General features: G+C 44.8%; 3 protein-coding genes across 3 annotated transcripts; 2 read left to right on the top strand and 1 right to left on the bottom strand.

Annotated features, from left to right (window-relative positions):
• Nucleotides 1–40584: 40584 nt before the first annotated feature.
• On the bottom strand, nucleotides 40585–45784 carry LOC127348101 (uncharacterized). Its single transcript, XM_071818351.1, has 11 exons — nucleotides 45384–45784; nucleotides 44720–44889; nucleotides 44522–44639; nucleotides 44151–44404; nucleotides 43863–44072; nucleotides 43688–43780; nucleotides 43499–43603; nucleotides 42610–43392; nucleotides 42274–42513; nucleotides 42132–42195; nucleotides 40585–40801 (listed from the first exon to the last, which is right to left on the bottom strand). The coding sequence occupies exons 2-11, from the start codon at nucleotides 44879–44881 to the stop codon at nucleotides 40797–40799; spliced, it is 2034 nt and encodes a 677-aa protein (XP_071674452.1). The 5' UTR covers nucleotides 44882–44889; nucleotides 45384–45784; the 3' UTR covers nucleotides 40585–40796.
• Nucleotides 45785–52116: 6332 nt separating this feature from the next.
• Nucleotides 52117–52512, top strand: LOC127348100 (ethylene-responsive transcription factor 5-like). The gene has a single exon (XM_051374200.1). The coding sequence runs from the start codon at nucleotides 52117–52119 to the stop codon at nucleotides 52510–52512; it is 396 nt and encodes a 131-aa protein (XP_051230160.1).
• Nucleotides 52513–56323: 3811 nt separating this feature from the next.
• LOC127297260 (uncharacterized) lies at nucleotides 56324–57842 on the top strand. Its single transcript, XM_051327554.2, has 3 exons — nucleotides 56324–56630; nucleotides 56864–56939; nucleotides 57067–57842. The coding sequence occupies exons 1-3, from the start codon at nucleotides 56622–56624 to the stop codon at nucleotides 57648–57650; spliced, it is 669 nt and encodes a 222-aa protein (XP_051183514.1). The 5' UTR covers nucleotides 56324–56621; the 3' UTR covers nucleotides 57651–57842.
• The last annotated feature ends 14247 nt before the right edge of the window (nucleotides 57843–72089 follow it).

Here is a 72089-nt window from a genome sequence, read left to right as displayed (position 1 = left end):
CGCTGGCGGTAGGTAGCTCTGTCTGGGTAGCTTTAGCATTTCTTTTTGTTTAATTTCAAATTCAACAATTGCTGCAACTTCAAATAAATCTAGGAAATTCAATTTAAGTCAGAAAATTGTAAATAAGATATTAAAATTCTTAGAAAAGAAAACTCTATCCAATAAAAATATAAAATGGAATTTTTATTTTTAATAAAAATTCAATTATTTTATACTTGTTATTTAAGCCTTTAATTTTAATTCTAAAATCAATTAAAATTCAATAATTAGTAAAAATTTCCAAAAGTAAATAAAAACCAGTAAATAAATAAAGAAAAAATTAAAACTAATTTTCTTTATTTGTTATTTTGTTAAAGCATTATCAGAGAGATTTAAACCCTAATTAATAACTACCCTAATTATTAAAAAAATGATAAATGCCAAATTCAATATTATTTTATTTAGAAATTATTAATAACTTCAAATTCAAAATGAAGTTATTAATCATAGAACTACATGGTAAATAGTAAACCCTAGTTCCATATGGTAGAAAAACAGGAATTCATCATTTCATGTGAAACCCAAAACCCTAATTCAATTAGGAACCCCAAATCCATTACTTCATATGAACCCTAAAATTGTTTCCAAACCTAAAACCCTAAGTAACATGTGATCATGTTACTTCATTAGTAATCATAGATTCATATCTAGCAACTAAATACTATTTCAAATCCACATAACATATGGGAACCCTATCACTACTAATTAGCATCCCAAGTGTTCATCTTAATCAAACCTAGTTCCTATCACAAGGATCTCATCTTTAATTAACCTTAACTAGCATCACACCATTGTGATGAACTCCAATAGCAACCATGCTAATATTGACATCATATCCCATACACACTAAACCCTATTAGTGTGAGATAATTATTAACATCCTATTTAGGAAATCACCATCCCTTACTTAGTGAATCCAATGGCTAATACAAGATAACCTCAACCTTAATTGCAATACTTCTTATTATTTAAGAAGTATGTTCTTCAAAAGTTATTCTTTTGAAGAAAATAAGGAATCATCACCAACCCTGCTTATAAGGACCTATAAACCCTAGCCAGCTATCACTAGCAAGATAAACCAACCTTGACAACAACCTGTATAATGAATTGCTTAGGATGCCTAGGCTTAACTCAAACTTACAAGCCCTAGGTGTTGATGAATCCAACATTGTTAGGATCCATCTAATAACTACTTCAGAAACTAGATGAAACCATAGTCAACCATAGAACCCCACCAGTCTAATTATCATACTTGTTCTTTATTAAAGAACATGTTCTTCAAAAGTTATTCTTTTGAAGAATATAACAAGTAATCATTAACCATGCCATATAGTACTAAAATTGACAACTGTTCTTTACACGTTAACATTATGCCAATTATCATTCTTTGTGTGCTTAATTGATTACTGTACTTTGTTATCTACCTGTTCATGATACCAAGTAATCACACCTGAATAAGAACCTTGTTCGTGAATCACTCTAAAAGTGCAACACACCCTGAATCAATTATTACCACTCACTAATCCTAAATCATCGGGGTTAGGTCACGCTTAGAGCGATTGCATCTCATTCTTATGCATTATTGCATCCTTGCCAATCTTTTAAACATCGTCCTTACCGGACGATGATGCTATTTCAGAATTTGGAGTTATCACGTATCGAAGACCTTGCCTGCATAATCTTGCAGTCAAGAAAGGCAAGTTCATCACTTGCTCATGTCATTTGAGTATTTCTATCAAATTACTTGCAAAGTATTATGGTTATCACTATTGCATAAAAATCAAAACCACTACTTTCATAACTATGAATATGACTATGTGGTGGGCAATGGAACCATGGATTGTGTTGATATGGTGGAGGTTCCATTGCACGGGCTTATATCCATCTAGGATTAAACAACAAATGTCGCCAGTGATTCTTGTGCCGTAATATCCGTGTTAACCATAAGATCCGGAGTGGGACGGAGTAGTCAAAAGTGTTTCCACCTCTCGTTCATCAACGGATGCGCTTTACCGTAGACACTTGTATCTGTCAGGGCAAGCGGTGGGCTGGGGAAGCCTAAAGTCCCCACGGCATAGTCCGTAGACACTTGTCGCTCGAAGTGCAAGCGGTGGGCTGGGGAAGCCTAAAGTCCCCACGGTATTGCGGTCTATGATGGGTTGCAGCTTCCGGCGAAGGAGTTTGGTTCGATCCCAAACTGTCGTCGTGGTCGGGGTCCACCCCTGAATGGGAGTAATGGGACCGGCGAGGACCCAGGGTCGGGGCATGCAACAAAGGGTGGGTGTTCGAGGTAGCGGAGGAACATGATTGGCTAGACCTTATACCGGGCCTCACACCATAGGAAGTGTGGACGAGCTCGCGGCTCGGTTGGCACCAAGGTTAAGATCTCTTATGGGTAAAGCAACACACCTCTGCAGAGTGTAAAGAACCGTGACCTGTCACTCCCTGTTCCGGGATATGGAACTGCGAACGCGGCCGGAAAGGAGCTCCATGAAGTTCTAGTAAACCGGTGAAGGCTGACGGACATAGCTCTTCTGAATAAAAGCAACCTTTTGAAGAAATGATTATGAAAACCTGCATTGGTATTAGACTTTCTGGTCTAATGCTGTAGCTAGTGCATTAAACACCTCTTTCCTATAATGAACTTGTTGAGTACGCTCGTACTCATCCCACTCTTAAATCCCCTGCTTAGATATGGAGGCCACGATGGAGGATCTACAGTGCAACTCGAAGACAGAGGAGTCAACAACTACTTCAAGAGACAGGACCATTTCAGAGGAGTCAGATACCACGTCCAACAAGGAGAAAACCTAGTTTAGCAATAGAAGGGAACTAGCTTCCTAAACCTAGCTCCTATTTAGCTAGAGTCTATTCTAAGCCTCTGTAGTTAGTTAAATACTCTACAAATAGAGTCCGTGATAAGACTAGGCTACGAGTCGTTCTTCTGGAGTTATTTGCAGATTTACCTCATTGTAAAGTAGGAGGCTGTGCTGATATTATGTAACAGAGTCTGTATGTAATTCTATAGACATGCCTTGGACCCGCATATGTTTCTGTTGTACCACTCTGAGCGATATAATACTAGTGGAACGGTGTTTCATTGGTGTTGTATCAGACTTGCATACTACATCATGCAGTGGTATGCCGGGTCACCACAGCTTACCCGGGAGAAACCCTCGAAACAAGGGGTGGCGATGCGCCTAGATTGGTTTGTTGTGAACGTGATTGTCCTCCTTTCTCAATAACCCTAGATACATATTTATAGTCCGTAGACTTTCTATCTTTTGGAAATACACCTAACCGTGTACGGGCTAAACTCTATCTTTTAATTCTAAACTACCATAATATACAGATACACGGGCAAACTAGCCCAAACTCTCGTGCAAGGCCGCTTCAGAGACGTTCCACGTGTATATTCTCCAAGCCCATCTCAAGTACGGCCCATCTCCTGATTTCGCCAAAATCTGGTGATAACACAAAGTGATCCAGGAATGGAACACTGGACAACGGTCAAGAATATCCTGAAGTACTTGAAAAGGACTAAGGATATGTTTCTTTGTTATGGCGGTCACCAAGAGCTCGCTGTGACCAGTTACACCGATGCAAGTTGGAACACTGATCCTGATGACTCTAAGTCTCAGTCTGGGTATGTGTTTATATTGAATGGTGCGGCAGTAAGCTGGAGCAGTTCCAAGCAATGCACGGTGGCGAAATCTTCAACAAAATCTGAATATATAGCGGCTTCAGAGGCTTCATCGGAAGCGGTATGGATGAAGAGGTTCATTGTTGAGCTTGGTGTGGTTCCTAGTGCATTGGACCCGTTAGTCATTTATTGTGACAACACGGGTGCCATCGCCAATGCAAAGGAACCAAGGTCACACAAGAAGCTGAAGCATATCAAGCTGCGTTTTCATTCGATTCGCGAGTACATCGAAGATGGTGAAGTAGAGATTTGCAAAGTACACACAGATCTGAATGTTGCAGATCTGTTGACTAAAGCTCTCCCTAGGGCAAAGCATGACCAACACCAGAATGTTATGGGTGTTAGGTACATTACAATGTAATCTAGATTATTGACTCTAGTGCAAGTGGGAGACTGTTGGAGATATGCCCAAGAGGCAATAATAAAGTGGTTATTATAATATCTTTGTGTTTATGATAAATGTTTGCATACCATGCTATAATTGTATTAACCGAAACATTGATACATGTGTGTTATGTAAACAACAAGGAGTCCCTAGTAAGCCTCTTGTATAACTAGCTTCTTGATTAATGGATGATCATAGTTTCGTGATCATGAACATTGGATGTTATTAATAACAAGGTTATGTCATTTGTTGAATGATATAATGGACACACACCCAAATGAGCGTAGCATAAGATCAAGTCATTAAGTTCAATTTGCTATAAGCTTTCGATACATAGTTGCCTTAGTCCTTCGACCATGAGATCATGTAAATCACTTACACCGGAAGGGTACTTTGATTACATCAAACGCCATTGCGTAAATGGGTGGTTATAAAGATGGGATTAAGTATTCGGAAAGTGTGAGTTGAGGCATATGGATCAATAGTGAGATTTGTCCATCCTGATGACAGATAGATATACTCTGGGCCCTCTCGGTGGAATGTCGTCCGATTAGCTTGCAAGCATATGATTGGATCATAAGAGATGACATACCACGGTACGAGTAAAGAGTACTTGTCGGTAACGAGGTTGAACAAGGTATGGAGATACCGATGATCAAACCTCGGACAGGTAGAATATCGTGTGATAAAGGGAATCGGCATCGTATGTAAATGGTTCAATCGATCACTAAAGTCATCATTGAATATGTAGGAGCCATTATGGATCTCCAGATCCCGCTATTGGTTATTGCTCGGAGAGGAGTCTCGACCATGTCTGCATAGTTCGCGAACCGTAGGGTGACGCGCTTAAGGTTCGATGTCGCATAAGTAGATTCGGAATATGAGATGGAGTCCGAAGTTTTTGTTCGGAGTCTCGGATGGGATCCAGGACATCATGAGGAGGTCCGGAATAGTCCGGAGAATAAGATTCATATATGGGAAGTCATTTTCTGGGGTTCGGGAAAGTTCCGGTGTTTTGACCGGAGCTTCTAGAATGTTCTAGAAGGGTCACCAGTGGGCCCACCACCCCGGGTGAGGCCACATAGGCGCCACATGGCATAGTGGGTCCTGCCCACCATGACATGTGGGCCCAGGCCGGCCCCCCCTTAGAGATAAGATCTATCTCTAGTTTAAATGATTTAAACTTAGAGATAAGATCTATCCCCTAAATTAAATGGTTTAAATTAGGAGATAAGGGGGAACACTTGGGGGAGGGGTTTGCCCCCCTCCATGCGCTAGCCAAGGGGAAGGGTGGGCCCTAGGGGAAACCCTAGGCCGACCCCCCACCTATATAAAGAGGGGAGGGGGTGGCCGGCCAAGGCACCCCTCATCCAACCCTAGCCGCCCCCCTCTCTTCCTCCTCCATACGCTGTGCAGGCTTATGCGAAGCCCTGCAGCAATTCTTCTCCACCACCACCACCACGCCGTCGTGCTGCTGGGATTCCGTGGAGATCTACCACACCTCCGCTGCCCGCTGGAACGGGGAGAGGAAGGGGCTTCATCGACACCGTACGCGTGACCGAGTACGGAAGTGCTGCCGGATTGCAGCACCGAAACGATCGTCTACACCAACAATGAGATTAATCTCGTAAGCTTTGGAATCTTCGAGGGTTAGTCTCATCTCCATCTCATTGCTTCGATCTTGTAGATTAGATCTTGGGTGTTCCATAGATTAGATCTTGGATTTATTCGTCTTTGCGGTAGGAAATTTTTGTTTTCTATGCAACGAACCCCATCACATCCCATTGTCATCCGCCGATTGCTTGAGGCATGGGAAATTGGTTATGTGGTTGGAAACGTAGCAACTTTTAACTTTCTTATCATGCCTGAGTTTGTCGATGCCAACCTCGGCTATGAAGCCGTTGAGGGATTTATCAAGTGTAGACCTAACTTCGGCGTAGTCTTTCCGCTTATCAGTCCCGGATTCAAGATAAGCGACATGGGAATGATACTGGTGAAAAAGGATGAGGGTGCAGTATTCAAGTCTGTGCAAAACAGTTGGAAATAAACCATCATACTCAGCTATTAAGGAAATTCACGAAAGAATGTAATAGAGGGTACTTTAGTAACCAAATACTTACTCACGGAAATATGGTATGTCAAAGCATTGCTTATCCTTGTTTAACACCAAGAAACCCTTGATATAGTTTGCGAGAGACGCTTGTTCGTTCTGGGTGGTAGCTGGAGTCATTTAGAAGGGGTCGATGATAGCGATGTGCGCTGTGTTCTCCATGGCGATATCGTGCACCATGCTGAGCGATACGAGGCGGAACAAGTTTTGGTCTAGCCGTTGCATGTGGAAGAGCCTGAAGATGTCTTCATACGGAATGAACATCAAGTCCGCGGGGTTTGTGGTGACAAAGCCAAAGCCAGTGGGCACCTTGGCCGTCAAAACCGGGTACGAGGGATTTTCATCTTGAAGAAGTAGCCCCTTCTTCATTAGAATAGCGTCATGCATGCTCCTCATATCCGGCGTCAGCTTCTTGACAACGTGTGCCGACAGCATCGGCTGGACTAGGTGATGCATCTTCCTCCACGGTGTCGGCAACTTGTCGATAACCACTGTCTTGCTTGCGGTAACACCCCCCAGCTTCTTCCACTTCCTGCCCTTCTTCTTATTGCACGGGGGAGTGGCATTTTTCTGCAACTGCTCCGTGGTCGCACCAAGGAGTGTCCTCAGGGTAAGCCCAACTAGCGGCGGGCCAGTGAAGGCGATAGTGTCTTCCTCCTCGGGCGTTTCTTGCCAAAGGAACAACTTCTTCTTTAGGGTATGACTGGCAGGTGCCTGCGAAGGAGAAACACCGCCGGCCTCCATCTCAGCGATGAACGTATCAATGGGAGCCTCGTCGATGTCCAACACGTTGTCGTGCTGATTCTCGGGCTCAGAAGGACCATCAGCCGGTGGAGGACTGGCCATGTCTTTGCTTGCCGCCGATGCAGTCGTTGGAGCTGTGACCCTAGCATGGCTCGGCGCCCCAGTCGCAGCCTCAGGAGTAACCATGGAATAGCTTGCCTCCGACCCTGAGGCGGCGTTCAGCCGAATTAGGTCTTTCAGCCATAGAAGGATGTGATTCTTGAGTTGTCCGACAGTTAGCTCGGAATTGGCATCCGGGGGTTGATGAGGAGGATCCAGGTGTTCGCATCCCGATAACGACCGATTCACGTGAACCCGGCTCACGTTATCATCCATCATGACGTAGTTGAACATCCGCATTGTTGGCAGGAGGACACTGGCCCTCGCTACAGCCTTCAACTTGTTGTCCACATTCAGTAGCAAGGTCCCAAAACACGGATCTCCATTTCCATACCAACAAGAGCGGCCCGGGTTCCATTTTCTTCCTCTTATCTCCTTTCTTCCGCTTCTAGTTCTTTAACTTACCCGCCGGAGGGTAGTCTTTCCAGTTTTTCAACAGAGTATCAATCTCTTCACCGCTTCGCTTAGGTGGAGGTCCCTCGAGCTCATCCTTCCAATTGAACAGGTCTCCACGCTTCCTCCACGGGTCATTCTTGGGAAGCAACATTTGATGCCTCATGTAGGCAGTTTTTGAAGACCCGGGATCCTTACCCAGCTGTAAAAACGGCGTCTTTTCCATGGGACCTCAGACATGCCTTGTGTCCGTGGCACACCTGGCACGCGATATATCCGAATCCAAGATAGTCCTGCACTGTCGTCAACAGTGCGGCTTTCATACGGAAAATTTCTTGTCTGTAGGTGTCCCAAGTTTCTATCCTTTCCTCCCACCAAGTGTCTAGCTCCTCCTTCAATAGCTCCAGATACAGGTAGATATCGCTCCATGGTTGCGTCGGCCCTTGGATTAGCATACTCATGTGTATGTACTTCTTCTTCAGGCATATCCATGGGGGGATGTTGTACATCCATACAAACACGGGGCCATGTGATGTGCTTGTTGCTTTGGTTGCCAAACGGATTGAGTTCGTCGGTGCTCGCACCCAACCTGATGTTCCTTGGTTCTTTCCCGAATTCTTCGTAATACTCATCGTCTAATGCTTTCCACTGGCCTGCATCCGAAGGGTGTGTTAGCACTGGGTTTTCAACCCGTTCTACATCCCGCATCACAGCCTCCTTTCTTTCCGCGTGCCAGCGCATGAGCTTTGCTTCCTTGGGGTCCATGAAGTACAACTGCAGACGGGGCCTGAGCGGGAAGTACCACACAACTTTTCGAGGAGATTTTCTCGTCCCTCTCTTGTATCGAGATTCGCCGCACAGTGGGCATGTATCGAGCTTGGCATGCTCATTCCGATATATTACGCAATCACCGATGCAGGCGTGGTATTTGTTGTGCGGTAAATCGAGAGGGCACACGATATTCTTGGCCTCATGTAGGCTACCGGCACACATGTTATCTTTAGGAAAGTGCATCTTCAAGTATCCGAAGAGTTCGTCCACGCTTGTGTCCGACCATTTGTGTTTTCCCTTCATCTCCATAATATCGAGAGCTACTCTCATACAGCTCTCCTCCGTCCCGCAAGATGCATCATACAACGGAGTTCTCGAGTCTACCTCCAGTTGATCCAGCTTAGACTTCCGTCTACCAGCGATTTTGGGGTCGGTCGATGTGTTGCTGAGAAGAAGTTCTTGAACATGGCGGTCCTGCATGGCCGCGGTTAGCGGGGTATTTCTACTCATGTCCTCATAGGCAGCATATTCTTCCCGGCCTTCTTGATCACCATCAACGTGTGCGACATCCTCTTCAACCTCGTCTCCATTGTCGTATGGGGCATCCTCTTCATAACCTTTCTTATCATCATCTCTATCATTATCACCTTCGTTATCATCATCTCCATCTCCATCTCCATCATCATCTTCGTTATCATCATCACTCATCCACTGAGTATGCGCCTCCATGAAACTATACCTGAGCAGGTGTTGATTCACTATGCCTGAAAAGGGGCCGAAGAACGACCCTAGCTTGCATCTTCGACAATGACACATTATATCCTTTCGCTTATTTCGATACATGTCAGCCATCGCGCGTTCCACGTATCTATCCACGACGCTTTCCTTCATCTTGATGACCATCGTCGCCTACAAGACAAGATAATTGATTACACCGCCATCTCGGTTTTCGCAGAAAAAATTCGGCATGACCTTTGCTAAATATTGTCATGCTGGAGTTCCAAAAATTTGCCGGAACGGAAGTTAATCAACATTCCGGCAAAACATTGGCAGCTCAATGTTCCTGCACGCTTCAACAAATGCAAAACAATTCATATATGGAACCGCCTTTTGCCATCACAAGTGACATAACCGTGACTTTTCACAAACAAATGAACATTCCACTCATTAGTTATACACCTACTAGTTGACGCGACGTCAAAGAGCACCGGAGAGACCCCACACGTTGACCTTATGCTCGAGAGATCTTGAGATCTAGAAATAGAGAGAGAAGTGGGAAAGGTGGTGGGGAGGAGATAAATCCAGATCTAGATTATGCAAATCTAGCTAGAGGGGCTACCTAGTGCATGATTTTCTCAAATATATCAAATTTTGTTAGTTGAAATAGCTAATATAGGTGCGGAAATGAGCTACCAAGTGCTTGGTTTGATTTTCCATGACACATGAGTGTGTGAGGGTGGTGATAGGTGGCTGGTCGAGCTAATGTGAAGCCCCAGGATACCACTGGTGACATTGCAACAAAACGTCAGTGGTAACATAGTTATCTATGGAAAAATCTAATCCTGGACGCCGGCGGTAAGTGCAGCCCGGGTGGCCCACCCTGCCTCCTTTTACCCCCGGTGCCTTCATTCTCCAGTCGTCAGCGGTAAGGCCCGTTACCACCAGCGCCCACAGACCGCATTCGCCAGCGGTAATGCATGCGAGGCCCAACGCCGGCCTCGCGGCCCAACACATCGTCGGCGCCTACGTGTTCGATTCGCCAGCGATAACGTATGTATCCCCGGCGCCTTCGGTGCAATGTCGCCAGCGGTAAGGTGAGGCGACCCTGGAAGGTCTTACCGCCGGCATCTTTAAATCGTACTCGCCGGTAGCAAGGCGTGGGGCTATAAGCTAATTCCTAGTAGTGGGTGGCTGGGGTGATAATTATAATTTCAAATGATAGTGAACATGTATATCAGTACATGTGTTATAGTTTTGGATGTACACTTTTTTCGCTGACACATGTGTGTTTTTGGATTCCTTCGTTTAGGAAAGATATGTTCGAGGTTATTCAAAAAATGTTCCATGAGACATTAGTAGCACCAATAATATTAAAAAAAGACTAATCTATGATCGAAGTGACATTCGTTTATTTGGTGAAGTATTAGTTCAATTTTATTGAAATGTACCGTTTAACGATGTTGTTCTTGTTCTCAAGGACCATTATGATCTCGGTCACAATGAGAATATCATAAGACCATCTAAACCGATATAGACAATGAACCAATTCAAATTTTATGTAAACTAAAACAATTAAATTTTATTTTTCTAATATATCTCACTAAAGGTATATTAGACACGTGGGTGCCATGTGCACGTTTACTACTGTAAATTATATTTTTCTATTAATAAAAGGGAACAACTAGGACGCGCGCGCTCTGCGCTCCGCGTCAGCGCGCAGGATGGCATGCGTGAGATAGCGCGCAGGGCCGCTCCGCGCTTGACACGTGGCTGCGCAGCAACAACCTGTCCCCCGTCCAACTACCCACCATTTAAACAGTCTCCACGTCTACCTACCCCACGTCATTAAAAAAAGAGAAAAAACAGTGCACCGCGACAAAGCACTGCCTGAACATCGCGCGGTGCAAAAAACGTCCAAGGCAGTCCAACGTGATAAAAAAGACAGCGCGTGAGCAATGCACTGTCAGGACACCACGCGGTGCAAAAATAACCCAAGGCAGTCAAAACCGTACAAAAAGGCAGTGCACGGCGGTGCACTCCGAGAATCCTGAGCGGTGCAAAGCGATCCAAGGCAGTGCAACGCTGTACAACAGAGCAGTGCACGGGCGGTGCACTTCGATGCGCGGTGCAAAAACGATCCAAGGCAGTGCAACACCGTCGAATAAGGCAGTGCACTGGCGGTGCACTGCCAGGATACCGCGTGGTGCAAAAGCGACTCAAGGCAGTGCAACATGGTACAGAAAGGCAAATGCAGGAGCAATGCACTGCCAGGACACCACGCGGTGCAATGAGATCCAAGGCAGTGCAATATGGTACAACGAAGCGATGCACTTCACGACACTGTGCAGTGCAACATCGACCCAGGGCAGTGCAACACCGTACAACAAGGCAGTGCACACGTTAGTGCACTGCCAGGACACCGCGCGGTGCAAAAGCGACTCAAGGAAGTGCAACGCGTACAAAAAGGAAAATGCACGTGCGATGCACTGCCAGGATACCGCGCGGTGCAAAGGGATCCAAGGCAGTGCAAGCTGGAACAACAAAGCAGTGCACCATGGTGCACTTCCACGACACTGTGCGCGTGCAAAAGCTACCCAAGACAGTGCAACCGAGGCATGAAAGGCAGTTAAAAAAAAGTTCGTCCAAACCTATCAAGATGGGATCTAGTTTTGTAGATCTCGACGCGACTAGCACAGCCATGAAAACGAAACTTTATTTGGATACTCGGTTTGCAAGATATTTCTGTTTCCGTATTCGAATCCACGGAAAAAAGAGAAAAGCCACCAGCGACCTACTCCGTGCCCGCCACGTGTCGAGCTAGGAATGCTCCGCGGGAGGGTTCAAACGCACCAGACCGCGCCACTTGTCAGCGTGTGAAGTGAAGATGCGCGCCCTCCCGTGAAGCACGCCCTTTTTTCTAGTAAATCTGTTAATAAAATTATCCAGAAAAGTTAAAAAAAATTGTGTAGGGCCATAGGGGCAGGCCTAGACCCAAACGGAAGCGTGATGCCATTTTGATTTTGAGGAATCTAAAAATCGGAAATGGGCCCGTACGTCATTGAAATTGGATGTAACTTTTTATAGTATATTTTTATTAAAAATGACGCCATTTTCATTAACAAAAATATTTTCATCGGAAATCATATGCAACTAGAAAAACAGTTTTACCAAAACATAACGCCATTTTGCATAATGTATCAAAATTCTTGTTTGTTAATTTTTCTAACAACTAGAACACATAATACATGGTTATCTCAAAGGATTTTATTTTGTGAAATTTATAACATTTTCTTATATTTTTTTCAAAAACGAAGAAGGCGATTCTGGAGGTGCGTGGAGCAAAAAAGAAGAAAAAACTATGCCAACGGTGGCATAAGGCTAAAAAAAGATTCTGATGTCGTAGCATCGTAGGCATAGGCTAACGCCGTTGCCTTGCCGTCACGGTGGAGTCCCCCTGGGCCACCATTCCGTTTGTGTGCCGACAGTGGCCGTCGGCACAAGACTCTCTATGCCGACGGCTAACCTGTGCCTAGGGTCACTGGTGGCCTGCAGGGCCAGGTGTTGTGCTGACGATCCCGACAAAAAGCCGTCGGCACAGGTTTGGCCATCGGGCCAGTGGCAGATGTAGGATTTTAGTGAAGGGTATGCCGCACGAAAATTTTCATGTGCCTACTACTAATAATGATCTGTCCTAAGATTATAAAGAAAAATGATAAATATGAAATATTACAAATAATCAAACGAAAATTGATTTTGCAATATAATCAAGAAGGTAAATTGTTGCGCACATTTACCATCGGTGGGATACTCTAATATTGATTAAAATTTCTCTGTTTCATGTGACCCTAAATTTCTAAGTATTTGTCCGCAGAATAATCATTCTGGCAACCATAAAATACAGTCAAACTGTACTAAAATAAACAATATTTGTAAAATGATGTTTAAAAAAGTTACAACGGTACATATAAAAATAAATCATATACTTGACTAGCGAAAATTAATTATCAGTCGACTGAATTAGAAGGGGATGTTACGCAGCTAACCCATATAGACTACAGTACTAAAAAGCTGTGTAAAGTGCCTCCAGTGTACCGTACAGTTAATCATCATAGGCAGTCAGGTCAAATCCATTAGTTTTTAAACTGAAGGTTGGAAAGCCCACCTTTAAATTAACAAAGTCATCAACTGGCCACGGATTACACCGGGATACCGTAACACAAGGCCCTCCGTACCACACAGCATCACACCACACCACACCACACACTACGGCTGAAAGATACAAGGGAGCACTCTGAGAAGCTTACAACACTATGCTACAGCACAAGCACACGCCTTGCAGAAGCGAAGACCGCCGCTCCACGGCACCAAGAACACCAAACCAGCGGGGCACGACGAGTCACTGCCCGGGGCAGAGAGGAAGCCTTGAGCGAGGAGAAGAACCCGGACAAAGAGCACCAAACCTTCCCGTTCTCATGCCGAAGAGGGCCCCTACCCTCTCGCCATGGCTCGGAGGCATCGAACCATCGGACATGAGATAAGCTCACCCGAGAGCTGGAGAAGAGTTGGGATCGAGTGCCAAGGACCTCCTGGAGCACGACCGCCATGACAAGAAGAGCACAACTCACCGGCCACACTACCGCCGCCCTTGAACAACCTAGAGCAGCAGGAAAGCCACCGAACACAACAGTAGATCACAGGCAGTGGCCATCGAGGCCCAAAGCATCCACCATCGACTCCCCACCCGAACCACACATCTCCCCAGGCGACGCCTCCAAGGAGGTCACGGCGCAACACGTCGACGTCGCCCAATCGAGGGATTTTGGACTTTCGTCCGGGAGATGGGTCGGGGGTGGAAAGAGGGGTCGCAGCGTCGCCTCCAAGGAGGAACCCGGCACCCGAGGGCGTCGACAACGCCGGGACGGACCAGCCAGCCTAGGGTTTCCCCTGACCCCAAACAAATTAACCACCAGCACCCCAAGCCCAGAGCCGGCGGCGCCACCAACAGCCGCAGCGGGCGGGGGAGAGGGGCGGGAGCACATACCACAGATCTTGACGCAGAGGAACGCGCCACCGTCGACGCCCGCCGCCGCCTCACCTCCCGCGAGGTTAAGGACCACCACCAGAGCCACCCGCCATGACGCCCGCCGTAGGGCCCCATGGTCACACCTTCAGAGGCCGCCGCCTTAGATCCCGAGCCCCCACCGGGGGAGCGGCCGGAGAGACTGCCCGCGAAGGGGAAGTCCGTCTAGCCGCCACCCCGATCTAGGCGAGCCCCGCGCGGATTTCCTCCATCGAGCAGCCGCAGGAGGAGCAAGGGCTCAGATCCCCGCAGCCCCCTTCACCGGCGACGCGACCTTCGGTCGGCATCACCGGTCGCGTGGAGGGGGCGACGCGAGGGGAACTGATAAGGACTGGTTTTCCCCATCTTTCACGATGCACCTTGATGATCCATAGGACCGATAGATCTTGAACTCCCTTGACAGATTCAAGGATACTCAAGCACATATGATTACTCTTGACAGACTCAAGAACTCTCACACCTTTATTGGATAACCGGACGAACGTCCAAGACGCCGTCACGCACGCCGATCCCATAGGGACGGTGATAGTATGAACTTAAAGTTCTACATATTCTGGATTCAATCTAGACTACCAAACCCTAGGCCGCACCATCTCCTTATATGAGGGAGAGGTGGACGGCCAGCCCCTATTGGGCCTAACCTAGTTCGACTTGGACAGTCCCAAGTCAAACAAACACAACTTAAAAACCCTAGATGGCCCACCACATGACCTGGCTACATTATTCCCTAATAATAACACTACGATACAATAATAGTACAACCTTAGATTTAATCATCGTATCAATGGCTGTCCTAGTGTACCAGGCCTGGATATCCATATCATCCTCCCCTTCTTCAAGAAGCGTTGTCCCCAACGCGTGAGGGTCTGCTAGAAAAAGGGTGACGTCAGATAAGCTCTGATACTACATGATAAGGACTGGTTTTCCCGATCTTTCACGATGCACCTTGATGATCCATAGGACCGATAGATCTTGAACTCCCTTGACAGATTCGAGGATACTCAAGCACATATGATTACTCTTGACAGACTCAAGAACTCTCACACCTTTATTGGATAACCGGACGAACGTCCAAGACGCCGTCACGCACGCCGATCCCATAGGAACGGTGATAGTATGAACTTAAAGTTCTACATATTCTGGATTCAATCTAGACTACCAAACCCTAGGCCGCACCATCTCCTTACATGAGGGAGAGGTGGACGGCCAGCCCCCGATTGGGCCTAACCTAGTTCGACTTGGACAGTCCCAAGTCAAACAAACAGAACTTAAAAATCCTAGATGGCCCACCACATGACCTGGCTACATTATTCCCTAATAATAACACTACGATACAATAATAGTACAACCTTCGACTTAATCATTGTATCAATGGCTGTCCTAGTGTACCAGGCTGGATATCCATAGCAGGAACGACCCGTTTTCCCAGTTGGAGGCCCTCAAATCCATTAGTACAAACAGAGTAGGCATCAGTGCATCAATTGCCATAGTTAACCTGCAGTAATTAATCGGATCGATCGTCACCCCTACCGCAGCTATCCAACGCATGCCCTGAAGGAACATGCATGGCCGCTGGCTTGCTAGCTCGGTTAATCACACAGTTGATTAAAACGAACATACAGTATGCTTGCATCAGTCGGCCGCAGGGTATGCCGCGGCATGCCCGGCATATCCTGTAGGTCCGCCGCTGCGTCGGGCCCTTGTGCGTTTCCTTTCCTGTAGTGTACAATGTATTCCTAGTGCATTGACAAATTGTGGTGATCCAAGATTGCAACAGCCACCCACCATATCTAATTCGTTTTCGAAATAACATGTCATCATAACTTGATCTTTCACTGCCAACCCTACACTTCACTGATTTCAGTCTCTGTCTGATAAAGCGCCGAACTCTGTAGAGCTCCTTTTCGCCCGCCAACGAGTCCAGCCTACCACACTGACACTAGCCAGCGTCGCCGTCGCCATTGTTTTCAGATGAATCGGTCTCAGATTCTTATCACGCAAATCCGATTGTCCCCCCACGCTGCTCCGGCGTGGGCGTATCTCCTTCCTGCCGCCGGAGAACGACGCATCGAACTGAGAGACGGAGGAAGTGCTCAGAGACGAGTACAACTAGCTAGGGACGCTTCCTTCATGAGCCATTTATTTCGTGGATTGGTTTCTGCTACTCTGTCTCGTCTCTTTCAGTTTCAGATCGAGATGTGGGCATGTAAGAGTATCTCTAGTAGAGCCCGAAAAAACGTAAATCGGAAAGCGTGAGTTTAGTCCACCAAAAACACAAGTTCTGTTGAATTTCGCATAGGCGCAGAATAGAACCCGTATAATGAAACTGAAAATAGGAATTCGAATTGGCGCGGGTAATTTTAGGCGATGATCATAGTTCATAGATGAAATAGATGCTTGGATTGCGCATCAATACATACATACTGCGGGGAATTGACATTACTGGATCACCGGCAACCTAACCTAGCTAAAATGAGCAAAATGCGGCCTACTATCTATGGCGCGCACGGTGATGCCGGTGCTGGCGGAGGTCGTCGTCGGCGTGAAGTCTTCACGCGTCGTCCTTGTCAAGCTCGACTATTTCGAGCTTGACCTTGCGGACGCGGGCCTCCCGGCGGGCCGCCTCGTACTCCCGTACCTGGCGGACGGCGTCGGCTTCTTCCCGGCGGAAGCGGGCCCTCGCCTCCGCCTCGCTGATGGCGAACGTCTGTGCCATCACCGCCTCCTCCTCGTCGCTGCCGTGGACGTAGTCCCCGGCGGAGAAGGTTGGACAGCGCGCGGGGACAAGGTCGTCCTCCTCGAAGCTCGCCGCCACGGGCAGCCGCGGTGTGCGGCTCGACTGCCCGGAGGAGGAGCTCTCGGCCTGGTTGCCGTAGCGGGCGAGCTTCCCTGGGGGCGTGAGCCCCCAGTTGGTCCACCGGCGAGCGCTCCGCTTGCGCGCGCCCTCGCTGCGGTTCCACTTCCGCCGCTCCGCCTCGCTGCGGAAGATAGGCGGACGCGGCGGCGAATCGCCGCCGCCCAATCCCGCGGCTCGGCTGCCTACACCTCCATGGGAGGCCATCGCGCGGCGGCGGGTGGAAGATTGGTGGCTGGCTGCGCGCGGATTGCTCGTCGGAGCGAGGGACTGGCGGCGGCGGAGGGAGAGGATACGGCGGAGGGGAGTAGGGTTTGCGAACCGAACTCCCCTCCGCGATCCCTTTTAATAGGGGTCGTGCAGTGAGTTTCTCGGGCCCCCGGACTTTCGATTCGGGCCGGCCCACCGATTCGGTCACTGATCGGCGTCAGTTTCGGCCCGAACACGTAAATCCGCCGGAAAAGTTCGGTTCCGTCAGGATTTACGGGCTCTGTTAGAGTTGCTCTAAGTACGTACAGTCCGATGGCATAGGGCTGTCCGAGTACACAGATTCGCCATATAGTTTTTTTTTTCAAGGAAAGGAGGAGACCAAATGGGCTTCCAATTTCAATAAGAAATTGGAGTTTCTATGTGAATTTTACAGGAACCAGAATTCTCCATATGGAAGCTAAGAAATAGAGCCTGCTTTGAGAATAAACTCATTAAATCCCCTAGTGTTTTAGTTTCTGCCTTTAGTTTCGTCTTTCTGAACATAACTGTTGTATGCTGTTTTTGTTATCGGTATGGTAATAAAAATTGACCCAGTGAGGGGTCGCTTGGAAAAAAAAAGCTAAAACCTAATTAAATGTAGACCCAGTAAGTGGCGGAAACAAGAGCTTTCAGGAGCTGTGCAGTTTTCCTGGAGAGATCCTCGACGGGTGTACACATATATGCTGATATGCATGACTGTACCCGCGTACGTGTAATCATGAACTGTTGTATCTTAGCACTTGGAGAATTGAACTTAAATCGTGTGACGCTGTTTTCTCGCATGAATCATGGGTGACAGTGCAGGGCACTTGCCCGATCTGAGATTAGGTTCAATGGTACTAGAGTGTAGACAGGATGGCAATATCCTGGCGGCTATGAGGCTATCTCCTAGTACTTGTCATCTTCGATAACAAATGATGGCGCCCTGATTGACATTAATTTGTGGAAGGCCAGGATCGATCGGATGTTTTCTTTTTTACAAATATGAGACATGTAGGCGAAACTAATTCCTCTCATTCATTGGCAAAACAATTTCGAAATTTGACCCCTAGATTATGCGCCATTGAGAATGAAGCCAAACTTGGGCGGCGCCAAGTTTTGGCTCCCGAATTAAAAAAAAAATCCCGAGGTGGCTCGGGACTCCGAAATCCCGACACAAATATCAAAATTGAATTTTGAATTCAAAATTTCTCAGTAAAGCTTATTTGGCTTGTAAACTTAAATTTTGATAGAACTGCTTTGTACTACAGCGGCTATTCCTCCACGCATGGCTGTAAGCATCATCAGATAGTCTGTTGGGGAGTCATGGTTCTGACTTATTTGAACAATTATATGCACATTTAATATGTAATATATTGAGAGAATAGTGCTTAAAATTTGAACATGGGAAATAGACTTAAAACCTTGCACCTGGATGAGATAAGCGCACTTTGCTACTACAGCGGTACAACTGAAGACACGAACATAAAGGAATATGTGTACTATTTATCTAAGTTGCAGCGTTCAAATTCAAAATTTCAACAAAAAAATCAGGATTTTTTGTCCGGTTACACTATTTACCGTGGGTGCTCGATTTACCGACCGGTAACCAAAACCTTGGCGCCAAGCCACATGACGCCGAAGTGATGTCGGAGCCGAGAGGCGAGAGCAATGGCACGGAGCTGCAAGAGTGCGTCGTGGCCACTTTTACTTGGCGCCCACCTGTATTCCATTCTCGATGCCAAACCCAGTGGTTAGAGTCCGAAACAGATTTGCAAAAAGGTTAGACAAGGATTTAGTTTGGATCAGAGGACGGCGCCATGCCTAGCTTGGAGTTGTGCCCGTAGGTAGGGTGAGTCGCTAGCAACAGCGATCAGCGAGCCCTAGGCATGGCTATGTAACCCGCTAGCTTTTCCACCACCTGAGATCAGATGGTCAGGGCTGACGGCATGGCGCACGTATATATTCAGACATGAAGAAAACCAAGGCCACCCGAGTCCGGAGGCCTGCGTGGAACTCACGCGCGCGGATCATGGAAAAAACTGCGACGGCGGCCGGTCAAGCGGTCATCAAAAGCCGTGACCAAGCCGAGTGGCGGCCGGCCAGCCGGTGGAGCTACACGCGCACGCAGACGGCCGTGCCCCCACACACGATGGCTTTTGAGCTGGATTTGAGTGGCTAAGCTAATGGCGTCGCCCTCGATCGTAAATCCTAAGCTGACAGAAAATCAATTCCAGCGGGCAGCGGCGGTGGGAAAGATGAAATCATTTTGTCAAAAGGAGATCGAGTTAACCCGCTGATGGAATGGTAAGGCTATCTCTAACCTGTTGACACTTGACACTCTGACAGCGATGTATCTGCTCAGGTGGTCTGTAAATAATTCAGACTCTATTAGTCTATGCATTCTTTAATGCATCATATGGTAATTGACTTCTGAAAAAAAAAAGAGTAGGAGTAGATGAGCGAAGCCATTTTCCGCAGTACATTTTGGCGAATGAATTTGGGAGGCAAGGTCCCTAAAACTAGGTACGTTTTCCATCTACTCGTCATATGCTCGGCTGGTGCTCCGTATCTGTCGAGGACGAGGCTGTCCTCAGTGGGTTGCTGAAACTTCCTTGGTACTAATCCCCGTTCGATCGGGACCAGCTTTACGTACGTACGTCGGGATTTCTCTCGATCGTAAGGACTTTCTGTCTGTTTGAAATCAGCATATGTACTCCTCTCTAAACACCTTTAAATACGTGCACATTTTGTCTGCTTTGCTCCAGCCAGCGTACGTACAATACCCTTCAAACAGCGTCTTCCTATTTTCTAAATCTATTTTATTTATCTAAATTAAATCATACCAACAGGCCGAGTCAAATTGATTATGCTACAAAAAAATTCAAAAGTTTTCCTTTAGTGTATTTAGCTATAACAATCTCTGCCAAAGACCATCTTCAGATTCCAACTTCTAGCACAATTTACATAATTCGCTTAAATTCATTTTTCCATATTTTTAATCCCAACCCTCCTTTATTTCTTGGTTTACAAATATGTTTTCATTTGACCATAAAATATTTTCTAACTATACTTACACCCTGCCAAAAGAATCTTCTCTGACTTTTGGCCAAAGTTTCCCCCACTGACGGAGAAAAGGGGGGACGAACAGAGACTAGTTCATCCATGTTCATGGTTTTCTTAGGAATTTTAGCCATGCCAACCTCCAATTCATGGTACTTTAGCAAGTTCATCCCCCCTCAATCAGATCACACTCGTACCTTGCCCCCCTCAAGCATTCTTTCCTGGCTCCGTCCCTGATTTCCCCAAAAGTTTTCAATCAATAATTTTCTCGTAGCTTGAGATGTGGAACCTCCTAGCCATCCATCTAGATGTTTCAGCTATCAGCCTTCCAAAAAAATCAAATCTCTAATTCTTAGTCTACTCCCACTGAATGGAGCACCTAAGTATTCCATATGCCAACTACCAAGTTGAAAATATCTTACTTTTCTCAAAATTAATTTTTAACCCTGCCATATTTTAAGAAAATACAACAGTAACTTCACATTAATTCCGATGTCGATATTATCTTCAAGCATTACCACATTAGCATCAACATACTGTAAAATGAAAACAATTAAATGAGGAACCAATCCTTGTATAAGATTACTCTATCGAAATTTCCTAAACATCATCATTGCCACCAAATCATTAATCATATTGAAAAGCAAGGGATAAATAGGATCTCCCTGCCTTACACTCTTGTGAGTGCGAAAATTCGTTCCCAATATGCTATTAATTTTCACACACAAAGTTCCACCCACCACAGATTGTTTCATCCATCCACACCAAGTGGAAATTAAAGGCACTAAATTCCAAATATTTAAATAAAAATTTAAACTAACTTTACCATAAGATTTTACGGAATGAATTAAAAAAAGCAACCTCCTGTTGATTTTTAATATTTGCTTCATGTAAAATTTCATGCAAGGACATAACCCCATCAGTAATATTCCTGCCATGGATAAAAGCATTTTCACAATGAAAAACAACTTTACCAAATGCTTGATCAAACCTAATAGAATGGACTTTGGTGAAAACCTTGAAGCAAACATTAAGTAAAAACATGGTCGAAACAGTTGGATTCTTTTTCACCTTTCTTTTCAGGATTTGAAGTAATTATTCCGTAGTTACATCTAATAAAGTCCAACTTTCTAGCATGGAAGATAGCAAACAATTCAATCATGTCAATTTTAATAATATCCCAACAAGATTTACATAACTCCAGAGGTACTCCATCGGCAACTGCAGCTTTGCTTTTGTTTTTCATGTGAAAAAATGCTTCTCTTATTTCAGTTTCTCCAAAAGGATTTGAGTAGAATTTCATTGTCCTTAACAGAAATCTTCTCACCCTCACCCCATAAACCACAATCCAGACCAATTTCACTAAATAAAGAGTGGCCGAATAAGGTTTTGTAACAGTCAGTAGCATATTCTAAAATTTTCTATTTCCCCCTCAATTTGCTCATCATCCTTTTGTAAACTGAAACTAGTACTTTTTTATTTTTTTTACCATTATCCACTCTATGAAAAACTCAATATTATTATCACCTTTAAGGAGCCAATTAGAAATTGGCCTACTATACCAATAAAGTTCATCAGCTTCATAAACTTGCGTCAACTCTTTATGTAAAGGAGGTCTTAAATTCAAATCAGAAGCATCCAGAACCTGAACTTCTTCCATGATCCCCATATCATAGAAGATAATCAGAATCTTTTTCTTCCTTTTTATGGGATTCGCTCTCAAATTAACTACCTATCCTTTCAAGGAGCTTTTAACACTTTTCAACTTTATTAATAAAAAAGAACTCAATGCAGTTTTTTGCCAGCAACAGGTTTCGCAGCTGTTTTTTTTTTTCCCCGCGGACAACGACCCAAAGTCTGGAAGGTAGTGTGCCACCAAGTCCATCCTCCACGGCTACGGCGTCGCTGCATGACGGGTTCAAGGACGATCTCCACGCGTTGCTCGGCTCTACCGGCAAGCTGCCACAGGCGTTCGTCGATGGCGAGCACCTTGGCAGCGCCGTTGGGCATCGTCAGCTCTTCCGTGGCAAAGGCTTCACCGCACCGGAGGGGTGTTTGGGTTGCGGCGGCCTCCATTTCGTGCCGTGCGAGGAGTGCTCCCGCAGCTTGAAGGTGTTCCTGAAGGAGAGCTTGAAGCTTTGCCCTGAGTACAACGAGATCGGGCTTGTACGGTTGCATCTCTGGTGCTCTATGTTTTTTTTTTGGGTAGGCTAGGCAGAGGAGAGTTGTGTAAGTCACGCCGCCAAGTAGTAGTATCGTACAATTGCCGGATCAAATTTATCGTATGTATAGCACCGCTCTTTGTTCCGTGGTTAGTTTGTACTACTCTGTCTCCTGTATTTCAGATCGAGATGTAGCCATGCAGCCATGTACTAGTGCCTCGGCCTGACGGTCCGAGTACGTACACAGATTCGCCATATAGTTAGGCTGTAGCCAAAACCTAATTAAAAGTAGATCCATCAATGACATAAAGCTTGCAGGAGCCAGGAGCCCTACAGGAAGTTTTGCAGGAGACATCCTAAATTTGGTTACACATCTAGTCACAACTGTAGTCGTGTAATCATCTCTTGTTGTATCTTAGCGCACGAATTATCTGGTGTGACCCTGTTTTCCTGCGCGCATCATGGTCAGTTGGTGACACTGCAGGACACTTGCACAATCAGAGATTATGTTCACTGGTACTAGCGTCTAGGCAATATTTTGGCTGCTATTTTTCGTAAAGTTACATTCGTTAAACAATGATGGTGGCGCACTGATCGACTTTTACACTGGAACCGACAGTGGCGATCGAATGTCGCCATGCCTAGCTTGGAGTTTTGCCCCTAATATACAGCGAGGCTCTGTATCTAGGCTAGTCCTGGCTTGATCTGCAGATTTTCTGCCACCTGAGATCAGACGCGCGTATATTAATTATCCAACAGACACCAAGAAAAAACGAGGCTGGCTGCTGGATACCGGCGACGAAGTAGTGCACGGACATGTGGCCACTGGCCACGGCGGAGGCCTGCGTGGAGCTCACGGGGATCAGGGATTCAGGGGAAAAACTGCGACGGTGGCCGGCCGGTCGAACGGTCGTCAAAAGCCGTGACCAAGCCGGGTGGCGGCCGGTGGAGCTACGCGCGCACGCAGACGACCCTGCCCCCACTCATCACAATGGCTTTTGAGCTAGATTTGAGTGGCTAAGCTAATCGCCTCGCCCTCGATCGTAAACCCCAAGCTGACTGTGTTGAAATATTGGGCCCACTTTTAGTGGCCCAAATTAGATTTCAGTTTTTTCTATAAATCTCAAAACCCACATAGTGGTAGCCTTGTGAGTTTGAGCCCAAGTTGGTGGCAGCTCACTAGGGAGTGGCAAGAGGTGGGAAGTTTAGTCCCACATGGAAAGTTGGGAGGAAGTTAGACCACCTTATAAGGTGGGTTGTTTCACCACTAGTAAGTGAGTGAGAATAGGAGTGCTACACGCGCGCTCCTCCTCCTCGTCTCGACACGACACGACACGACACGACACGCGCCGCGCTCGTGGTGAGTGGATTGAGCCTCGAGCCGAGACTTTCCTTACTTTTTGCAGCTCAAGAAAACGAACAGAGTCCTAGACGGACGCGTCGCAGTTGGTCGGTTCGGGTCGCTCCCGGATCGTGGGCTATCTGTAACCGACTCGAAACGTTCGTGCGATGTGGGCGTGGCCCACGTTGCCTAGGGTTTCCCGAGCCTATATAATCTCCTGCCCGGCTACCGCAGAAACACATCCAATACACGAGTTAGGGTTTCCACCTCTCTCTGCTTGCGCCGCCATCGTAGCCTACTCCATCCCGTGAGCCGACGTGCATCGGCGAACGGGAGAGCAGGTCTCCGGAACCGCTCGTCCTTGCGATCCTATACGGGAGAGGGCGAATTAGGTTTTTGGGAAGCGCTCTGCGCGACTGCTCAAGATCTTCATCACGGGTCGCCTTCCGTCCAAGTCGGGCGGTGCTGCCTACCGTCGTCTTCAACGCCGTCTACTTCGACCCGTCGTCCCCGTCGTCAACAACGTTGTCATCAACAACGTTACTGCTGCGACATCATCTGCTACACCTCCACCGCCATCTCCACCAGATCGGTACGTGCGACATATCTCGATCTGTTTAGCGATGGATGCTTTATCGTTTGCGCTGCTGCTACTCATGTTGATTAATGCATCTAGTATGTTTGAGTTTCACATGTTAGTAGTTGCTGCCATCATGTTTTATATTCTGGAATTAATCATGGAAATTGTGCCTAATTATCTAACAATCCAAAAACCTAATTGTAGGCAATTTCCTGAGTTAACAATGGCTGGTTTTGCTGATGCACTAAGGCCGGATAAGTTTACCGGTGTGCACTTTAAGAGGTGGCAAGTTAAGGCCACGCTCTGGCTTACTCATCTGAAAGTTTTCGAAGTTAGTGATGGTTTACCTGAAGTAACTATATCTGACCAAGATCAGAACAAGTTCAAGGAAAACAATACTCTCTTCGTCGGATGCGTTCTGAGTATTCTTGCTGATCGTCTGTGTGATGTGTACATGCACATAACAGATGGTAAAGAGCTCTGGGATGCACTGAATGCTAAATTCGGTGCAACCGATGCAGGCAGTGAACTGTATATCATGGAGAGCTTCCATGACATCAGGATGGTAAACAACCGTTCTGTAGTCGAACAAGCTCATGAGATACAGTGCATTGCGAAAGAGCTCGAACTCCTTAAGTGTACCTTACCTGACAAGTTTATGGCTGGATGCATCATCGCTAAGTTGCCTCCTTCATGGAGGAACTTTGCCACAACTCTCAAACACAAGAGACAGGAGATATCAGTTGAAAATCTGATAGCGTCTCTTGATGTTGAGGAGAAAGCTCGGGCTAAGGATAATACTGAGAAAGGAGAGGGTCAGTCTAGCGCCAACATGGTGCAGAAGAAACCCTACAGCAAGAACAAAGGGAATAACAAGCCCTCCTTCAATAAGCCTATGAAGACTACAACCTTCAAGAAGAAGATGATGATAAACAAAGCAGATCTGAGCTGCTTTACCTGTGGAGAGGCTGGCCACTTTTCTAAGGACTGTCCAGAGAGGGCAGACCGCAAGAAAAAGGGGAGGCAAGTCAACACTGTGACCGCTAGCAATGCTGATGGGTACGGTAATCTCTTTACTGTTCTTTTGGTATTTCAATCTCCATGTTGGTGGATTGATACAGGTGCTAATGTTCATGTGTGTGCTGACATATCCATGTTCACTTCTGTTATCACCAGAATTTGACCGAGTCAGAGGTGGGCCGCGATCAAGATGGATTTGAAGAATATACATGGAAGAAATACGTGAATCGGCCTGTTATGCAAAGTTTGGGCTAGTTAGCCCGTGTATCTGTAATATAGTAGGATACGTGTCGGTTAGTTAGAGTTTGTCTCGTGCACGGTGGGGATTTTTCCCACGTTTGTATCTAGGGTTTATGAAATAAACAACAACCAACGTTCAGCACAAATCAATCTCGGCGCATCGCCAACTCCTTCGTCTCGAGGGTTCCTCCTGGTAAGCATCATGCTGCCTAGATCGCATCTTGCGATCTAGGCAGCATAAGCTTTTCCTGTTGTTCATGCGTTGCTCGTACTGAAGCCTTTTTTATGGCGAGCAACGTAGTTATCTTAGATGTGTTAGGGTTAGCATTGTTCTTCGTATCATATGCTGTCGTAGTGCAACCCTTATACATCTAGCCGCCCTTACACCTATTTTAGGTGTAGGGGCGGCACCCCGCTTGATTGTTATTTAGTAGATCCGATCCATTACGGTTGCTCCTTGTTCTTCAAGGATTAGTTTAATATCTGCAATAGTTAAGCCTTACAAAGGGTTGGAGGATCCAGCGACGCGTACGGTGTCGTTTGCTAGCCCTAGACAGGATGTTCCGAGGATCAACCTCGTGTTGGTTTTTAGGCCTTGTCTAGGGCCGGTTTACGATCACCGTACGTGACCGCGAGGCCCAATCGTGAGTAGGATGATCCGATTATGCGGTGAAAACCCCAAATCGTCGTAGATCGTTTTAGCTTTATCTTGATCAAGCAGGACCACCATATATTCGTGCACCTCGTACGAATCATGGGTGGATCAGCTCCTTGAGCCGATTCACAGGATAACCTGAGAGCCGATCGAGGCTCGTATTTAATGTTTACGTGTATGCCATGCAGGAAACTAAGCGAGGCATCTCCATCACCTTCCTGACCAGGTATAGGTCAGGTGGCACGCCCTTGCACCAGCATCGGACGTGTGTACCAGAGGCTTTGCGGGCCGTCGCTCGGAGGGACCAGGGCCAGCCGCAGCCCTAAGTTGTTCCCAGCTCTACTGTGTTGCCCGTCGTTGCTCGCCGATTGGTTTCTGACCGCAACACATTCTGGCACGCCCGGTGGGACAAGCTTCGACATCAACCACATCGCCATCTACATCTGAGATGGCGGACGGCACTCCACTCACGTACGAGGATCTGACCGACGAGCTCAAGAAGAAGTATGACGAGGTCAAAGCAATGCTCGAACCCGACCTCATCGGCTCTTTTCACAGAACCCGTTCACATGGCATCAGGTGGAAGGGGTTCTCGCCTGATGGTGCGCTCGATGGGATAGACCTCTCTGCCCCGTCAGAAGAACGCACCAGGTCCCTACGTCAGGAGATCAACTACATGGTGGCTCACTCGCTGCACCGCCACTCGAGAACTCCGGTGAACACTTTGGAGCGTGTCGCTCTCCGGTGATCCAGAGATCATGAGGCACCGCACTCTCCGTCAGACCAGCTCTCGGGACACACCAAGGAGAGATGCCACTCCAGTCCCGTCCACCGCTGCCATTTGCGTTGGCAGCACTGTAAGTGCCGAATTCACCGGCATTCGTCGTCTACAAGATCGGTGGTGACCCTAGTGACCGCCGGTTCTTGCATGAGGCGCCTAAGGAGATCCCTCACGGGTACATGTGCACATACGTGCCGATCGCGGTAATCGGGCGCTCACAAACCAGGCCGCGACAACAGGGACTTCGGGAAAGCAGAGGAACGTCGGCCGGCGTATCTTGAGAAGCGGACGTGGCTAGCTAAATATGCCACCCCGACGAACCTCCAGAGCTCAGCTCCTGCAGCTTGGCTCGCAGCTGGAAAAGCAAGCATGGCTGGCTAAGTACGCCACCCCGGCGAATCTTCGTAGTTCGACTCCTACGGCCCAAGACAGTGGATCAGATCAGCACGATCCTGAGGGACCAGTTCGGCATGGTGCCGAAAAGGAGGACAATCGGCTATTCCAAGCCGTACCCCGATGAATACGAGTTGGTCCCGCTACCACCCAAGTATCGGCTCCCTGACTTCTCCAAGTTCAGTGGATCAGATGGTTCCAGCTCCATCGAGCATGTGAGCCGATATTTGGCACAGCTAGGAACGGCCTCAGCGTCGGATCCACTACGCGTGAGGTTCTTCGCACAGTCCCTCACGGGATCGGCTTTCGGGTGGTACACTTCGTTGCCACCGGACTCGATCCGGACTTGGAAGCAGTTGGAAGAACAGTTCCACATGCAGTTTCACTCAGAAGCTTCCGAGGCCGGTATTGCCGATCTAGCTCAAATACGTCAGAAGCGTGGAGAAACCGTGGCAGAATATATCCAGCGCTTCAGAAATCTAAGGAACCGATGTTATTCGGCTCGTGTGACTGAAAAAGAAGCAGTCGAGTTGGCAGTGGTGGGCCTTGCCTCACAAATCAAGGATATGGCTTTCCAAGCAGACTACCCTTCACTGGCGCACATGGTTCAGAAACTGTCAGCATATGAACAGCGCCACCCGGACTTGTACCAGGACAAATTCAAGCGTGCGGTAGTCCTGGTTGAGGCGGATGAAGACGAAGGCTTTGCGGGAGATCAAGAGGTAGCAGTGGCTGAATGGACTCGGGGGGCAACCCCCGTGTCCTGCAAATGGGTAAAGCCACCAGGTCCGCCCAGAGGGTTCGATTTTGACGTGACTAAAACGGAGCAAATCTTCGACCTCCTACTCAAGGAAAAGCAGTTGAAGATACCCGAAGGCCTCAAAATCCCCACGGTTCAGGAGCTGAACGGAAAGCCATACTGCAAATGGCATAACTCGGTCTCCCATGCCACCAATGACTGCAGGGTGTGGCGTCAGCAGATCCAAATGGCGATAGAACAAGGACGTCTGATTTTCAACCAATACGCCATGAAGGTCGACACCCACCCCTTTCCCGCCGTTAACATGGTGGAGTGCACTTACCCTGAAGGTTGCCAGCCAGGATCCTCGTTCAGTATCAACATGATAGGACCTGGGCACCACTCTGGCAAGGATGGAGACGAGGGCAGCTGCTCTCGTAGCAAGGACACAGAGAAGGCCGCTCCACGCGATCGGCTCCGTCACGATGGCAAGCGCTACGTCACAGAGGGAGAAGTGAAGAACATAAGATATCAGCGACCCCTCTCTGATCACCTCCTCAACAAGTATGTGAGTCAACATAGCCAACGCCGATGATCCAGCGACGATGATGATAGAGACCGTCTGGCTAGAGACACCAGGAGACATCGTCGGCATGATCGCGATGAGGAGGAGTACGAGCGCCGTGCCAAGGAAAAATCAAGGGAGCAAGGCGACGAAGATAGGCACTGGGACTGCCCCTTCTTCAGACACTGCTGGGATTCAGGAATGAGCCGATTGCCTACAATCGGCAATTGCCCAGAATGTAACCAGAAGAAGAAGGAGGCAGCCAACGTGTCCGTGTTCAAACGTCTAGGGCCTCTCCCACCACCAAGCAAACACGCTGAGTCCCCTCGGTTGGAAGATCTCGAGGATTTGGAAGACGAGGAAGAAGAAGAAGAAGACAGGTACCACCGGCCAAGGTGGTGCCCTGATGGACTCAGCCGTTCCCAAAAGCGTAGGGTTCAGCGATTGCGCGGCTTGGAAGAAGCCGAAAGGTTATATCTGCACACGCTAAGGAAGGCGCGGCCCGATCTGGCCGCGAAGATCCAGCGAACCCTGGATGAAGAGGGTCGACCACAAAAGATGGTGTGGCCCCCCAAGCAAAGGAAAGCCGATGATGAAACATCGGCTGGCACAAACATGGTGTTCATCCTTCCTTCGGAGTTCAGTGCTCCAGGATTAGACGAGGCACCTGTGGCACAACTTGACTGCGGCCCACGGCCGGTTATCTTTGAGAAGCCACGAGAAAGAAGCTACAGACATCTGAAGGCCCTGTACTTGCGAGGTTATATCGATGGGAGGCCTGTCAATAAGATGCTGGTGGACACCGGAGCGGCAGTCAACATTATGCCATACTCTATGCTACGTCGGTTGGGACGCTCTAGCTCGGATCTAATCAAGACCAACGTGACATTGAGCGATTTCAACGGCCAAGCGTCTGACGCACAAGGTGTTCTGAACGTGGATCTGACCGTAGGAAGGAAGACTATCCCTACGACGTTCTTCATCGTCGATAGCAAGAGCACCTATGCTGTTCTGCTAGGAAGAGATTGGATCCACGCCAACTGTTGCATTCCCTCCACGATGCACCAATGCGTAATACAGTGGGATGGAGATGAGGTAGAGGTCGTCCAGGCCGATGACTCAGCCGAAATTTCAACGGCTGGCATGAACGCTTGGGAAGCTGCAGGCCAAGAGCCACTCTCAGGTATCAATTTGGACGACTGCGAGCGCATCGACGTGACAAAGGGCAGGGTTAGGCTGGTCTTATCCACTGGCCTGACCGTGTAGCAAGAGCAAACCGATGAGCAAATGTGGCAAGGCTGATCCTTGGGATCGGCCCCCAAAGGTATATGAAGGAAAAGCACAACGCCTTCATTGAACACTTCGATCAATATGGAGGCCGATTCCAGCAATCGGCCAAAATTATCCTCACCACATGTTCTGCTTGTGTGCAACGTTGATCTACTGGGCGGTGGTTTTACGTCGGCTGATGAGTTAGGAAGAATCGACATTGGTCCTACCGAAGCTGACGTGCAAATACAGTGCCTTGGCTAAACTACAGAACCGATATCTGCAGTTACCTGTCAGATTCGGCTCGGGGGCACCTAATCAGATGAACATGTGCGGATCACATGTGTGCAGTGAAATGTTGGGGGGGCCGATAGAAAAATCGGCCAGTAAAAAAAAAATCAGCATCACGATATACAGCCGATGCACAGCCATCGACTCTAGTATAATTATACAAGATCTACCGGATTTCGACCAAGTCCAGTTCATCTGTGAGGCCCTCTGCTTCCTCAAGGGGACAAACAATGAGAGCTTCCTCAGCGGCAATTAGCCGATTGCAACAGTACTGTAGTGTTTCGTCTACAATATCGGCTTTCAACGGAGGAAGAAGTAATCGATGGGGTCAAGAGCGACTGAGTCGGCAGGGTGGCTGTGTCAGAATTACCTGAGTTCCAAGCCTTTTGCCTGATCTGTACATCCTTACCAGTATTCTCGCCTTGGCTGAGGCTCGGGGGGCAGCTGGCCCGGTAGATGCTCTGTTTTAGAAGCCGATTGAGGCGTCATCGGCTGATCCTTCATTGCAACCTCCTTCAAAAATGGTGAGTTCTTGCAGAAGAAGATCATTGGGCCTAGTTGGAAGAATTTAAAAGCTCTCTTGAAGACTTCACATTATCCACCAGATCTCGAAATCATCAGTTGAAGAATTGAAGGATGGATTTTAAAGGACCGATGCGTTGCTATCGGCTCATTACGCATTGGCTAAGGGGACAAATCGGCAAGATCAGTATGAGGGGAAATCAGCTAAATTAAGCTCAAAGGAAATCGGCAAAATCAAATTGGGAGAAGTTCTTCATTGATAAGCAAGATTTCTTACAAAAAGAGCTGATCGCTCTCAAAAGGAAGTACTAGGGGATACATTGCCCCATCTACTACTACTGATCCTATGCTAAAGGTCCTATCTACGGGCCGTCGCTGCCCTCGTCATCACCGTCGTCGCCGCTGTCGGCGCTACTCCCGGCGGGCTCGTCGTCGCTGCTCCAGCGGCCACCGACCGGGCCCTCATCGTCCTCATCCTCTTCGTCAGCGTTGTCGTCGTCGCTGTCGAAGTCACTGAGGTTCCCCGGCCAGGGACAGAAGCGTTTGGCCGGTGGCTCGTCGGAGGAGGTGTCGTCCTCCTCCTCCTCTTCCTCCTTCTCCTCCTCCTCCTCCTTGGGAGAGGTGAAGTCGTCGAAGGAGAAGCGATCGTCATCGCTCTCCTCCTCCGTTTCCCCGTCGGCGAGGAAGCGGAGGTCGGTTTCCCCGTCGGTCAAGGACTTGTCGTCCTCAGACCAGACGGAGAAGTCGTGGCTGGGCTCCTCCCCGGCCTCGATGGCGCGGCGGGTGTTGGCCGCGTGAACCTCCTCCTGGTTCGGCTCCGGCATCGGCTCGCGGGACGAGGAAGACTGGGTGGAAAGATCCGATGAGACAGAGGAGGAAGAAGACATGGTGGCGCAGGAGGGCTTTTGGAGTGCTAATGCGAAGGGGATGCGGAAGTAAACTGTGCGGAGCGGTTAAATAAAAGGGGATATAGTGGAAATTAAATGCCACAGCAGTTTCCGTGGAAGTGGTGCCTAAAAAAAAAAACTGCCAGGTGACGCGGAGAAGTTGAGAAGGCAAGGCATCATGATGAAGGATACTGCGACGGTTCTGCCACGACATGACCCGACGAAGAAAAAGCAGAGTGATTTTGGAATTATCAATTCCAAAACCAGGGGGGCATGTGTTATCACCAGAATTTGACCGAGTCAGAGGTGGGCCGCGATCAAGATGGATTTGAAGAATATACATGGAAGAAATACGTGAATCGGCCTGTTATGCAAAGTTTGGGCTAGTTAGCCCGTGTATCTGTAATATAGTAGGATACGTGTCGGTTAGTTAGAGTTTGTCTCGTGAACGGTGGGGATTTTTCCCACGTTAGAAAGTCCCCTGGACTATAAATATGTATCTAGGGTTTATGAAATAAACAACAACCAACGTTCACCACAAATCAATCTCGGCGCATCGCCAACTCCTTCGTCTCGAGGGTTCCTCCTGGTAAGCATCATGCTGCCTTGCGATCTAGGCAGCATAAGCTTTTCCTGTTGTTCATGCGTTGCTCGTACTGAAGCCTTTTTGATGGCGAGCAACGTAGTTATCTTAGATGTGTTAGGGTTAGCATTGTTCTTCGTATCATATGCTGTCGTAGTGCAACCCTTATACATCTAGCCGCCCTTACACCTATTTTAGGTGTAGGGGCGGCACCCCGCTTGATCGTTATTTAGTAGATCCGATCCGTTACGGTTGCTCCTTGTTCTTCAAGGATTAGTTTAATATCTGCAATAGTTAGGCCTTACAAAGGGTTGGAGGATCCAGCGACTCGTAGGGTGTCGTTTGCTAGCCCTAGACAGGATGTTCCGAGGATCAACCTCGTGTTGGTTTTTAGGCCGTGTCTAGGGCCGGTTTACGATCACCGTACGTGACCGCGAGGCCCAATCGTGAGTAGGATGATCCGATTTATGCGGTGAAAACCCCAAATCGTCGTAGATCGTTTTAGCTTTATCTTGATCAAGCAGGACCACCATATATTCGTGCACCTCGTACGAATCATGGGTGGATCGGCTCCTTGAGCCGATTCACAGGATAACCTGAGAGCCGATCGAGGCTCGTATTTAATGTTTACGTGTATGCCATGCAGGAAACTAAGCGAGACATCTCCATCACCTTCCTGACCAGGTATAGGTCAGGTGGCACGCCCTTGCACCAGCATCGGACGTGTGTACCAGAGGCTTTGCGGGCCGTCGCTCGGAGGGACCAGGGCCAGCCGCAGCCCTAAGTTGTTCCCGGCTCTACTGTGTTGCCCGTCGTTGCTCGCCGGTGGGTTTCTGACCGCAACAACTTCTTACCAGGTCGCCCGGGATTCTTCCGTCTTGATGGGGAATGGGTCACATGCTTCTGTTCGTGGTATTGGCACGGTAGATCTGAAGTTCACTTCGGGGAAGATCGTGCAGCTGAGGAACGTGCAGCATGTCCCTACTATGAACAAGAATCTCGTTAGCGGCTCCCTTCTATGCAGAGATGGGTTTAAGGTTGTTTTAGAGTCGAATAAAGTAGTTGTTTCCAAGTTTGGACAATTTATTGGTAAAGGCTATGAGTGCGGAGGCTTGTTCCGCTTTTCGCTTTCTGATTTCAGTAATAAGTCCGTGAACCATATTTGTGGCAATGTTAGTGATGATACCAGTGTTTGGCATTCTCGTTTATGTCACATTAATTTTGGTTTAATATCTCGGCTATCCAGTTTAAGTTTAATTCCGAATTTCACCATTGCCAAAGGTTCTAAGTGTCATAGTTGTGTGCAATCAAAGCAACCTCGGAAGCCTCACAAGGCGTCCGAGGAGAGAAACTTGGCACCTCTAGAACTCATACATTCTGATCTATGCGAGATGAATGGTGTGTTGACAAAAGGTGGAAAGAGATATTTCATGACATTGATTGATGATGCGACTAGATTTTGCTATGTTTATTTGTTGCGAACTAAAGATGAAGCTTTAGACTACTTTAAAATTTATAAGGCCGAAGTTGAAAATCAACTAGAGAGAAAGATCAAGCGTCTTAGGTCGGATCGTGGTGGCGAATATTTTCCTAAAATCTTTGATGAATTCTGTGAGGAACATGGCATTATTCATGAGAGGACGCCTCCCTATTCACCCCAATCAAACGGGGTTGCCGAGAGGAAAAACCGCACGCTGACTGACTTGGTGAATTCCATGTTAGCCACTGCTGGTTTATCAAAGGCATGGTGGGGGGAGGCTTTGTTGACTTCATGTCATGTCCTGAATAGAGTTCCTAACAAGAATAAAGATAAAACCCCTTACGAGGAGTGGGCTGGGAGAAAACCATCACTTTCGTATTTGCGAACATGGGGATGTTTGGCGAAAGTCAATATTCCAATTACTAAGAAGCGCAAACTTGGACCAAAGACAGTGGATTGCATCTTTCTAGGTTATGCTCCTCGGAGTGTAGGATATAGATTTTTAGTAGTTCAATCCGAGGTACCTGATATGCATGTTGATACTATTATGGAATCTCGTGATGCAACATTTTTTGAGAATATGTTTCCTATGAAAGATATGCATAGCATTGCTAGAATTTCTACTGAGATAATTCCTGAGTCTAGTACATCTAATGAGTATTTTGAACAATCACATGAGAATGTTACTGAGAAGGATGACAATGAAGCTCCTAAACGGAGCAAGAGACGAAGGATTGAAAAATCCTTTGGTGATGATTTCATTGTGTACCTTGTGGATGATACTCCCACATCCATTGCAGAGGCATATGCATCTCCAGATGCAGATGACTGGAAAGAAGCTGTCCATAATGAGATGGACTCGATTCTTTCTAATGGAACTTGGGAATTGTCAGAACGACCCCATGGATGCAAGCCAGTGGGCTGCAAATGGGTGTTCAAGAAGAAGCTAAGACCTGATGGTACTATTGAAAAGTACAAGGCACGGCTTGCAGCGAAAGGCTACACACAGAGAGAAGGCGAAGATTACTTCGATACCTATTCACCTGTCGCTAGACTTACCACCATTCGAGTACTACTATCCATGGCTGCCTCCTATGGTCTTATCGTTCATCAAATGGACGTAAAGACAGCTTTCCTTAATTGAGAGTTGGAAGAGGAAATCTATATGGATCAGCCTGATGGGTTTGTAGTAAAAGGTGAAGAAAGAAAGGTGTGCAAGTTGCTGAAATCTTTATATGGCCTGAAACAAGCACCTAAGCAATGGCATGAGAAGTTTGACAGAACTCTAACTTCTGTAGGCTTTGTTGTCAATGAGGCTGACAAGTGGGTTTACTATCGCCATGGTGGGGGCGAAGGTGTTATACTATGTTTGTATGTGGATGATATTCTGATCTTTGGTACAAACATGAAAGTAATACATGAGGTCAAGTCTTTCTTGTCAAAAAGTTTTGATATGAAAGATCTGGGAGAAGCTGATGTAATTCTGAACATCAAGCTGATTAAGAACGAGAGTGGGATTACTCTAACGCAGTCCCATTATGTTGAGAAGATCTTGAGCCGGTTCGGCTATATTGATAGCAAGCCTTCTTCAACACCTTATGATCCCAGTGTGACACTACGCAAGAACCGGAGGATTGCCATAGATCAATTGAGATATTCTCAGATCGTTGGCTCACTCATGTACTTAGCGAGCGCGACTAGACCCGACATCTCTTTTGCTGTTAGCAAGTTGAGTAGGTTCATGTCAAACCCGGGTACTGATCATTGGCATGCACTTGATAGGGTCATGCGCTACCTATGTGGTACAATGAGTTATGGTATTCACTATTCAGGGCACCCAGCTGTGCTTGAAGGATATAGTGATTCGAATTGGATCTCAGATGTAGCTGATCTGTACGCCACAAGTGGGTATGTATTTACCTTTGGAGGTGGCGCAGTGTCATGGAGATCTTGCAAGCAAACCATATTGACGAGGTCAACTATGGAAGCAGAACTTACTGCTTTAGACACAACCACTGTTGAATCAGAATGGTTGCGTGAGCTCTTGATGGACTTGCCTGTGGTTGAAAAACCTGTTCCGGCAATCCTTTTGAATTGTGACAATCAAACTGTAATTGTCAAAGTGAACAATTCTAAGGATAACGCGAAGTCATCAAGACACGTCAAGAGACATTTGAAGTCTGTCAGGAAATTGCGAAACTCTGGAGTAATAACTGTTACATATATTCAAACAGACAAAAACCTGGCAGATCCCTTTACAAAGGGACTATCACGTAATGTGATAGAAAGTGCATCGAGGGAGATGGGTTTGAGACCCGTTGATGTTATGCCATAGTGGTAACCCAACCTTTGTGATCGGAGATCCCGTGAATTAGGACCTGGGAAGAACAAACTAGTGGTTTAATTGAGGAGAGTATTAAGTAACCCTCTCTATGTGAAGATGCACAACTCTCAATTGCTGTAAGGCAGGTTGGCAACAAGCCTTAATGTGTTTATGTTGGCTATTTTAGCAAAGGTGCTGTCCTACAGAGCATTCTTGAAATAACACACCTATATGAGTCCGATTGTTAAACGTCGCAATCTATGAGATTTGGGTGATCTCTAGTAAACTCAAGAAGAGACCATGAAGTATGACGCATATGCTTCACCCGCGGGGTAGGCTACTGGCAGCCATGTACTGGTCATGACTTTGAGTGAAACCCTGTTCACGCAAAACTTGCAATTCAAGGCTTAGTCCATTGTTCAAGTGTGAATGGATGTAGCTTAAGGTTCTAGGCGGAAGTTCAACTTAACAGTCTCCGCTGAAACACTGGTATATAAACAAGCAGCGAGTATTGGTAAATCTCTAAATGGGGATTTGAGATCTGGTGGGGGATTGTTGAAATATTGGGCCCACTTTTAGTGGCCCAAATTAGATTTCAGTTTTTTCTATAAATCTCAAAGCCCACATAGTGGCAGCCTTGTGAGTTTGAGCCCAAGTTGGTGGCAGCTCACTAGGGAGTGGCAAGAGGTGGGAAGTTTAGTCCCACATGGAAAGTTGGGAGGAAGTTAGACCACCTTATAAGGTGGGTTGTTCCACCACTAGTAAGTGAGTGAGAATAGGAGTGCTACACGCGCGCTCCTCCTCCTCCTCGCTCGCTCGTCTCGACTCGACACGACACGACACGTCACGACGCGCGCCGCGCTCGTGGTGAGTGGATTGATTCTCGAGCCGAGACTTTCCTTACTTTTTGCAGCTCAGGAAAACGAACAGAGTCCTAGACGGACGCGTCGCAGTTGGTCGGTTCGGGTCGCTCCCGGATCGTGGGCTATCTGTAACCGACTCGAAACGTTCGTGCGATGTGGGCGTGGCCCACGTTGCCTAGGGTTTCCCGAGCCTATATAATCTCCTGCCCGGCTACCGCAGAAACACATCCAATACACAAGTTAGGGTTTCCACCTCTCTCTGCTTGCGCCGCCATCGTAGCCTACTCCATCCCGTGAGCCGACGTGCATCGGCGAACGGGAGAGCAGGTCTCCGGAACCGCTCGTCCTTGCGATCCTGTACGGGAGAGGGCGAATTAGGTTTTTGGGAAGCGCTCTGCGCGACTGCTCAAGCTCTTCATCACGGGCCGCCTTCCGTCCAAGTCGGGCGGTGCTGCCTACCGTCGTCTTCAACGCCGTCTACTTCGACCCGTCGTCCCCGTCGTCAACAACGTTGTCATCAACAATGTTACTGCTGCGACATCATCTGCTACACCTCCACCGCCATCTCCACCAGATCGGTACGTGCGACATATCTCGATCTGTTTAGCGATGGATGCTTTATCGTTTGCGCTGCTGCTACTCATGTTGATTAATGCATCTAGTATGTTTGAGTTTCACATGTTAGTAGTTGCTGCCATCATGTTTTATATTCTGTAATTAATCATGAAAATTGTGCCTAATTATCCAACAGACTGAACATTGATTCCAGTACGTGGTGGTGAGAAAGATGAAACCAATTTTGTCAAAAGGGGGTCGAGTTAACCCGCTGATGGAACGGTAAGGCTATCTGTAACCTGTTGACGCTTGACACTCTGACAGCGATGCAACTGCATGCTCAGGTGGTCAGCAGGCAGAAGGTAGTAATTCACAGTCTAAATACTCTATGCTTTAGTGCACCATTGGGTGATTGACTTCTGTAAAAAAAAGGGTGCACAAGCTAAACCATTAGCCACGGTAAGTTTTTGGCGAAGCAATTTGGGACTTGGGACGCAAAGGGCCCTAATTAACTTCGTGCATTTTTCATCAGCTCGTCGCTCATGTGTGCGGTGCTCTGTATCTGTCGAGGCACAGTGCGTTGCTGAATCTTCCTTGGTACTACTTCCCGTTCGATTGGGGCCAGCTTTACGTAGTACATACTCTCTCGATCGTAAGGACTTTCTGTCTGCTTGAAATCAGCGTACGTACTCCTCTCTAACCACCTTTAAATACGTGCACATTTTGTCTGCTTTACTCCAGCCAGCGTACATACCATTCAAACAGCTCCAAGAGAAGATCTCGACATCTTCCAACCGTCAGACAAGATAATGCTACGCACGCACCAGGGGTACTAGCCAGGACTAGCAGCGAAGCGGACACGTCACAGCTAGCTATCTATAAACGTCCATGGCTTTCTCAAAAGGAAGCTGACACACAACGCATATCGTCTATCTAGGACTACAAGATTGCGCCAACAGTGTGCTGATTATTCTGCATGTGACTATTCTGGATAAGCGAAACAAATTAGCGACATCATGCAGGAAACAAAAATTACAACAACTCTGGATGTACGGCCAATATTATTTTTAGATAAAGTGGCCATATATACATATAGATGGCGTATACTACATCGCATGTTGGATTCAAACAAAACCAATGTGGATTATTGCTGCAATAATTGTAAAAGAGTTGAAAATACTTTAGAGTCCACATGGTAGGTACCCGAGATCCATGCTGAAAACAAATTGGATGGAAGCACCTTTTCGAAAATTGACCCAAGAGGAGACAAAATTAAAAGGTTTTCCTTGCTCACGACTAATTGTTGGTTTTTTTTCATAGAAAAAAGGACAGTTAGTTCTTGCTCCAATCTTTGATAGATTTGCAATTGTGTGAGTAGACATGTGATTGATTTGTAAGTTCCATTACTCATCACATAAACGATGAAATTTTAAATGTGAATTAGGTCGCAGTGTCCAAATCAGCACCATTGCGATAAAATACCCAATGGACGATTTTTAGTAAGAGAAAAGTAATTTATGAACACATGATTCAAGAACGTGAGATTATTGAATAGTGGAAGACGCCAAACACAAACCACGCATGCATACCCAACACGATAAATATTAGGGAAAAATCATTTGGAACATGTTACACTAAGTTCGGTAGGGACGCTATATACATGATTTAGATTACTGCCGATTATGTGCATCTTTCAATGTAGAGGCCAGAGGAGATCAACTTCTCATTTTGTGACAATATAAAACCATGCATACCCTGCATTCAATAAATAAAATCATACAAGGTGTAATAATCTATAAACTTCTAGAACTAAATAAGTTTGAGGGTAGTTTTGCTGATACACCAAATGAAATCGAGAACTAAAAATGACTTCACGATTCATCGTTCCTTGAGATACGTATAAACAAACAAAATATCAACTAAATTAGGAAGGGTCAAATATCTAGACCGGAGGGGGAGGTGAATACGTGACTACATACTTTAATAATTTAAGCAATTTTATTTCGGTCTCTCGAGTGAGAGCTGAGTATCCTAACCAACTTGGATTCATGTCCCGGCTACGGAACCAGGGTCTCAAGGGTGAGAGCCCAGTATGAAATGGTGGTATAAAGAATACCTAAAATGTAACTATGTGAATCTAAATGTATAGCAAGATTACTCTAGCAAAATGGATAAACATGGCTAGAAGAAAAATTAAGCATAAATAAGATGAAGATGATCATATATGAAGTGTAGACACATCACGACATGAGAATATATCCCAAAATTTAAGCCCTTTGGGGGCTTATATTGTTTGTTAGAGATGTCGTGGCAAATAGTACCCAGAAAAAGAGTCACACTAACCTAGACGTCTTCTCAACGAGTCTCGCCGAAAATACATAATGGAACCTAGGTCCATTAGAACCCGTTTTACTATAGCGGCAAATAATCGCATTTCTAGAGCTTCAAAAATTCCAAAAAATAAATTTTCATGTAGAGAATGCATTTATGTATGTGCGTGCCATATTTTATACTGAAAATCAAAAGTATGTAGCTTGGGAAAAAATTATAAGTTTTAGATGAATAGTATAAACACTACACCATGGACCAAACATAAGGGCAGCTCTCCTGCCGGGAGAAGTCGCCTAAGATGGCAATGTAACTGCCGGCAAAGATTTTTGCCCGGCAGTTTGGCATGCCCGCTATAACCCTGCCGGCAAATGTCTTTGCCGGCAGGTACATCTATGCCGGCAGTTAGATTGCCCTATTATCGGAACAATTCCCGGCAGGTCTGTAAACTGCCGGCACAAGTTGTCCCGGCAGGTTGGACATCTCCCGGCAGTCTAATTGCCATTGAATAGTCAAGTTGTCCCGGCAGTGGGCCTGCCCTGAGATCATATTCCTGGCAGTCTGACTGCCTTGGCATGCTGAACTGGTTCAACCCCCACACTCCTAGCTCCCCTGTTTGGCAGTATGTCAACTCAAACACACAATTCAATCAAACTTTGACAAACATAATAATAATATATCTTGCAGAAGTGAGATATGATCAAAAAGTCACATTCTTCATAAAGCATGGTCAATCCATAGGTCATACTTCATGAGGTGCACAAAACCATAAATAGTTCGCCCATCGACAACAAAGTGAACAACAACAGTGAATAGGTTTGTTTCTAAGACAATGACAATACATATGTTTGTTCCTAAGACAACGAATAGTGCATAAATAAGTCCAAGACAGTGGTTGGGCATGCATCTAGTCCATGGAAATCCTAGTTATTTCTTGCCCTGATGATGATCAACCTCTTCTGCTGTTAATTAAACTGAACAAAACAAAGTGAGAGATGAGAGTTAATAACAATCTTTAATTAAGCACATGAAAGTTAGTCGAAGACAACATGAAGACAAGGTATTTTTGTTGATCATGTCAGACCTACATCTTCCACTACAGCGGTTTTCCTTTATGAGCTAACTGATGAAGTTTCAGTGTGAGTTTCGATTATAGTCCTATGCCATGTGACAAATCTGGAGCTTGCTCCACAGCAAAACTGAAAGCCTTTCAATATTACAAGAAGGTAACTACACCAAATTCAGGAAAAAAACATGGTAATCGCTGAGCACCAGCGACACTAGAAGGCATGTAACACCAGCGGATAGGAGGGCCTGGTCACGTCGAGTCGGTCCGGCCTACAAGATCATCCGCAAGTTTGACCGCGACGGCAATCGACTGCCACCAGATCATGCCCGTTAAGCACTCTCTGTTGTCACCCAGGGCTGGATTTTGATTTGCAGCAGCAGAGACGCCCTGCTCTGTTTTGCATTTTCTTATCCGGGTGTAGCCGTGCACCCGTGCCTCAGAGCTCTGCCCGCATGAAGATCAGGTCAACGTAAGTTCAGCAAAATTTTCAACGTCTATTTGCTCAGTTAAGTATATATGTTAGTTGTCCAGTCCACTTTAATGACCTCCATTGGACTTATGATTTTACGATTGGTTTAGTCCATGTGTAATAGTTTCTGCACCTGGTACTCTGTAGTATAGTGCAATTGCTTCAAAGGTTTGTGGATGCCATGATTTGAGGCTTCAGGCTTTGCTGTATAAACTATCGATTGAGATATATGGATAGGTGGAGTGCATCGTAGGTTTTGTATATGGCTGGAAATATGAACCGCAATTCCATTGTGTTTCTACGGCTGGCTACAGCTTGCTATCACAAATTCAGTTACAGTACACAGTTATCTATTTGCTCTGACAACTTTTCGACTTAGCCGTCTTAATCTTTTTTTCTTCTTATTTCTGAAATCGGAATATAGTGCATTATTACCAGGTTCAACAAAGACATAATAAAGGCTACTACGACGCCCTGATTTGGATAAGTAAAGTACATGAGCATGAATGTAGGGCAAGTCTGAGATTGGGAACCAGACTAGCAAACAACACACTTATAGCTGCCAAGCAAGCTTGTTTGGATGATCTGGACTGTACGTAGTATACCCAGGTTTTGGTCTTACCTTGTGTATTCAGCACGACTGAAATACTACTGACTGATATTAATACAACACAACAACTTCAATTACGTAAAGGAAAATTCGTTTAATTAGACATGTATATAATCGTAACAGGCACCATGGTTAACTTAGACAATATTTTATTACCTCTTGGGAGTTCATTTTCTTGTGGCGGCGAGGCTTGCTTCATCTTGGACTTGTCAACCTCCAGCTGCATATGAAAAGCTTCGTTAGAAACTTGAGACAATATTTGGCTATTTGGAATGTGAATAAAGCAAAATAATCCTACATGTTTATAGAGCCATGCAATAGTTCTTCCTTGAGCTTGTCCCATGGTCGTCACATCGCCAATGGGACGAGGCAATATGGCATCTCTTTTGATGATGTAGTTGACAACAACTTCACAACATTCAGTGCCAAGCTCACGACCCCCTACGATCTTCTTCCTGTCAGTTGCTAGAATGGTAGCTTTTGCCACTGGTGTAGTATGATCACGATAAACATTGAACAAAATCACTTCATTTCCTTTCTGAAAAAATTGTGAAACAGGAGTAAGAACTAAGCAGTATCAATTATTTGCTTTCCTAGAAAACTAAGAAACCGAAGCAGGAAAGGCCTAAGTCACCTGATGATTCTTTTGTGTAACTGTTGCTTCCTTCTTCTTCTTCAGGTCAGCTTCCCTCTTCTTTTGCATGTCTTGTTCCTTCTTCTTTTGCATCAGGTCTTCTTGTTTCTTCTTCGACTCAATTTCCCTCTTCTTTTGCATGTCTTGTTCGTTATTCTTTTGCATTAGGGCCTCTTCTTTCTTCTTGTGCAGTAGTTCAACCTCCTTTCTCTTCTGTAGTTCTGCTTCATTGTTTAGTCGTTGGGCTCCTTCCTTCTTCTTCCTAATCGGTTGTGCTGCTTCTGCTCTCTTCTTTTCATATTGTTGTTGTGCTTCCCTCAACTCTTGCATCATAACTTCTTCCTCACCAATGCTATCAACATCATGAACAGATTGGTCAGAGGTAGAATATTCTCCCACACTTGCTTCAGGTTGAATTGCAGAAGTATGCATAAAGTTCTTGTTTCCAGCAATAGATTGTGATAACATGCTTCTCATTTCAGCCATTTCGGCCATCAAGGCATCCATCTGAGCTTTGGTATCTTCTTTAAAATCATCCATGTGATCCATTAGAGCTTCATTAGTTCGCCAAGCTTTCTCAGCCTCTAGCTCCGCCATTTGGAGCTTTGTAGATTTAAGCTTTTGAGCTCCTGGTATACCAAGAGAGCCCGCAGTTGGTCCTAGTCCTACGCACCTAACATACCCATTTCTCTCTTTCCCCAGTACATGTGACAAGATGTCACCTTGCTGAATGGATTTTTCTAACAGCTCGGGGTGCTCTTCAATCGCAGTATCTATGTCCTTCTACAATAAGCATTAACACAATAAGAATAGGATAATATACTACGCAAACTGAAAGAAATATCAGATGTTATTTAAACGAACTTAAAGAAATATCAGAAGTACATACAATTACTTTTGATGTTTCTGCAGTCATAGTAGTTTCATCTCTTTTGCTTATGTGTGTTCGGACAAACACTTCATCTCTGCGAGGAGCATATCCTTTCTCCTTGTGCTACATCAAGTATAGAAATAATCCTAGTCAGCATCACATTCACAAATTGTGCTAAGTTCAGAAATAAAGGGAGCATAAAGTTACCATTTCAGCGGCAACACGAGCATGACTCTTGCTTCCAGATGTATGCAATACCTTTTGAGAACTTCGATTCTTTTTTCCTTGTTCACTTCGTTTCTATGACAACAGAAGCAATATATAAATTATCCAAACCTGAACCAAAATACAACATGTGAAATATAGGTTATAAAAACATTACCTCAGCTTCTTCACTTCTCCAAAATTTGATAAGCCAGACACAATCATCATAGCTTACTCTATTGTCCTCAACCCTAAGAGTTAAGATTTCTTCATCAGTTTTTTCAGGCTTAAAAAACTTCTTCTTCAAATCCACCTTGAAATCTCGCCATTTCTTATGAGAAGTTCCCATGACATAGTCCTTGAGCTTGTCGTCAACAACATAGTATTTCTGAAATGGATGTATTGGAACTATTAGACTACTACATAACAAGGAAGCAAACTACATGCTAGAACAACTACAACATACCCTTAAGGTTGTCAATAATGCATTCTTCTTTTCTACTGGAACAAGTCTCCAGTCCTCATGTCCAAGAGGGATATGTGTTTTGACAAGCGTAGCAATGAAATTGCTAAATTCTGAGGCATTGTCCCCATTTGGTTGTCCTTTTTCATTAAAAGACACTGGAACTGGTGGTTGGTTGCCCCTGTTATAGACAGTGTGCATTCTAGTGCGCTTCCGGCCATCCTTTTTCTTCTTCTGTTGATCATCCAAACCCAGCTCTTGCATATAGTAAAGGATCAGTCAGTTACAACAATTATTTGGTTGCAGCAACAAGAGCCATTCCGTTTACAAGAACATGAGTAAGAACTAAGGAGTCAAAATTGTTATTTTGTTACCTTCATTCTCTTCTAGCTCTTGTTCATTATCAACATCTTCTTCATTATCAGACTCGTGCATAACTGATTGAGATCTAAGCACTCGAGTGGATTCTGGAATAGCTACTTCTAAAGCTCTCTGGAAATGAAAATGACAACAGAAGTTTCAGCATAGAGGAACAAAACAAAAACGCAAAACATCAAGTCATTTTTCATCACCTTCTTCTTTGGTTTTCCAGCAGCCTTCTTTGATGCTTTCATCTCACTAGAAATAACAGCAAGCCCCAAACTCTTCATTTTCTCAGTGTTTCTTGCCACTTGTTCCTCACGTACATCATCGTATGTGCGAGCCTCCTCGCTTGACCCTTCTTCCCTTGCCATTCTTTTTCCTGAAAAGAAGATGCAATAATATTAGAACAAACATATTTAATTTGAAGCCGATAAAAATAATGAAAGTAAACACAGCGGCCGACCAGGTGCTCTTGAGTCTTCCCTTCTTCAGCTCTAGCACTAGCTGTTAGTAGACTAGTAGACTAATAAATTAGCTATTTGGCGTACTAACCTAGCACTATCAGATCGAATTCCCTAAACCCAACTATGCAAGCTCCTAATCCTGTCTTTTTTACAATGAATACCCAACATCTATTTTCTGGCGCCGCCACTGATCAACGACAAGACCATCTGCTGCCACACTCAGCTTAGCAATCAGTCAAGACTGACGAAAAAAACTGTATACAAGACTACTACACCGCACATTTCAGTATTGACTTAACTTAGCAATCACGTATATTTGTTACAGCACAGTGAGAACATCACATGATTTATTCATGATTTAGCAATAAGAAAACTGTAGAAAATAACTGAAAAGAGGGGCTGGTCTCACCTTGATGCGCTGGTCGACTACAGGTTCAGGAACCGTGGTGAGTAGCAGATGCAGTTCTTGTTAGGATTCTCTTGGATGGTGGAAGCGGGCAGCACAATAGACTTCTCAGGCACGGAGAGACAAGGTTGGGGACGATTCGAGAAGCCGGCAGCGAGCTCCCTTCTGGCTGCGGCGACCTCCTCCTGGTGGCTGCGAGTTCTTTTCCGGCGCAGGAGCCCGGCGCCGGACGTGGACGGGAAGTGCCGGACGGACGCGGACAGGGTCAACACAGGATGCAGAGTTCGGCGGCCATTGGGAGGATGAGGTTTGACGGTTCTACAACGGTGCGGCGCGGCGGCGGGAGCGACGAGCGGAGGAGAGGTGGTTGCGGTTGCGGCGCGCGAGCTCGAGCGAGCGCGGCGGCGGGGAGAGGTGGCGGCAGCGTGAGGGCCAGAGAGATTGGGGATTTAGGGATTTGTGATTTTTCCACCTACTAGTTACAGAGAGATGGGCTGAGCGCGGTCCTTTTTCGCCAAAGTTTCGCTCCCCGCGCAAACTCGCTAATGTGCGCGGGCTTATTTCGCTCCCCCCTCGCCACAGATGTACCGGCAGTTGATGGGCCGGGATCAAGTTGTACCGGCAGAATATGGGCCGCCATATGTTTTGACACTTGCTGGCAGTTTGCTTGCCGGTGCTCCTCCATCTATACCGGCAGCAAGTCTGCCCTCTCCTACTTGTGCCGGCAGTTATTTTTTCCTGGCAGTTAAATTGCCTGCTTAGGTGGACTTTTACCGGCAGTTCTCTGCCCTCTTGTTTGGTCCATGGTGTAGTGAAAGATAACTCACCCGCACATTAATTTCTGTAACATAGAGGTCAGGGGAAATACGTAACCTAGTCTCGGACTAAATTTAATCAGGTTTAGAAGTACCCAAGTTCCAAAATTTCCGTAGTCTCGCCCAAGAAATTATGAGATCTTTCATTATTTGTAGATCTTTAAGCCTTAAAAAAATTTACGGAGCAAATCAAAAACTTTGGAACCTTTCAGCGTGATCCTATTATTTTCTTTAAACCTGAGAATGATAGGATCACGATGAACACAAGAAAGAATCAAATTTGTCTTGGTGGAATGATAGATTTAGATCTTCTCTTTCATTTCCTTGTAAAAATATTCAGTGGATTACCCCTTCACCCGACTTATTCAAACTCTCGGGGTTTACACATGTGGAGGTCTAGACAGCCGAAGGAGTTGGATCAATTCCATGTGGGTTCCAGATATGTCCAGAACTTTCTAATAGACATTCCGAACTGATTTCTGAACAAAAACCGATGGACCGTTTCAGCATACCTTTTGAGCTTATCTTGCTTTTTTTTTGATAAATTAAAATACACCACCATAGTTTCATTTCTTTCATGGCTGCTCTTTGACCATCAGTACTTCATTTTAGTGGAAAAAAATATCATGTCATATAAATAGCTCATGAACACTATTCGTCCGCCAACCACTAGTCGGCCACACCAAAACCCACTTAGAGGTGAACAAGGCCCTTCAGTTCGAAATTTCTAAAAAGGTTCTGAGGTTGAACGTTAGATTACTTATAAATAAAAGTAAGCTCTGATATTTTTCAAGCACTACAGTTCAGAAAACGTGAATGGAACATTTTGTTCCTCGTACGTATTTACAAGATCTCACAATTCAGAGTATGCGAAAGGCTTTTTTTTGTTCCTCGTGAACTTACGTAATTATATAACATTTCCCGGCGACGGCTGATGTCGCTGGTGGAGGGTTGGAGTAGCCAGCACGGGATGGTCGCCGACATGAGGGTCCGACCTGAATAAAGGCGGCAGTCCTAGGGTCTCTCTTGCGTGAAGAGGAAGACCTACCGAAAGCCTGGACTCGCGATCTGGCCGGTGTGTTGAGTTCCGGAGGCGCCGCCGGCAAGTGTAATAGTGCTTTTATTGCCTGGAGTTTACTGGATCGGTGGTATTCGGTCGTGCGCACCCATGCTTTTATTTTGACCGATTGATCTGGAGGGAGCAGCGCGAAACTCTTTTCTGTGTTGACACCAAATGACAGCTGATCCATGGTAAAGTCAGAAGAAAAGAAAACATGAAGGTCGGATTGGAGGACTAGCTATGGAGGTACAAGTCTTTGCGCTATTCAGGGGCTTGCTTGGTGTTCCGGACTTAGCAACAGTGGTATGAAAGTGGGGGCGGTAGCACATGTGAAGTTCGGAGTCTTACCTTTCAGGGTGAAAACCCAATGTCTGGCCTTAACTGGTTGTGTCTGGCAATGTCCTTGTTGAAGGCTTTGTTTTGAGAGCGAAGACTATCTTCAGGGTGAAAACCTAAGATCTTTGATCGGGCGACGGTGGCGCTGGTGCACTGTTCCCTTCTTGGAGGTGTCCCTTTTGAAGAGTCTGATTTTCAAGTGTTGTCTTTGTGGTGGTTGTATTACTGTTGCTAGGGCTGTGATGCTGTAGCGGGATTTTCATTTCTTAGTTTTCTCTTTCACTTTTTTGCCTGTGTGCATCCGTAATGTTTTAGAGCATTGCGTTGTTGCAGAGACTGAGTGTAATTGGTATCCTTCGATATTAATATATTCCCTTTATCAAAAAAAAAAGGCTCAAAGTATCCGGTATTGCATATGAGCATGCTAAAGGTAGATGATTATAGCCAAAGTCCAGTGTTGAACCTGCACCACATATCAAAGTTTCCAGTACAAAAAAATATATAGTTTTTCCTATATTCTTTTAGCATCTAGAAAACAAAACAACTTTTTGGCTGTGAAAGGAACTCCGGATCACGAGCGCTACACCTCAGCAATCAGGGGACCCAGCGAAAGATGATCTAGATTCGATTTTGTAATCAGATGTGTGCTTCAAGTTTGCAACTGCCGAGCATACGTGACATATATGAACCGTCGGCATTAAAAAAAACCTGGTGTTAATTAATTACGAAAAAAACAGCCCATACGAAACCCCTTCATGCATCTGCATGTTCAATCTGGGTTCGTGAATGCGGCTTCTACCGACAGTTACACAAATCTTAAATGCAAGTTACGACTCCTGTAGGAGTACTTCTTTGATCAGAGCACGGTGCGGTGTCACCTGATTCTGATATCAGCTGAATGATGACCATGAAAAGCAAAACTATTATTGATCAAATAAATAAAGTAAAACGGGTGTGGCATGTACGTCATGATCCCTGAAGAAATGACAGCGGCAGCAATAACGGGCGGACTCATTGATTACCTTTCTTCCTCAAAACCTGTTTGAAGTTCGCAACGAACGCAACACCTGCGCTAGCTGAAATACTGAATCATGGTGCAGGCCTAGGTGCACAGGGCCAGGCAAACTTTTGTATCCGGAACAGGGCCAGACCAGGTTGGAGAGGAAGGGATGATTAGAGCATCTCTGCTTTCCCTAAACCGTTTTCTTAACCGCTGTCCTAGAGTTTTTTTCGGTCCGGGCACATTTCTTTTCGATAAAAGGTGTTTTATTACTTAATCTATCTTCTGCGTAACTAAGATGCACATAACCATACAACGAAGTACTATATTCTAGAAATAAAATTACAAAAACTCTTAAATGTATGAGGAGTTAATTACTCCATAGAAGCTGTAATGCTACGATTATGCAGCCACCCATGTTGGGTAATAAACTCCTTAACCGTATTCTCCATTCGTGTAGATACCAAACGTTGAAACAACGACCATAAACGGAACACAGCCGTACAACGGTACATGACCTGCATAAGAGAAGATTTTTTATCATTACAAACCTTATCACTTTTACATAGCCAAATCGACCATATAACGGCTATCGTTCCCACTCTAATAAGAATCTTGAACCTAGGATCCACCCCATTTAGCAAGTTGCCAAAAATATTAGCAACACTGTATTGGGGTATAAGGTAGAACCTGTCTGAATGATTGACCATATAGACATAGCGAACCGACACTAAAAAAAGGTGCTTTATTGTCTCTTCGTGACAGAAAACACATTTCGTACATCGTTGCTAGTTGCGTTTTGCAAGGTTGTCTTTAGTAAGTATAACATCACGACGAAGGTACCACGCAAACACCTTAGTTTCAGTGGTGTTATATCTTCATCTTCTAAATAGATCTATTATTTAAAACTGGTTCAATGGGTTCGATTAAAAGTTTATATATGGATCCTTCCAAAAATGTACCATTCTTGGTAAGTCCCTAGTGGAATTCTTGGCACGTTTCAATAGTGTGTCTGGCACCGGAGGTCATCTCCACCCCACATGACTCCTCACTACGAGGAAAATACCTATTCCCGGCGCACCAGCGCTCGCCGGTGGTAACACGCCAGCAATAACGCTTTACATAGTGCGTGGACGGTAGTGAAAATAATGCATACGAAACATTTTTTAGAATTCAAACAAAGTTCGATCTAGATCTAGATCTACAACTAGATCGACATGCATTGATATCTGGTTGTCGTCGTTGCCATCGGAGGTCTTCCACCGTGGTCGTGGTCGTCGTCGTTGTGGCCGTGGAGTAGCACGCTGGAGGGAGGTGGAGGAGGTGGTCGCCTGAGGGAGTAGCCTGGAGAGGTGGTGGCCGAAGGAAGGGAGAGAAAGGAGGAGGGGAAGAAGAGAGAGAAGTGGAAGATCAAGAGAAGACGGGGAAGAGAAGCACGAGAGAAGCTAGAGAAGGGGAAGAGGAGGAGAAGAAGTGAAAGAGAAGAAGAAGGTGTGCTGGCTACTAATAGTGAAGGTTACCGTCGGCACACCAATCTGGTAGTGCGGCGGCAGAAGGTTTGCCTCTTTTCAAAAAAAAAATGGCAAGTTTTTTTAAAACGTCCAAAAACTCTACTGTTTTACTTTTTGATTTTGCCGATTCTAAAAAAATCGTTAAACCACCGTAGTATAGGATGTAACTTTTCGGGAAACTCTTTCTTCCCCTTTTTAAATGTTTGAAGACTCTGTTTTCCTTATTGAAATCGATGTAATTTTTTCTGTAAATACATTTTTATATAAAAAATTTCATCGGAGATCAAAATCCGGAACCAGTTTACCGATCAAGATGGCGCCATTTTACAAAAATTAATAGAAATTCATATTTTATAGTTTTACCTAACAAGTATAACACATGAGACGTGGTCATCTCGGAGGATTTTGAGTTTAGATATTTCTATCATTTTCGTTTATTTACCGTTGGCGCACGGCTATAGTGGTGCGCAGGTGGTATCAATTCCTCTGTAGCCGTACAACAAAAATATAATTATTCCTTTTTTTTAAAACCAAAAATATAATTATTCCTATATTCTTTTAGCATCTAGAAAACAAAACAACTCTTTTTGGCTAAAAGGAACTCTTGATCACGCATGTTACACCTCAGCAATCAACGGACCCAGCGAAAGATGATATATCTAGATTCGATTTTGTAATCAGATGTGTGCTTCAAGTTTGCAACTACCGAGAATACGTGACATGAATTGGGCGGCCTTAAAAAAACAGTTGGTGTTAATTACGAAAAGAGCTGTCCGTACGAAACCCCTTCATGCATCTGCATGGTCAATTTGGGTTCCTCAATGCGGCTTTAACCGATCGTTACAGTCGTCTCAGTTACACTAGCTACAATTCCTGTACTTGGATCGTTTATCAGAGCTCGGTGTGGTGTCACCTGATTCTGATATCAGGTCCAATAATTAACAGCTGAATGGTGACCATGATATACTAGTATTATTGATCAATTTAAATAATAAATAAACTAAGACAGGTGTGGCATGTACGTCATGATCCCTGAACAAATGACAGTGACAACAAAGAAGGGCCGGGCTCATTGATTGGTTCTCTTCCTCAAAACAAGTTTGAGTTGGAGGTTTACAACGAACGCAATACCTGCGTTACCTGAATCATGGTGCAGGCAGAGCCGTAGAAGCAGGCATTGCCCGGCCGGACCCCTTCTGAGATAAGAGCATCTTAAGTTGTGTCCTCAAACGCCGTAGACAAATACATCGGATTGGTCGAATGGAGTCGTCGGGGCATGTTCATGTTTTGGAGCTACTACCTCCATCTCAAAGATTGAAACCTTTTAAATAAAAAAGCCAAACTAAGTAAAGTTTGATTAAATTTTAAGAAGCATACTTGTACAAATATGCTATTTTATAGATACAATATAAAAATATATTTCATTATCTATCTAATTATATTGATTTTGTATTTTACATGTTAATGATTTGGTAAAAACCTGGTTTAACTTGATATAGTTTTTTCTGTTATATCTCCGGTGTAATTCGTCTTCTTGTTTCCGCAAAAAAAAAAAAAAAAAAAAAAAACTTGATATAGTTTGAGATGGAGGTAGTAGCCGTGTTCGCCAAACGGCCGGAGCATCTCTATCTAGCCGGCTTCTCCAAACGGCCGATCCAATTACTATTTTTCTTTTCAGTTTTAACCATGCTCAGAGCATTTCTAACAGCATCTCCAACAGAGGCTGCAAAAGACGCGCGGCAAAAAAATCGCCATTTTGACGCGCGCGGGCGTCCGAGCGAACCTCCAGCGGACGCGGGAAAAAGGCGCGCGCGCTAAAAACTTTATCGCGCCCGCGCGTTTGCGCTATTCCGCGCGGGAAAATTGTCGCGTGGGTTGCCGTGCGCTATAAACGGTACACGCCAACCGTCTGAAGCTTCCGCGTGTCGCTCCGCCTCTCTCTCTCTCTCTCTCTCTCTCCCTCTCCCCACCGCTCTGCCTCCCGCGCCGCCGCTCCGCCTCCGTCTCCGGCAAGATGCCTCCGCGCCGCCGCTCCGCCTCCGGCTACCGCGGCATTCGGGCGCGGCCAAGCGGCCGCTTCGACGCGGAGATCCGCTCCGGCGAGGAGCGCATCCGTCTCGGGACATTCGACACGGCGCACGAGGTGGCACGGGCATACGACGCCGTCGCCTGGCGTCTTGGCCGCTCCCGCCGGCAGATGAACTTCCACGACGTCTGGACGTGGGAGCAGGCGGAGCAGCTCGCGCCGCCATCACCGGCCATCACGCACGAGCAGCAGCGCCGCCAACGGGAGCTCGAGCAGCGGCTCCTCATCACCGAGCGCGACGAACGCCTCCGCCTCGAGTGGGCGCGCCAGTTTCCCGAAGACGTCACCGCGATGGAGGAGTTTTTCACGCAGAAGGAGGAGTAGAAGGTGGCAGCGGCGAAGAAAAAGCCGAGTCGCGAGAAGCGCCGGGCGGAGTCCGCGGCGAGGAAGGCGGCGAGGGCCGAGAAGGCGGCGAGGAGGGAGGAGGAGAAGAAAAACGGCGCAGGGCCGTCCACCATCATTCTCTCCTCCTCCTCCTCCTTCGAGTGGACTTCAACGCCTGTGTCCGAGACGAATCCGAGCAGCCACTCGTCCGACTACCACTGGGATTCGGAGTAGGATAGAGTAGTTTCAAATAAAATGTATTTTGTATCATCCCCGAACTTCTAATATATTTGGTAGTTTCAGTTTAATTTTCGTCTTTTGTTTGATTTATTTTGAAACAAAAACGGTCGAAATAGACGTTCGCGCCGCGCCGCGCGCTGCATAATGGCGCGCCCGGCGGAGGAGCACTTTTTCCGCACGAGCACGAGCCCGCAAAATGCCGCTTCCGGCGGGCCAACTTTCACCTCAGCGCGCGCTATCTGTTTACAGCGCGGTGGAATCTAGGTATAGCGCGCCGATTTTTGCAGCGTCTGTTGGAGATGCTCTTACCATACAAATAAATAGTTAAATAGTTTACCTCATAATAAAAAGTTTTGCAGTACATAAAAATAAAATAATTCATACAGTTCAAATAAAATTAAGTTCAATTTCTTCAGGTGGCATCTCCTTTGAGTTTCCACATATGCTCTGTGGAATTATTTTGCAGTTACGTATGAGCATCTACGTCACGAATTTTTGCATACATAACAAGAAAACCAACAACATCTGTAGGCAATAGCGGCAAGAGGACCCATACGGACGATCATCCATTCCTGGAATCTTGCACTCTCTCTGGATGTTCATGTTGTGCATAATCACACAAACATACATGATCTTTCACATATCCTCTTGATACCAAGTAAGAGTAGGGTACCTGGCAATAGAAAATCCAGATTGTAATACACCAAATGTCTGCTCGACATACTTTCTGCAACTCTCCTACCTCCAAGCAAAGTGAGACTTAATTGACATAGAGGCTCGCTGATATCGACCATCTTGAATAGATCATATCAGCTAGGTAGCAACCTTTAATATGTTTGTGGTCATTGATCTCATAGTTGTAGGTGCAGCATGGCCTTGAGCAAGTCCAGCAAACACCGAAAACTGCTCCAGCACGTTGATATTATTGTAGGAACAGTTCTTTTCCAAATTCAGAGGTCATAGTCCTCAATAGTTTCAAATACCAACATGTAAAATCTATGATGCCCTTTGCATAAACCTTGCCTAGCAAACGGATATTTCGTCAGTGACCTTTGCATTCAACAAATGCTTCCAAATTTAGAGGTCATAATCACCCACCGCTTAAAATACCATAGTGTAATACTCATGATGTCCTTTGTACAAACCTCGCCAAGCAAATGGATAGTTCTTCCATGACCATTTCATGATACGTCTAAATTCAGAGCTCATAAATTCTGACTTCAAATACCATACTGTAATATCTATGATGCTTTTTGTATAAATATTGCCAAGCAAACGAACAGTTCTTTCATGACCATTGCATGCAACAATGCTTCCGAACATCCAAGAAATCATCTTGCTTCATGTGTCCCATGATATAAGTAGCATCTTCTTCATTTGGCCCTCTCAAATAGTCTATCCCAAACTTTCGCACAACTACCCAGCAGAATTCGTGCATGGATTCAATGATTGTGGACCCATTCATGCTTAGGTACTCATCTTTGCATCTCCAAGATACCAATGCAAGCATCTTCATTGCATGAGTGCATCTGTAAATAGAGGAGAACCCAGGAGTTCCAGTGCAATCTTTCTTAATCAGGAAGTAGTTTTCTTGCTCTCTCATGCTATACACCCGTGTCATGAACAACTCCCTTTTCATCCTAAATTGCCGGTGAGAATTCCTTAGAGGTCGTTTGATATCCATCATTTGGCCCTGGAATCCTGGAATTCATTTTGAAATTCCATAGGTGGGCTGTTTGGTTGCCACAGAATTGTGTTGTCATTTCATTTAGGAATTCCAGCAAAATTACTCCATGGGTAAACATGATTCCAAGCTGAAACCTGTCATTTGCAATTCTCTACGGAAGCCTCTACACATTCAATATTGAATTCTGCTGTCATTTGCAATTCCTGTGGCAACCAAACAAGTGTCTATTTCTGAAATTATAATGTAAATGAAATGAATACATGTATTCATTTTAAAATGATACAAATGAAATGAAAGCCTGGCTTCCAAACGACTTCTTAGGGTAGATGTCGGTTCATCAGCGAAATAGCTGGTGTATATCATGTCATGACCCTCCATCATCTGCTTGGTTTCAATTTCTTTCTCCCAGACTTTGAAACCTCCCGTTAGGGAGCGGTGTTCAGCTCACCCGGTTCCCATTGTAGTAGAGTGGCAGGAATTTTGAAGTGCTCGTCTTCATCGACGACGACAATAGCTTCCTCTTCCATGAACTGATTCATCATCATCTCATTGTCTCTATCCCTACTATGTGAATCAAAAAGCAAAGCAAATCAATCAACTAAATGACGGCGAGAGAGGCAAAATCCGATACAGGTAGAGAACCGAACACATTGCATGCAAGGTGGTTCGCGAGGTCGCCGTGCGTTCTTTGTGGAGTAGACAACCGATAAGAGAGAGGGGCAACATGGGTCACACGGTAGACGTAGATGAGAAACGGTTGGTACATGGACAGTGACGGTGATTTCGCGGGGTGGGAGCGGCCGCGAGCAAGAGGATGGACAATGTGGCATGACGAAAGTGTTAGGCCGCAGGCATCTGGTACCCGGTTATTGGTATCCTACGTGGCTTCAACCGAAGCCGCTGCACTTATCAGACGCTTCCACAACGCCCAAGTTAATCGGGTACAATCTGGGAGCGCCTAACACGTTATTGGGCCGCGCCGAACCTGGATCCCATTTAGGGCGCGCCCAATAGGAACTTCGGGCGCCCTTTGAGAGACACAGCTGGAAACTTTCAATAATCTTCAACCTGTAAAACAGTTCCATATCATGTACTACGAAACATTTCGAAGATTTGTTAAAATTTAGATATACATCTAAATTTGAACAAATCTTTGACATGTTTCATGGAATGGAATGGAGGGAGTAACATTGTTGCCGTAGAATTCAGCCAGCCAGGTATCGGATAAAAAAGGTTTCGAGAGAACGAGCAATAGCTCGATGGTTGGTGTTGGCAGTGGCCATCCAACCCATCCCAGGTTCGAGTCCCGTTGTGGCCGAATTTTTGGGATGTCTCACCGGGGCTCTGGGTCCCAAATAAAATCCCCTCCACACATATGTGCCACAACTACTAGCTCCTAGGGACACCCAAATTATGTGTGCTGTGTGTATAGTTCTAGAATCTAACTTGTGCACTAGTGGTGTGCGTGTGTGTGGTGTGAGTGTGGTGTTGAGTTAGTGCATAAGTTCAGATACTACAGCTGTAACACAGATCGAGGGGTCTCAAAAAAGGATAAAAAAGGTTTCGATGATTAGGGCGTACTGCTGCGTGGGACAGACGTGGACTGCATTGCTTGGCCCTTCCCCGTGCCCGATCGGAGCAGGCAGCCCAGCGGCTTAGGCAGGATTGATTCCCACCAGTTCCTCCTCACCCGATCGATCGCCTCCACTCGCACTCTGTTTTACTAGTCGCGCACACGGCCACAAACAGAAAAAAGGCGGAGACGTACGAAGCCGGTTTCGGGAGAGATGGTGGCAGAGAAACTGACTTGCCATTGCCATTGCCATACATCCACTTCACAGACATAAGTAGTAGAGTTTGGGTCCAGACCCACCTCCACTACGCACTGCGCTTCGCACCAACGCTACCTAGAAAGTGGCACGCGCGCGCGAACGTCTCGTCTCTTCTCTCGCCGGCCGCTAGTATTTAGGACCACGCTCCATCGGCCTCCCGCTCAACAATTCCCTCTGCCTGCCTCTCTCGAGTCGTCGCTCGCCTAACCTTGGCACTGCTAGCTGTGATCGCCATTCTCAAACCCACTACCCTAGCAAGCTATATATTCTCGCCTATCCATTTCATCTTCTTTCTGATCACCCCATTCTGCAATTCTCTTCTGAGAGTCAGTCGAGGCGCGGCAGCAGGCATGTCGAAGGTGAGTTCCTGATGCTTATTCTGAGAGCTTCAGATCCTGATTCCATGTAGAGAACATATGAATGTTGATTGTCTGTGGTTCTCTCGAGGATCTTGCTTTAGAATCAGGGAACGCTTTTCCTTTTCTCTCTCTACACTTCAAGTGTTGGGTTAAAGTGTCAGTCATACATTGCCTGCATCGAACTGCCTTCCTCTGTTCGTGGCTAACCATGGGGCATGTTTCCTCTTCTGCAGAAGGTTGTAGTGAAGCTGGATCTGCATGACAACAAGGACAAGCAGAAGGCCATGAAGGCCGTCTCCGTGCTAGTCGGTACGTACCCACCGATCCACCGACACTGCTTCAAGATGAACCCATCTCCAAGTGGCTCACTGACTGATCCAAGGCGACTCTGTTTTATGTTGTTTCATCATCATGCTCTGTTCTATCGTTCTGTCAGGCATCGACGCCATAACCATGGACCTGGCGTCGCGCAAGATGACGGTGATCGGGACCATGGACCCGGTGGACGTGGTGAGCAAGCTGCGCAAGGGCTGGGCGGCCTACATCGAGTCCGTCGGCCCGGCCAAGGAGCCCGAGAAGAAGGAGGAGAAGAAGGAGGAGGCCAAGAAGGACGGCGACGGGGCGGCCAAGAAGGAAGACGGCGAGAAGAAGGGGGAGGGGGACGGCGGCAAGAAGGATGGCGACGCCAAGAAGGAGGAGGGCGAAGGCAAGAAGAAGGAAGGCGACGGCGACAAGAAGGAAGGTGACAAGAAAGAGGAGGGCGACGGGAAGAAGGACGAGGCCAAGAAGGACGACGGCGCCGGTGGCGATCAGAAGAAGCCCGTCGCGGTGTTCCCGCATCACATGCCGTTGCAGCACCAGATGCCCCCACCGTACATGTTCAACGCCGACTACATGATGAACCAATACCGGCCGCCGCAGCCGCCGGCAGCATACCAGCCACCGTACGTGCCGCCGCAGTACTACTACGTCCGGAACATGAGCATGGAGGAGAACCCAAACTCGTGCGTCATCTGCTGATTATTAAGGCCGGCCGCATGCGCGCGTATATACGTACGTGCTAGCTCCCGTCCCTAGCTAGCTCACCTTGCGAGAGGTGATCGATAATCATCAGTGTATAGTGTATCTCGATCTTTTTACGAGACCAACAACAATGTTTGCAAAAAATGAAATGAGTACGACGACGTATACGTACATATATACGTACTGCCACGTCATCTTGCAAGAAAAGCGATGGGTGATATGGGGTGCATCATGAGTAGTCATATGCATGTGAGGGCTGTTCAAACTTTGCTTTCTAAAATGCTGAAATAGTACCGCGCGAACAACATGGTTCTTGGCATTTTCTCTCGCAAACTGTACCCATGTGTAATGCCATCGTACAGAATACTGTTAGTTTCTTCAGCACGTTATGGTCGACCATGAGAATCGGTGGCCGTTGGAGAGATCTCCGTCCCGTACAGTTTTTGTTGGCACGAATCCAAATTATGGTGACCCAGCTGGATGCAATGCATCATCTTGCTCTCTGCCTGTTGTTTGATCAGTCATGCATAAGATTCACGTGTTATTTGAATTCGAGGGGGGACACGATCAAATTCTTTGGCAAAACTTTCCACGTTAGAATTATGGGGGTTCTATGATTTGAATGGATTAATGAAAACCTAAGCACTAACTGCACATCGTCATCTCCTTATTACTACTACTCCCTCCCTTCCACAAGACTAGCCACAATAGGCTTAAATGCTATCATGCATGCTGTTTGGTAAAAATCTAATACATTAATTAATGAAGAGTGTATCATAGAACGGAAAACTAAAAACTTAATATTGTGAATATGCGGTTTAAAACTTTTACGAGATGGGCTTAACAAATGCGGAATAAAACTAGCGTTTACTTTGTCAAGCCCAAAGCCTATATACTATGGTTCCCCTATGTGCACCAACAACTTATGCTAAGCAATACAATCAACTATGTGATAGTAAGATATATAACTTCAAGCACGATGGTTATCACAAAGTAAAGTGCATAAGTAAAGAGCTCAGGTATAGAGACAACCGAGGCACGCGGGAGACGATGATTTATCCCGAAGTTCACACTCTTGCGATCGCTAATCTCCATTGGAGAGGTGCGGTGGCTTAGTGCTCCCGAACGCCACAAATGGCCTCACCTTGAGATGTGGTTGCTCGATGCACACCAATGCCAAAAAGGTCTCACCCCAAGATGCAGTAGTCACACCACACACCGAGCGCTACGAAGGTGCCCACCTTATTCTCCGGCGACCCCGCCACAAAGACCTAGGTCACGGTTCCACTAAGGGATTTCCTTCGAGGCGGAAACCGGGCCTTACACAAAGGTTGGGGCACACATCCACAACTTAATTGGAGGCTCCCAACAAATCACCACAAAGGCCTAGAATCCATCTAGGGTTCCAAGAACCCAAGAGAAACAACCTTCTTGCTTTCACCACCACGAATCTTCGTGGAAAGCTCAAACGATGCACCAAATGCAATGGCAAGAACACCACAAAGATGCTCAAATTCTTCTCTCTCGAATTCCAACAAAGCTACAAAAGCTATTGGGGGAATAAGAGAGAAAAAACAAATAGGAGAACACAAAGAACTCCAAGATCTAGATCTAGTGTGTTCCCCTCACTTAGAGAGGATATTGATTGGTGGAAATGTAGATCTAGATCTCCTCTCTCTTTTCCCTCAAATGGGGGTAAGAATCATGGAGGGATTGAGAGATAGAGCAAGCTACTCAAGAACAATAATGGAGGAGAGAGAATGTGAGTAGTAACCAGCCCAAGGAGGAAGAAGGGGACCTTTTATAGGTCCCCACAAAGTATGACCGTTTAGATCTTCCCCGGCCAGATTATCCGGGACGGATTACTGGAAAAAATCTGGCCCCCGAAAAACGGCTAAGGACCAGAAAAAAGATGCCCCTGGATGGGGGCTGGATATTTGGCCGGATTTGTTTTTGGGCCGGGTATTTCGGGGGCCGGATAATCCCCCCCCCCCCCCCCACCCCGCCCAACTTAGGCCGGATTATCCGCCCCCTGAAAACAGGCAAAAACATCAAACTGAAACGGGCATAACTTTAGCATCCGGACTCCGATTTTGATGATCTTGGGCTCGTTTTGTAGCTAGGAAAAAGCTCTACAAGATCATGCAGGGACCACCATAGTCCAATAAGGGAGGATATAAACAAATTATGAAAGGTTTGACCTATCTAAAAAAGACATACCGGTAAAACCTTCAACCTTAAAAATGCAACAAGTTGCCCGTGCAAAAACCATTCGTGATGAGCTAGAGCTTGTCTCTAAAACATCACATGGATAAGATACAAATAACAACCAAGAAAGATGATGCAGGGATGCAAGGATGCAAAGGTTTGATCTCTCCGAAGGATACTGTCGAGTTACTCACTCGAGAGCCTCTTGATATGTGGTGACCCGGCATACCACTGCATGGTGTAGTATGCAAGTCTGATATAACACCAATGAAACACCGTTCCACTAGTATTATATCGCTCAGAGTGGTACAACAGAAACATATGCGGGTCCAAGGCATGTCTATAGAATTACAACATTGACTCTATTACATAAGATCATCACAGCCTCCTACTTTACAATGAGGTAAATCTGTAAATAAACTCCAGAAGAACGACTCGTAGTCTAATCCTATCACGAACTCTATTTGTAGAGTATTTGACTAGCTGTAGGGGCTATGAATAGATTCTAGCTAAATAGGAGCTAGGTTTAGGAAGCTAGTTCCTTTCTATGGCTAAACTAGGTTTTCTCCTTGTTGGACGTGGTATCTGACTCCTCTGACATGGTCCTGTCTCTTGAAGTTGTTGTTAACTCCTCGGTCTTCGAGTTGCACTGTAGATCCTCCATCGTGGCCTCCATATCTAAGCAGGGGATTTAAGAGTGGGATGAGTACGAGCGTACTCAACAAGTTCATTATAGGAAAGAGGTGTTTAATGCACTAGCTACAGCATTAGACCAGAAAGTCTAATACCAATGCAAGTTTTCATAACCATTTCTTCAAAAGGTTGCTTTTATTCAGAAGAACTATGTCCGTCAGCCTTCACCGGTTTACTAGAACTTCATGGAGCTCCTTTCCGGCCGCGTTCGCAGTTCCATATCCCGGAACAGGGAGTGACAGGTCACGGTTCTTTACACTCTGCAGAGGTGTGTTGCTTTACCCATAAGAGATCTTAACCTTGGTGCCAACCGAGTCTAGTTCTCGTCCACGCTTCCTTTGGTGTGAGGCTCGGTATAAGGTCTAGCCAATCATGTTCCTCCGCTACCTCGAACACCCACCCTTTGTTGCATACCCCGACCCTGGGTCCTCGTCGGTCCTCTTATACCACTTAAGGATGGACCCCGACCACGACAACAGTTTGGGACTCGTTAACCAAACTCCTTCGCCGGTAGCTGCAACCCATCATAGACCGCAATACCGTGGGGACTTTAGGCTTCCCCAGCCCACCGCTTGCACTTCGAGCGACAAGTGTCTACGGACTATGCCGTGGGGACTTAAGGCTTCCCCAGCCCACCGCTTGCCCTGACAGATACAAGTGTCTACGGTAAAGCGCATCCGTTGATGAACGAGAGGTGGAAACACTTTTGACTACTCCGTCCCACTCCGGATCTTATGGTTAACACGGATATTACGGCACAAGAATCACTGGCGACATTTGTTGTTTAATCCTAGATGGATATAAGCCCGTGCAATGGAACCTCCACCATATCAACACAATCCATGGTTCCATTGCCCACCACATAGTCATATTCATAGTTATGAAAGTAGTGGTTTTGATTTTTATGCAATAGTGATAACCATAATACTTTGCAAGTAATTTGATAGAGATACACAAATGACATGAGCAAGTGATGAACTTGCCTTTCTTGGCTGCAAGATTATGCAGACAAGGTCTTCGATGCGTAATAACTCCAAATTCTGAAATAGCATCATCGTCCGGTAAGGACGATGTTTAAAAGATTGGCAAAGATGCATAATGCATAAGTATGAGATGCAATCGCTCTAAGCGTGTCCTAACCCCGATGATTTAGGATTAGTGAGTTGTAATGATTAATTCAGGGTGTGTTGCATTTTTAGAGTGATTCACAGACAAGGTTCTTATTCAGGTTTGTGTGGTTTGAGAATCATAAGCAGATGGTACAATGCATAGTAATAATCATGCACACCTGTGAATAGTAGTTGTATAATAAGTAAAGAGCAGCTTGTCAATTTTAAGTTCTATAGTGCATGGTTGATGATTACTTATTATATATTTCAAAAGAATAACTTTTGAAGAACATGTTCTTTGATGAGGAACAAGTATGATAATTAGGTTTGTGGGGTTCTATGGTTTTCTATGATTCTAATTGGTTTCTGGAGTAAGTAGTAGATATTATATGGATCCAAACAAGGTTGGATTCATCAATAGTAGGTGGAGTTATGCCTAGGCATCCTAAGCAATTCATTAAACATGGTTGTTGTCAAGGTTGGTTTATCTTGCTAGTGATAGCTGGCTAGGGTTTATAGGTCCTTATAAGCAGGGTTGGTGATGATTCCCTATTTTCTTCAAAAGAATAACTTTTGAAGAACATACTTCTTAAATAATAAGAAGTATATCAATTAGGGTTGTAGTGATCTAGGTTTTACTGTTGGTTCTATTAAGTAAGGAGTAATTGACTCCTGAATAGGATGGTTCATAATTATGAAGTATTTGTAGGGTTCAGTGGACTATGGTTATGTAATGATAAATATTGGGCCTAGATGCTATTTGGGTTCATCACAGTGGTGTGATGCTAAACATGGATGAATAAGGATGATGGTTTTGACAGTAGAAGCTAGGGTTTAAACTTGGTTGATCCTACTTGATCAACTGGGTTTAGTGATATGCATACATGGAATACTAATTTGCTAGTGATAGGGTTCTACAGTTTATGTGGACATAGTTATGTCTTTAGTTGCTAATTATGGCTCTATGGTAATGGAGTAACATGATCACATGTTCTAACCTAGGGTTTAGGTTAGAATTAAATTAAGGTTCACATGTAATAATGGAACTAGGTTCTAAATGGCATTAGGGTTTTAGGATTTCACATGAAATGATGAGTTCCTAGTTTTCTTTCTTATGGACCTAGGGTTTACTATTTATCATGGAGTTCTATGATTAATAACTTCATTTTGAATTTGAAGTTATTAATAACTTCTAAATAAAAATAATATTTAATTTGACATTTATCATTTTTAAAATAATTAATAATTAGGGTAATTATTAATCAGGGTTTAAATCTCTCTAATAAAGATTTAACAAAATAACAAATGAAGAAAATTAGTTTTAATGTTTTCTTTATTTATTTACTGGTTTTTATTTACTTTTGGAATTTTTTTACTAATTATTGAATTTTGATTGAATTTAGAATTTAAATTAAAGGTTTAAATAACAAATATTGAATAATCGAATTTTTATTAAAATTTAAAATTTCATTTTATATTTTTATTGGATAGGGTTTATCTTTATAAGAATTTTGATATCTTATACTTATTTTTCTGAACTATATTGGATTTTCTACAATTTGTCAAAGTTTCAGCAATTAATGGATTTGAAATAAAACAACAGAAATGCTAATCGTACCCGGCCAGATTACCCGCAGGGACACTGACCGGTGGGCCAATGGCCAGGTCAGACGCCACATCAGCGTGGACTGGTCAAAATTGCTGGCGTGGCCAGGGAGCTCTTGGCCGACGGCCAGTTGCCGACGTTGCCGGCAATTCGGGGCTCCCGCGCCCATCCAGAGCAGCGGGGTAGATGCGCGGTGCTGTGCTGAGCCAAAGGGTGGTGGCGCCGCTCCCTATTGGTTACCGGAGTATCTCCGGCGAGCATAAACAGCGGCGGCGCACGACGGACTACGGCGGCGGCAGGCTACGGTGCATGCTGGGCCAAATATGGGGCTTGAGAGACGCGTGAGCTCACCCTTGTTGCGCAGAGATGCTCAGGCGAGGCGGAAATGGCCGGACGGCGACGATATCGTCCATGGCCGCGGCGGCGGTAGTCGGAGAAGATGGCCAAATTCGCCGGAACGGAGGCTTCCCTGGACGCCATCTTCCTCCCAGATGGAGTAGAAGTCGAGGCGCACCTCCAGGGCTTCACCATTGAGCTTCGGGCGGCCCCAATCGGCGGCGCGATAGGATGGCCGGCGAGCTAGGGTTTCAAGATTCTGGTCGTTTGAGACGAAGGGAGAGAAATGGGAAGCTTCTGCGCCTTTTATACGGGTTTCGGTGTGTGCTGGCGGTCAGCGTCGGCGGCGGCGACCGCGGGACGTGTCCCTCCTCGTCGCGGTGTCGACCTCCTGGGCGTGCAGTGGAGAAGACGAAGACGATGACCTTCGTCTCGTCTTTATCCACGGTGAAACGGTACGTGGACCGGATTCTGATGATGGACTGGGCCGTGCCAATGGGCTTGTGCTGGGCTGCTGCGTTGCTTCATGGCCAGGTAAGCCTCTTCTCCTCTCTTTTTCTTTTATTTGTTTTCTTTTTCTGTTTTATAATTCTGTTTTGAATTATAATTTGATTTCCTTTCTATTTTGCAGGTCTTGCTTATTTGAACCATACAATTATTAGTACAAGGCACTGCAAATACTTTAAAGATTATTGTGGTGTGTTATAAAATTCAATAGGAATACTAGAGCATAGATTTATTAATTACTATTAGGATTTGAATTGAATAACCATATATGCATTGGTTTGAATATTGCCCTTGGAAATATCCAAATTACTTTTCCAATGATTGTTGATCTTACTTAATGATATATAGAGTTTTATTTGATTTTATCTTGCAAGAAACAATTCCAAAGTAATGTTTATTTATGAGTTTCAAATAAGAGAGTGATTGGGATAGCATAATTTCATGTGCTAAAATATCTCTAGGGTTTTAATCTCCTATTTGAGAATGTTGTCACCTGCATTATTTTATGTGAACACTTATTTGTTAGGGTCTTGTAAGGTTTATAATAACCCTATTTCAAGGTTAGCACTGCTATTATATTTTGATACACCATGTAATATCAAGAGTAGATATTACCCTCATCATGGTTGGGTCTTGTTATGAAGATAAGTGGTTGATCACCACTTATGGGTTTTAATTAGAAAATATATCACAAGGGTTTCTTATGTTCATGAATTGAAGCATAAGATAGTATTGAGGGTGCAATTCTGGTTATAGGGATGAACTGCCACCATATTGCATTGGCTAGATTTACTCTTCCCAATGCATGATAAAATGGTTACTTGCTCAATATTTCATGTGCTTCTCTAGTTACTAAGGATTTGAGAATTGGTTTTATCTTATACCAAAAGATTTCTATTATACCCTTAATCTATTGTTAGAGTAACTAAAAGTTGTTATAGTTCTTTTTATAGTTAACGTTGGTCATATGAATGGAGGGTTTCTCACCATATTAAGTATGGAGTTTTACTCTAAGGTTTTCTTATGTTTCTTAGGTGAAGAATAAGTGGAATGTAGATGTAGTAGAATTCTACTTGTGATCACCAAGTGATTCACAAAGAAAGGTTGGGATATAAGTCTAGGGTTGCTTACTAGTGATCTCCCTATAATTTCATGTGGTGAATTATATCTATTTATCATATAGGGTTTAACTTCTGGCTTATCCTTCTATTTCTCCAACTCATGATTATGGCATTATCTTGGTCCACTATTCTCAATGGCTTCTACTCCCAATTCTTAGAGTATATGATCATTACCCAATTTGTAATGATCAAAGGTTTGGCTTCCAAAGTTATCTCTCAAGAATTAGGTTTCTCACTCTCAAGATCAAGTGTTGTCTTGATCAAGTAAATATATACTTTCTTTTATAGTTTCTTGAATGGGCATGGTTATGGTTGTCTTAATTATCTTGAGTATAACACCATGGGTTGAGCTTTCTCATTTAAGATTGGTTATTCTAGGGTTTATGGTGTACTCCTAATATTTATTTAGGTTGCTGAGCCAAAGATTCAATTGTCTATCTTAGTTGGTTTATTCCACTCCTTATTTCACTAAGTCATGGGTATAGTCTTATTCCATTTGGTATTTGGTGATCTCACCACTTCAAGGTGGAATGGTTTACCTAATACTTTAGTTCAAAGTTTAGCATTGATTCTTAAATAGGTAAAGCTAGAACTAGTATGATTGGTCTCTCTCTCATTTGGGAAGGACTGGAATAATACTCTAGGGTTCCTCTTGAAGATGATGATTTGAATACTTGGATGTATATCCAAGGTTTAGCTCAAGGTTTGTTATTGCTTCTCTAATAATTATAATAGAACTCTCACCTCTCTAGGTTTGATGTAAAACTATTTGGAATAGAGAAGAATATATATTTCTTAAGTTGAATCTCCTTATCTTGTTTCCAGGAATAAAGTAGAGTGAATACCATGAGGTTCATGGTAGGATCTTGGATTTGTTTAAGACATGGAAAAGATAAGTGAAGAATAGTTTCTCCAATTATTGTTACTTGATTTCCAAATAAATGGATGTTCCTATGTTATGGCAAGGAATTCCATATTATGATCTTTTATAAGATCAAGCAATTGATCATTGAGTAGAGTGTTGTTGTGTTGATTATTAGTTCCATTTGATCTAACCCCTTAGATCAAATTATCTCTTCCCAAAACAAGGTTTTAGCAAAGTCACATTGAGGTTTGTAGCGCTTGACTTGATGAGCTACTTCAATTCCACCAAGGTCAAGTGAAACTTCAGTTACTGTGACTGTTTTACTTTAAAGCGCGAAAATTCCCCAGATTTTCTATGCATGAATGCAATGCACACATCTGTTTCCTCTATTTCTGTAACCCCAATACCTGGGATATTACAGTCTCTACCCCTTAAACTAAACTTCGTCCTCGAAGTTTGATATCTCTCATGTTTCGGAGTGTGGATCTGTCTTGTGCAGACTACATCTTTTCTCAAACTCCTTGGTGATCTTACTGGATATAATTGAATATATCCCTTGTCCAGATTCTTCCTGGAATCATTTAGGGTTTGTCTCTGAACATTAGTTTCTAACTCCAGTTCTATGATTTTCTTCCGAGAATCTAATAATACCTGTCTCTGAACCATGGCTCTTACTTTGATTCATTGATTTCTTCCAACTATTATAATCTTGTTTCCTTTCTCATTGAATATTAAATGATTAGGACTTCTTCTGGTCCTGACAGTCTTAATTGAGGACTAATTGGATAACAATCTCCTATTTGAAAAAATAGGTCTTTGTTTTCCCTTACTACCAAAAGTGCAGTAATGGTACTTGGTAAGGCACTTACCATGGAAATGGTTGTGATGGTTTCTTTCCCTAGGAATGGATTAGACTCATTTAGTCCATCCAATCAGAGTTTATAATTGATACCTATAACTATTTTGGGTTATTTAGGTTCCATGAAAGGAATCATTCTATTAGTCTTTGGTATTGGTATGTTCAATTTCCTTCGGTCTTTGGCCTTATTGAGCTGTATATGGTATATAGTATTTTCTTCGTCCAACTTCTTTATGCTTAACTTACTTGAGCTTTCGTACTTCTGAGTAAATATTACTCACTTTCTCAAGTTCTAGTCCACTTCTTTCTTCCTCGAGGTATGAATCTCGGCTTCTGGTCTGACATCCTTCTGAAAGTGGTGTTCAACAATCTTATGAAAATAAGATTGAACTTCCTCTCAGTTCAGACCTTCTTCATCTATCTTGCTTAAAGTATTGAGTTATTGTACATCCAACTCAATCTTTACTCTACCCCTTGGAGTTTTCTTATGATCTTCAACTCCTTTTCTTCCAACTATTGGACTTATGATTAAAATATTGGTATAGGTCTTGTTTATCTATACCACTATATAGTACAACAGTTTTTGAACTTGGATTTACCACTCCCCTACAGTTTTCCCGCCATAGCTTCTTTTGGAGTGATCCAGGCCGTTCATTGGAAAGATGACCCTTGTATCTACCACTCATCATATCCCAACTCGGCAGATCGCACGGTTGGGGACGCTCGGATTCGCCAGCTTATTTTGCCGCGCGTGGGCTTGTGGTGAAGTGGCTCGAAGGTTCAGGACGTCTCCAGGATGCTCTGACTCCTTCCAAGGTAGCTTGTACGCATAGGCCAGCATGACATGATCGGTCCCACAAATGATCTTATCTGCTGTACAGAGAACGCATGCTATTAATTCTTGCAACATAAAACGGGTAGACTACTAGGAAAAGAGAGCGTTTTAGTAGTACAACGAGTTAATATTCGCTCCAAATAATCATCAACCAATTGGGTCAGTTATGTTTTTAATTTCAACTGTTGTTCCATTTTTAGTTTCAAGTGTATAATTTTTCCTACCTCGCAGTAAAAGTAAAAAGTTCAAGCTGTCGATTAAAATCGGGTGTACTTCTCAATTTCAATTGTCTATTTCTCCTACCACGCAATTAGAAAATTTGAATAAAAATCTGCAGTAACTTTGTTGTATTTCTGACATTATAAAATACATTCGTCGATGAACTGATGATACTTATCTTTATAACTTTCCGGAAATCCAATTTGCCTCACGGGTGCATATGAACCTATTGGGCGAGAACACATTTGAAAATGGCAAAAAATTCTGAAATAAAATTCTGCATGCACATCTACATATTCTATATTTGCAAACAAATTTTATTTGGGGAGGGGGGAGAGGGGGAGAAAATTTTATGGGGGCTGTTTAAAAAGGACAAAAGAAAGAAATTTTTTGTGTCCTGTGTAAATTTTAATTTTTTATATTCTTGGTATTTATTTTTTACCCTTTTATAAATAAGTTCATATGCATCTATGAGCCAAAATACTACCTCTAAAAAAATCATACCTTTTCTTATACCTTGTCGTTGTTAGTTGCGTGTAGAGGTGGGGAATCACCATCACCGTCTAAGTTGGATGGAGCTGCCGGCCAGATAAGGCGTTTTTGCACTCGGTAGCATATGCTCCCTATTTTTTAAACGACTTCAAAACGCAGTTTAAAATGTCGAAAAATTTGAACCAGAAATTGACTCATACATGTCAGACATTCTATGTGCTCATAAAATTGTTTCGCCAAAAACCGACATTATTTGTGTCGTGTGCAAAAAGACAAAAATTTGTTCTAAAAAAGCTTTTAACGGTATATTATCGACATATACACATCAAATTTTGTTTCATATTTTTTTGATATTCTAAAATATTTTTCTAGGTAACAAGAGCATATGCTCCCAAGTTCAAAAGTAAATTTCTGGTGCCTGTTTAGTTACTTAGTTGAGGAGGGTGCTAGCGCGAACTAGAGATGGGAGTCGCCACCACCGCTTGATAACATTGTGCAGTGTTTTCGGTTGATGATCCTGAGTTCCCGACTCAATAATTCGGTATTGTGTCCCTTGGAGATGATGGTAGTTTAAATTAAGTTTGGGGGATTGAATAAGAGAAGATGTGGAACTTACGAATAACACAAGGATATTGGGGATATTGATTATGGAGATATTTGAACATGTTAGCAATGAGAATGGAGAAATTTAAACAAGTTGTTTGTCATGAGCACGGATGTGAAAAATACATCGTGGTGTAGTTTGGTTCTACCAAGAACAAAGAAAAAGTGCAACTGTATTTATGCGTGCAAAGCACGTGCAACTTACTAGTAATTTATATTCCTCTAAGGTTTTACGAAGAAACTTTGTGGTGTATCCACTCAATTGTGGACATCCAATGTGAATCCTTTGACTAAATGTTTATAGATCTAGCTATTTGGCTGACAAGATTTTTTTATTTGTTCACAAACTTTTGTTACAACTAATTAAATCGTGGACTATTTGTAATACCAACTGATACCAGCTGTGGTTATTATACCAACTGTGGCTATTTGATATCTAAAAATGGATTCTATTATAGGTTCTGATCAACTAGACGAGACATCTTCTGCTTTATTTCGCAGTATTGCTCCTATACCAATTGTGGTCTTCTGATTTCAACTGTAGTCTTCTTACATCTGCTATGGTTTCATATATCATCTTCCTTCATTCAGGGTTTATTTTGCAAGAAAACCACTAGCTGACACTATGAATATAGTATCCTAAGTGATTTCCCATGCATTCCCTCTTCTATGTTGACTATGGATCTGCTTCAGCTTCACCATAATCACCATATTTCTTACCTTCATGCTTCTCATGTACTAAAGTACTCCTATGTTGAGGTAAAGCATGAGTTTTGATTGGTACTATCTTCTAAGTATTGTGGTTACTTCCCACAACTTTACTTCCTTTCTCTGATGAACCTTCATCTTGTCTTCCGAATCTTCCAAAATTCGTCGCTTCCTCACACGAATACTATTACCCTCTAGATCTATAGCATCAAGTAAAAACTTGATATTGCAACATGCATTTGCATATCAAAGTCAAACTTCATGTATGGATCTAGTCAAACAATGAAAATCCAATAAGATCCAAGAAGATTCAGCTTTGTGCATATAATACACACCATCATAAGCCTGAATAGAATAGTTGAGTAAGACATCTCTAAACATCAGGCTCTGATGTGTAGTATATAACACCACATAAGATAGGTTTATATCGTGATACTTAGCACGAATATGGGGATTTCTACTATTTATCTCAACATTTACCGTAATTGCACCTTTGCGATGTGATAAACTTGAAACAAAGTGGTTTGGGATGGTTAAGGTTAACCTAATTTTCTCTGGAAGTACGAACTTAGCCTCCATTTTGTTGAGGACTACTTCAATGATATGTCTGGTTCTAACATCACTATTCTAGACACATAACTATTGGAATATAGCTCCTATACTTCCAAGTTGTTGTATCGTAAGGCTATGGACCTAATGTTCTTGACACAGTTCCCATGGTTTTTGGAACATAATTCTTGCACTATTGTTTAGCACTTGGCTTCTTATTGTACTCCTCCAAAATACTTATCATGTTCTATTCCATCACATAATGATTCTCGAGGTGAATCATATATGATTTCTATCTCTACCATGTAGATAGACATATTTTATTCCTATCTCTCTTCCTTACCTCCCATGATTGACTCATCATGGTCTATACTACCTCATATAACTCATAATTATCACTTACTATCAACTATTTCACAAGTTTGTATAGATTTTACTTACCTATTACTTAACTATAACATGTGTTGGTACACATCTTCCAATAGGATAGTTTCCTTATGGTTGTATCCTCTCTTTGGACTACCATGTATTGTATACCAACTGGGATCTACTCACCTATATTTTTAAGGACTTATTGATGTGCTACATGTTTAGGATTAGCTAACTAACTTCACTTAGTCTTGGTAAGTTGGGTAAGAAATGTTGACTCAAGTGTGTCAGGATTATTCTCAAGTGAATATCCATCTCAAGTCATAAGAAGTATTTGGTTTACCTAGGACAACTTCCTATAGACACTACCAATCCTATAGGTCTCCTTTAAAGGGTTTTAATCCTAGGGTCAAAGCATTTGCTCTGATACCAACTGTGGGGACCCGGCATACCACTGCATGGTGTAGTATGCAAGTCTGATATAACACCAATGAAACACCGTTCCACTAGTATTATATCGCTCAGAGTGGTACAACAGAAACATATGCGGGTCCAAGGCATGTCTATAGAATTACAACATTGACTCTATTACATAAGATCATCACAGCCTCCTACTTTACAATGAGGTAAATCTGTAAATAAACTCCAGAAGAACGACTCGTAGTCTAATCCTATCACGAACTCTATTTGTAGAGTATTTGACTAGCTGTAGGGGCTATGAATAGATTCTAGCTAAATAGGAGCTAGGTTTAGGAAGCTAGTTCCTTTCTATGGCTAAACTAGGTTTTCTCCTTGTTGGACGTGGTATCTGACTCCTCTGACATGGTCCTGTCTCTTGAAGTTGTTGTTAACTCCTCGGTCTTCGAGTTGCACTGTAGATCCTCCATCGTGGCCTCCATATCTAAGCAGGGGATTTAAGAGTGGGATGAGTACGAGCGTACTCAACAAGTTCATTATAGGAAAGAGGTGTTTAATGCACTAGCTACGACATTAGACCAGAAAGTCTAATACCAATGCAAGTTTTCATAACCATTTCTTCAAAAGGTTGCTTTTATTCAGAAGAACTATGTCCGTCAGCCTTCACCGGTTTACTAGAACTTCATGGAGCTCCTTTCCAGCCGCGTTCGCAGTTCCATATCCCGGAACAGGGAGTGACAGGTCACGGTTCTTTACACTCTGCAGAGGTGTGTTGCTTTACCCATAAGAGATCTTAACCTTGGTGCCAACCGAGTCTAGTTCTCGTCCACACTTCCTTTGGTGTGAGGCCCGGTATAAGGTCTAGCCAATCATGTTCCTCCGCTACCTCGAACACCCACCCTTTGTTGCATACCCCGACCCTGGGTCCTCGTCGGTCCTC

The sequence above is a fragment of the Lolium perenne genome, chromosome 4 (assembly GCF_019359855.2).
Source record: "Lolium perenne isolate Kyuss_39 chromosome 4, Kyuss_2.0, whole genome shotgun sequence".
NCBI classification, from domain to species: domain Eukaryota; kingdom Viridiplantae; phylum Streptophyta; class Magnoliopsida; order Poales; family Poaceae; genus Lolium; species Lolium perenne.
Note: the sequence above shows the minus strand (reverse complement) of the source record. Positions and strands in the feature narration are given on the sequence as shown.

Excerpts from the sequence above, each read along its gene's own strand:
- LOC127348100 (XM_051374200.1), top strand. The coding sequence starts at position 52,117 with ATGCCTCCGCGCCGCCGCTCCGCCTCCGGCTACCGCGGCATTCGGGCG.
- LOC127348101 (XM_071818351.1), bottom strand. The coding sequence starts at position 44,881 with ATGGCAAGGGAAGAAGGGTCAAGCGAGGAGGCTCGCACATACGATGAT. Across the intron at positions 44,640-44,719 it reads CTGGAAAACCAAAGAAGAAG|AGAGCTTTAGAAGTAGCTAT; the intron begins GTGATGAAAAAT and ends TTTCATTTCCAG. Across the intron at positions 43,393-43,498 it reads CAGAAACATCAAAAGTAATT|AAGGACATAGATACTGCGAT; the intron begins GTATGTACTTCT and ends TGCTTATTGTAG.
- LOC127297260 (XM_051327554.2), top strand. Across the intron at positions 56,940-57,066 it reads GGCCGTCTCCGTGCTAGTCG|GCATCGACGCCATAACCATG; the intron begins GTACGTACCCAC and ends TCGTTCTGTCAG.